The sequence below is a fragment of the Cannabis sativa genome, chromosome X (genome assembly GCF_029168945.1).
Source record: "Cannabis sativa cultivar Pink pepper isolate KNU-18-1 chromosome X, ASM2916894v1, whole genome shotgun sequence".
Lineage (NCBI taxonomy): Eukaryota > Viridiplantae > Streptophyta > Magnoliopsida > Rosales > Cannabaceae > Cannabis > Cannabis sativa.
The window spans coordinates 12,144,282-12,212,166 of record NC_083610.1 but is presented as its reverse complement, the minus strand read 5'-3'; the positions used below and the strand labels follow the sequence as shown (position 1 = coordinate 12,212,166).

Sequence of the window (67,885 nt, the reverse complement as noted above, 5' to 3'; positions counted from 1 at the left end):
AGTGAGTTGAAAACAACTTGGCGGGATCTAAACATCTATTTCAGAGTTCTCGAAGTCAACCTAGTTGTATGGTTATGGACTCCTCCCAGGTCGACAGCTATGACTCAAGACTTCTTAACTCCGAGATATTTTCTTTCTTGCCACGTGTTAAACATTGATGTCTGCATCACCTGGGTAAATTTCGAAGTTAACCATTTTCATACTTTTTAGTGATAAAATTGTATTTTTGTAATTTTGGAACTTTAAAATTGTATTTTTGTAATTTTGGAACTTTAAAATTGTATTTTTGTAATAAAAACTTTAAGTTATAAAATTATAAATAAAATATAAAAAAAAAATTCAAATTATGAACTATTTATATTTTTTTATTTATTATTTTACTTAATAAAATTATTATTTTTTATATTCAATGAAAATATTAATTAAATATCAAATTTTGTATGGTGTTTTGCAAGCATGTGCTAAAAATTAATATAAATATATTACAAAATCATATCTAAATCTAGCACAACCACCTTTAAATTATGTTTGGTAGGAAGGTGAAATAGGTGAATGGAGAGGGATGGAGGGAGAGTGATGGAAGAAGAGACTAAATTACTTGTTTGGCAAGAAGGAGGGAGAGGAGAGATGGAGGGAGACATTCTCCCTTCAAACCTTCAAAATTTAATCCCTCTAAATTTGGAAGCATTGTAGAAAAATACAAAATACATTTTGCAAAATACAATAACTACCCTTAAAAAAATAATAAAATTTTATTTTTAAAAGAACAATTTTATAATTTTACTAATCAATTTTTTCTCCAACCTTCCCACCTCACACCTTATACCAAATAATACAAAGGAGATTAACAATCCTCTCTATCCTTCATACTCCCCATCCTCTCTAACTTCTCCATCCATCCTACTCTCCCTTCCTCCAACCAAACATAGCCTTAGGGAGATGGTTATGAACAAAATTGATTCTCCTCACTATTATTCACTATATTTATTCATTTTATAAAAATAAAAAGGAATAATATAAAATAATGGTAGAAAGAAAGTAAGAGTTAAAAAGCAATAATAGAATAGAAAAGAAGTAGATGAGAGAAGAAAGAGGAGAGATAATAGTGATCCAGAGTAAGATTCAACTCAGCGTTTATTTAGGCGTAACCATCACCATTCTCCTCCACACAAAAATGAAGAAAGAAAAACCAACACTACTTGGTTAGTAGTAGATCCGCGTTTGTAACACCACATAACATTTCTCTTGTCTTCACCTTTGACTCTCCAATCAACTTTATCCCTATCTCTCTCTCTCTCTCACACCACATAACTCATATTTTATATAACCTATATATATACTCGCACACACCCACACTAACACTACTACTATAACCCAACACAACACAACACATCTCAACTAAAATTTCTTCCTTCTATTCCATTACATCGATCTCTACCTAAGAGTCTATTAGTACTACCACTGATCAATTCAGAAAAGGAAAAAAGGGTCCAACACATGGGGAACCAATATTCGTTATCGTCTTGTGTTTTGGTAAATCCACAACTACCAACAGCCAATCTTTTCGACGCTAAAGGGAATTTTCTCCGCCCAGTCAAGCTTCCCCTGAAAGCAGCCGAGCTCATGCTCGAGGAGGAGCCCGGCCACGTCATTTCTCCGGCTGAAGATCTCCGAAGGACTGGTAGGTACTCGGCCATGAGAGCCGAGGATGATCTCGTTGCTAAAAAAGTGTACTTTCTTGTTCCTATGAGTAGGGTCAATCGTAAAATTTCTGACTCGGACATGGAGATTGTGAAGTCAGCTACTTTAAAGAAGAAAAAGAGTAAGAACAGCTCTAGGGTTTCGCCGGCTATGGTGGCGACTGCGGCGGCCGAGGAGGAATTGGAGGGTTCGGTAGTAGTGAGTAGTGTTTTCGAAGAGATTGGTAATGATATTGCTAGTGAAGGATTTAATCTGGGCCGTCCGATTGGGAATAACAGATTATGGAAACCTGTTTTAGAAACCATTAGTGAATGTTAACCAAAACTAGTCTTCCCACTTTTTTTTTATTGTTAGTGGGAATTAGTGGTGATTAATTTTGAGACCAAAAAAAGTAGTTAGTTTTTAACCAAAGAAATGTCTCAAAAGATGAGGGGGTTTTTTTTTTTTTTGGTTGAAAGATTTGTATTTCTTTTAGAATTATATTGATCATAATTGTTATATATAATCATTTTTGTACATAATTTCTGCTTTGATTTGGTTAAGATGCGTTTTCATAAGATTAATGTGTAAGAGTGGTTGGTTAGTGTGTGAAGTTGAAAGGAAGTAATCTTTAACTGAAAAACTTTTTAAATGAGTCAATGTGAAGCAACAAATTGAGTAATTTTACATGTAATGAAATATTGGTGATGATTACAGTTTTAATTGTGTGATTTTATATCCAAACATTCAATAATAAAGGACACAAAATTTGAAGTTAGTATCTTTTTAGTAAATATTATGTGTATTTCATTTAATAATAATTGGATGTACATGACATTATGCTCTTAAGAAATCTATGAAATGTTTTGTTACTGTTACATGTTGAGAAGGATGAATACCATGCTACAGAAGTAAGTGACCATTAATAAGTAAAACATCTCAGCTTTAAAAAAATAAAGGGAAACTTACAAAAATACTGGAATTTAGGTTAATTTTTACAAAAATACTATCACACGGAAATCTTTTTAAAAATACTGCGTTTTTATGAAACACCAGTAAAACACAAAGCAGAACAACTTAAAACAACAGTAGAACACTAGTAAAACACCAGTAGAACACCAGTGAAAACTTAACACAGTATACTGCAGTATGAAACTTATAAAAAAATACAGTAAAAAAGTAAAAAATACCGCTTGGCAGTATTTTTGTAAAAAAATGACAAAAGTTAGCATACCATATAAATTTTCCAAAATAAAAAAAGTAAATCATCTCAAAATAGCCATAATACATAATTGAGATACTTTTCTAATAAATATATATAATGTCGATATTTTATATATTATTATTGTAGATACTTGTATCATTTATAATAAATATATAAAAGGTAGAAATAATAGAATTGTTTTCTAGATTATAAAACACTAGCAAAATAAAATACATGTCTCATTCACTTATTTGAGTGTGTGCAAAAAATAAATAAGAGTATAATAACGAGTAAAATAATATTTTTGGGCAATTCCAATGGGCCTCTATAAATTTAAAAATAGTGAGATTTCAAAACTAAACTCTTCCAAACACAGGGTAAAAGTCATTCTATGGTTTATCTACTGTATAATTTTTGTTTTAATTTTTAATAATTAAATAATAATTTAATAATTTAATATTATATATTATTTATAATATATCTTCTTGGTGTAACACATGCTTTTATTATATTAATAAAATAATGAAGAATATATATTTTAGTGTTGTGATTGGAATTAAAAAAAAATTAATAATGAAATTATACTTTTTTTAGTGTTAGTTTAACACTATATTTAACTTTTATCTTTGGAGATGGCCTTAGTTAAAGACTTTGAAACCACTAATAATATAGTTTGTATATGAGTAGTGAGTGGACATGTACAAAGGCTTTTGCCTTTTAAAACTCACGTGTGGATGGTGGTGGCATATTTATTTAAATCGGATTAAAATAAAAATTGTAAATCTCGAAGTGGTTCAAAGAAATCAAATAAAAAAGAAGCATTGTCATAGGTACATGAATATTAGTTTCTTCCAATTTAAGAAAAATTATTGAGGATTTTGACTAAAAACTTTGTATCTAACATAATTTATTTGATTTAATCTTTTTTTTTTTTTAAAAAAAAAATTATTTGAGAAACTTCTATAATAATATTTTTTTAAGAGAGTTTTAAATTGAAATACAATCAGATCAAACCGTATAAATAAAACAATGCACGAGGACTACCTAATATATTTTTTAGTAATAATACATAGTACACTTCTTAATTGAGCATCTTAGTAATCAGTTACTTATTAATGGTCAAATAAGTTATTAATGGTAATCACTTATTAATGATAATTAGTTATTAATGGTAATCAGTTACTTATTAGGCAGGATGGTCCTTTATTTCTCTATATTTTTCTTCTTGTTAGGGTTAATGAGCTTGCTAATCAGTTTAAGGGTATTCTTATTTGTAGATCTGTCTGGTAATTACACATTTAATTTTTGCCCATGATAATATTTTGTTTACTACTGTTACTCCTCACTCTTGTATTGCTATTAAGGACATTCTTACTCTCTGTCAATAGTTTGGGTCTCGATAAAAAAAACCTTCTATATTAGTAAACTAGTAAATAAAGCCGCGCTTCGCGCGGTTTTAAAGCATAATTTAAATATATATATTTAATATCATATTTATTTAATTAATTATAATTTTTTAAAATATATATTTATATATACAAAAATATACAATGAAAGTGAGAAATTTATAAATTTTTTTAAAAATTTATATTTATAAAGTTATGTTTGTATAACTTGCTTTATATTTATGAAAAATTTTATTTTCACCGCACAAAATTACAAATGCACCCCAATATTAAAAAAAAATATAAACTAAAAATAGTTTTAGAAAATTAGTGTTAATATTTTTTTAGAATTTTCTTTTTTACATTATTTTGTGTTAATTTCTTTGTCTATTATACTCATATTATATCATATTTTTTTTTTCTAAATTATGCACATTTCTTTATTTATTTTTCATAATATTTAAAATATAATTTATTTTTATTTTCTTAGTATATTTTTTAAGAATATGAAAAATGAAGAATATTTTTTTTAAAAAATTTAGCATAAACTAAAAATATATATTTTATATAAAATAAAATATTTCTTATTTCTTTTTTTTCAAATTTTTATACATAAAAATGAAGAACTACGAATACAACAATTACTTAGATACTACACTTTAGAATTCAGATCAAGAATTATTTTATGTAACTCATTTCTGATACAAGTATTACATATGTAATTTACTATAAAAATGTACATTAAACTAAAAGTACAATAGTTATATTTCATAAATATAATAATTAATCGAATTTAACACTTTGAAATTCAACTTCAAAAATTTATTTTGTCTAACGCCTCTTTTATACAAATATATTTTTATGTAACAAATTATTTTGTAATACACTATATAAACAACTTAAATATTTTTTTTTATAATTAATGAAAAATCAAAAAATAATTAATTACACATACAATTGCTATTTATATAGATTTACTATTAACTAATAAATTCAAATTATTATTGATATACATATATCATGATACTAATTCTTAAGGTATCAAAAATTTATATATATATATGTGTACATTTTTGTAACTGTTCTAGTAAATAAATTTTTAACATTCTTTTTGTCAACAATTAAATAATTGATTAAAATTGCATCTTAATATATTTTTTCTTAATGATAATTGCTATTTAGTGAAATGGTATTAAGGCAAATAGTATTTACGCACATTATATATATTGTAGTACTTACATATATTAATTAAACAAATAAAATAGTAAAACGAAATTATAATATCAAATTAAGATAATTGTTATTAGTCACTAATATTTTTTTTTTCAAAAAATATATAGTTAAAAATAAATTTATGTTTCGGTCTCTAAAATACATTTTATTTAAATAATATTTTTTATAAAGTACTTTTCTTTTTACGAATGCACATATATTAATAATAAATTTCTATTATAATGAAATATGGCTCATTAATTTATGTTAATGATTGATATTCTTATATGTTACATATATATAAACTATAATTTTTTTTATTATAATATAGTTATTATGGTTGTAATTATATATATTTTTTTTCAAAGGATGAGCTATAAGTTTTAAAAAAAAAATTTTACCAATTTTTTTTTTATAGTTATCTATTTTTTTTTTCTATCTTAACATTAATTATTATGTTACTTTTATATTGTTTTTACCAAAATATTATTATTTATTATTGTTAGGATAGGATATAAATAAAAAATATAAATTACCAAAAAAATATATTTTAATATATATATTTATATATACCTCATCTCATTTTCTAAATGTTCTAAATATTTTTCTCCATGTCTCAAATCACACAATAATAAAGTATTTTTTATTATTAATAATTTCAAAATTATGATGAAAAATGTCATATATTGACCTAAGAAAATAAAAACAACAACAACAGTAACAAAATATCTACTTCAAGCGATTAAAAAAGTATACACACTTCATCATATAAAAACCAAATAAAATATTCTTACAAGATAAGAATATGGAAGAAACTAATTGAAGGTCATCAATAATAATAGAATATATACACATACACGTATAAATAGAGTTACGTACAAACAACAAAATAAACGAATGAAATATTAAAAATAACACCCATACATATTTAGGAGACATGGACAAAGAGAAAAGATTAATACAAAGAGAGACATATGATGAAAATAAAAAATCAAGAGAAGATATATGTATATATAAGAAGCATAATGAACTAAAACTGAATCTAAATACATATGCATGTAAAGATAGTTTTAGTGATAATCGTTCAAATCAAAATAAAAAAATTACCATATAGTTTTGTTGCAAAATATCCATTGGAGAAACTTGTCAATGAATAACTATTTCCAAATAATCTGAAAATAAAACATCAAGAATTAGGAATAACAATAAAAAAGAATAATCTTAAAATATGAATAGTCATTGTCATGTAATATGAACATAGAACATCAAAATTAGAAAGGAGAAAAAAAAACATAACCAAAACTTTAAAATTATGAGTGGATACAAAACTTCAACTTGAGTATAGGACATTATATATAAACATAAACCAATAAGAACAATGCAAAGAAAACAAATAGTTTTTTTTTTATTATTTAATGTAAGAATATGAATAGTATTAATAATTAAATGTATAATAAATACAAATAATATTTTTTAATGAAGGAATACAAAAATTTTTAATATTTAATGGTGAAATCTTAATATAAACATAAATGAAAAGAATTAAACAAAGAATATAAATAGTTTTTTTTTTTTTACAAACTTTTATTTTTATGTAATAATAAAAACTCTAAATAATAAGAAAAATGAAGATATTAAAAATATATATATATAATAAAAAAAGTATGCAGTACCACATCATGCCTTCCTATATCATTCTCCTTTATTATTATTATTATTATTATTATTATTATTATTATTATTATTATTATTGATAGAAAGAGTAAAAGATGATGATAATTACAATTTATAATTGTATATATTATTATTATTATTATTATTATTATTATTATTATTATTAATTGATAGAAAAATAATTTATTCCTAAAAGATTGTTCATATTCATAATAATTGTTATTAAATTATTAGGTAACTTATTATGTGTTGTAACTTACTTATTAAAAGCTATTATTAATTAGTTGTTATCATCTTTTATATTTTAATAGAGAAAATAGAATATCAAAAGAAGATGATACCATTTTTTTAAAAAATAGTTAAATAGCTATAAACTAATTTGAGAGCGCCACATCATCTTTTTGAAATTCTCTTTTATATAGATATATATAGATATTGATATTATATAAGTAATTAAGCAGAGTCGAATATAATAATAAAAAATCAGAAAAATTACAAAACAAAAAAAATATATACAATGTTGAAAAGATAGTAATTTGAAATTGTTAGAGTTGAGTTACATGATTTTTTTTTTAATTCTTTTTTTAATTATTATTTTTATTTTTTTTTGAAAATGAGAGTCAAATAGAATAAAAAAAAGTATAATACATTACCTAATCTTTTTTTTGCTTGTTCTTTTTTTTTTTTTTTCACTTTGCATATATAAGAGTACATTTTTTAGATTTAGTCAAAATATGATCAAAAAGTATTTAGTTTTAAAAATATAGTATACCACATGCCCAAAAAGTATTTTGTTTAATAGAGAGAAAATGTAAATAATGCTTTCCAATTTATAATAATTACTTTCCTATATATCATAAAGTAATAAATTATTTTTATATTAATATATCATACATTAGTAATTAAATGTAGTTATAAGCTACACTATTATTAATTAATAATAATAGATGTGAATGGGAGTTACTCTATTGATAATAATAATAGATATTTAGTTAAAATTATTATTGAAAAAATAAATAAATGATAAAAATTAAGAAAATAAAGAATAGGATAGAAAACACATATAGATTGCCACCTCAACTCTCTAATGTTTTCCTTTATATATATATATATATTGATTTTTAGATTTAGTCAAAATATGATCAAAAAGTATTTAGTTTTAAAAATATAGTATACCACATGTCCGAAAAATATTTTGTTTAATAGAGAGAAAATGTAAATAATGCTTTCCAATTTATAATAATTACTTTCCTATATATCATAAAGTAATAAATTATTTTTATATTAATATATCATACATTAGTAATTAAATGTAGTTATAAGCTACACTATTATTAATTAATAATAATAGATGTGAATATAAGTTACTCTATTGATAATAATAATAGATATTTAGTTAAAATTATTATTGAAAAAATAAATAAATGATAAAAATTAAGAAAATAAAGAATAGGATAGAAAACACATATAGATTGCCACCTCAACTCTCTAATGTTTTCCTTTATCTATATATATATATATATATTGATATTTGAGTGTTTCTCAATATTTTGGTAGTTTTAAGAAGTCTACTTTTAATTACTTAGTGCAAAATGTTAGTTATAAAACTAATCACTACAAAAAATAGATATTTTAGTGACAATTTTTTAGTTACAATATAATTTTTTTGTGAGTAAATGTGATTTTTAGTCATAAGAAAAGTTACTTGTGGCTAAAACATAACATTTAGATACAAGTTGTCACTATAATTTAGTTTTAGTCACAATAAGTATTGTGACTAAAAAGACCTTTAGTCACAATAAATTGTAATTTTTGTGACTAATACTTTTAGCCACGGACCTTTTAGTCACAATATAAGAAAAATATTTTATAATTAGTCACAATTTTTTTTACTTTTAGTCACAAATTTTGTTGTGATTAAAAGCAGGGCCGGCCCTGACTTTTAGTGGGCCATAGAAAAAAAATTTATTTTGGGCCCTTATTTAGAAAAAAATATAGTATTTTTCAAAATCAGTAAAAAAAATTGTATAATTTTAAAAGGGAAATATTTTTTTTTTGGCCACTGGGCTAGGTGGGCCCTAGGCACAGGCCTAGCCCGCCTATGCCCAGGGCCGGGCCTGATTAAAAGTAAGATTTTTTGTAGTGAATGTGTGGAATGATAAATTGTTTTCCAATGCTGGGAAAGAAGTCCTTCTTGAGGCTATTATCCAAACTATTCCTTCTATGTCTAAGCCTTCGTCTATTAATACTCATTGGTGGAAAACTGTTTGGAATCTTAAAATTCTTCCTAAAATTAAGCATTATATTTGGAAAGCTTTTAATCATATTCTTCCACCTGATTTGAATCTTTTTAAGAAAAATGTTATTCCTAGTCCCTTTTGTTCTTTGTGTTTTGGCAAAGTTAAATTGGTTACTCATGCTCCCCTAGAGTTTTCCAAAGCAAAATAAATTCAGAGGGATAATTTGTTTAAACAATTTTATAATAACAACAAAAATTGTGGTTTTAATGAGTTTTTATTAATAGGTTCTGATAATCTAAGGAAAGATGCATTTTTAGCCCCGAACAAGCATCCCAAAACGCATTATGCGGTAAGAAAGGTGATGCATAAATTAGGGTCGGGGGACAAAAATATCCATGTTTTTCAAATAATTACACATTATTTTGGAAAGAACATGCTAGAAAATCAAAATGGCCTATTTGTGAGGAGGATCGATGGGTGGACAACAACACCAAGGGCGAGAAAGTACCGAATAAAATGATGCATTATATTCCTTTAACCCCTCAGTTAATGCAAAAATATGCATCGAGGCATATTGCGCAACACATGAGATGGCATCATGAGGAACGTATCAAAGAAGAAGGTGTGTTGTCCCATCCTGCAGATGGGGAGGCTTGAAAAGATTTTGATCAAAATAATCTAACGTTTGCAATGGAACCAAGGAATGTGCATCTAGGTTCGACTGCTGATGGATTCTTTTCGTAACATGAGTCAATCTTACAGTTTATGGTCAATTATGTTGACGACGTATAATTTGCCACCGTGATTGTGTAGGAAAGAGACTAATTCATGTTGAGTCTATTGATTCGGGAGGCCTTGTTGGACTATAAACAATTATCCAGCAAGGAGTAGTCTTTCTAAATGGAGTGGTCAATGCTATTATGCTTGTCTTACATGTAATGTGGCAATGCCTTCTATTTGATTACATAAAAAGATTCCTTATTATGGCAGGAATTTTTTACCAATTAAATACTATTTTAGAAGAAACAAGAAAACATATGGCACTGTTGAAAAGAGACCACCCCCGGAGGAACTAAGTACGGAAGATATGCACACAAATGAGTTTTATACCAGAATCTCCTCCTAGTAAACATGAAAATTATGGTGGAAAAAAAAAGCGTACAGAAGAACAAGTTGGTTGGCAAAAAAGGAGTATATTCTTCGAGCTCCCGTATTGGGCCAACATGAACCTACGTCACAATCTAGATGTTATGCATGTTAAAATGTGATTGATAATGACAACAAGATCACTAGTTCAAAATCACATGATTGTCATATCATCATACAATGCCTTTTTCCAGTTGGTGTGAATGCATTTTTAGATAATTCGATCAGCACACTAATTATTAAGTTGTACACTTTCTTCAAACTTATATCTTCTAGAACTACTAGTCTCAAAGTTAGAAAAAGTAAGAATATCAATACTTGAGATCGTTTGGAAGCTAGAAAACATTTTCCCTCCGAATTTTTTTTTTTTTGATATTATGATTCATCTAGTCATACATTTACCACAAGAAACAATACTTGGAGGCCCGGTTCACTTAAGTTGGATGTATCCATTTGAGAGATACATGAAAAAGTTAAAGAATTATGTTCGTAATAAAGCATGCTTGGAAGGGTCAATAGTAGAAGGATATGTGATGGACGAGGCCTTAAAATTTTGTTCAATGTACTTGAAAACAGTGGAGTGTTAGGCTATTTTTAGCCTATGTTTTGGATCTAATTTATGTGCGTTTTTAGCTGTGTTGGGACGGAATTACGCTTGTTTTCTATGTTTTCAGGCTCTTTGGAATAAAAGAGGTCTCGGGTGCAGAAATTCGTTAAAAGACGTGCTGAGCCGAAGAAAACACAATTTCTGAGTAATTGTGCACATCTGGCCGCGGCTAAGCACAACCTGGCCGCGGCTAGATCTCGAAAATCTAGAAGGCTTCAGTCGCCGCGGCGATGAAGAGTCTCGCCGCGACCATTTAAGAGATACAGAGAGACCCCTTATTTTCAATTATCTCGCCGCGGCGAGAGGAAGCTTAGCCGCGGCGAGATCCCGTACGGACTAGGGGCATTTTCGTCCATCGAACCCTAAATTTCAGTTATAAATAGAAAACTGCGATTGGAAGTCTGGGAGAGCGATGAGAAACCCTAAAATACAGCTGAGAGCGGCAGGAAGAGCACAGAGATTGAAGTGAAGATCCAGAATTCATCCACCAACAGTTCTTTTCTTTATTCCTCTTTAATTTCTTTATGTTGAATATTGCTATAGGAATGGTTATGGATTTGTTTCTGAACTAAATTTCCCATTTAGGGAGGATGATGATTGTTGTTTAATGTTTTGCCTAGTTAATGTTTAATTACCATTCCTCAATTCTTGTGTGTGAAATTATCTTAATTTGTTCTTAATTTCATGTTTAAGATTGATCACCTTGTGCATGCTCTATGATCTCAATTCGAAATCTGAAAAGTGAGAATTGAGAATGCTAAAATTAAGATAATCGATGTTTTATGTGAAACGAAAGTATTTGCATGACTTATGTGACGAGTAGATTATTACTTAATGCTGATTTCATGTTAGTTTAATTAAGGAATTAATTAGATAACATGTGATTTAGAATCTAGAAGATCTGAAAGGAGCTAGGTTATTTCATAATCTGTCATTCACTCCAAGAATAGGATAGTAATTAATCATTAACGATTTGGGTAAACAACAACAGGATTCTCCTCCCTACTATCTCATCTTGCTCAACTTTCAATTGTGTTATTAAGTTTTCTGAATTTCTTTCATATTTTACTGTTTTTAAATCATAATTGCTTTTGATTTGCCGAATAGAATCATAAGTATAATTTAGTGGTATTTAATCCAATTCCCTGTGGGATCGACCTCACCTGTGTGAGATTATTACTTGATTGCGTATACTTGCGTAGCGTTTATAAAATACAGCAACAAGTTTTTGGCGCCGTTGCCGGGGAATTGTTAAAGATTAATATTACATAAAATTATACTAACTTCTACTTTGGTATATTTTCTCTTGCTGATTTTTCTAACCTTTTTCTTGCAATAATTTCTTGATCTATTTCAGGAATCCTAAGTGCATGCGCCGTCAAGGACAAACAGTCATATTACCAGTTGATCCTGAAATCGAGAAAACTTGCAGGAGGAATCGAAAGAACAAGAGGCAAGAAAGAGTTTCAGCAACTGCTGAAACATCAAAGATCATGGCTGCCAATGTGAACAATAATGCTGGAAACAATGGGGGTAATAACGGTAATAATGGAGGTGCCGTGGAAGATCAAGCTAATGGCCGAAGCTTGAGAGATTACATTCTCCCTACTCTGACGGGAGTACAGTCATGTATCAGGCCACCGGCAGTGGATGCAAACAATTTCGAGATTAAGCCTGCCATCCTTCAAATGGTGCGCCTTCGCCCGCCTTGGTGGCCTCCCTTCTGAAGATCCTAATCTGCATCTCTCTAACTTCATGGAACTTTGTGAAACTTTTAAGGTTAATGGAGTTAGCGATGATGCCATTCGACTGAGATTGTTTCCATTCTCGCTCAGAGAACGAGCCAAGAGTTGGTTGAATTCCTTGCCACCTAATTCTATTGCCACATGGAATGATCTGGCAACAAAATTCTTGTCAAAGTTCTTTCCTCCAGCCAAGTCTGTAAAGCTGAGAGGAGAAATCAATAATTTCTGCCAACAAGATAATGAATCTCTCCATGAGGCTTGGGAAAGGTTTAAAGATTTGATCAGGAGGTGTCCTCATCATGGTATAGAGAAGTGGATGCTGGTTCACAACTTCTACAACGGGCTGGTTGGCAATACTAGAACTCTAATAGATGCAGCAGCGGGCGGAGCTTTTATGAGAAAGAGTGCTAATGAGGCGTATGATCTATTGGAGGAGATGGCTCTAAACAATCAGCAGTGGCCAACTGAAAGGAGTCAATCTAAGAAGGTAGCTGGTGTGTTAGAAGTTGATGCCATCACAAAGTTAACAGCTCAGGTTGAGGCATTGACGAAAATAATTGCAGGGCAAGCTAAACAAGCCCAAATTGTTTGTGAGTTATGTGGAGGAAGTCATCACTTTTCGGAGTGTCAAGCAGATGTGGATGATTTGCCAATGGATGAAGCTAAAGCCATTGGGAATTTTTCACAGAACAACAACAACAACAATTATGGGTTCAACCAGGGTAACAACCGAAGAAATAGTGGGTTCTATCAGCAAAGAAATCAGAACCAACAGTTTAATCAAAAGAACAAGCCTCTGGTGGAAGTTCTAGTTTGCAGACAGATTTACAGCTCCAATTTATGACTGAAACTAGATCTTCAATTAAAGACCTGCAGACTCAGATGGGCCAGCTAGCAACTCAGGTAGCAACACGCCCTCAAGGAAATTTGCCTAGCACAACTGAAGTCAATCCCAAAGAAAACTGCAAGGCAATTACCCTGAGGAGCGGTAAGAAGTATGATGGGCCCGAGTTACCACAACCAGTTGAGGTAGACGAAGAAATAAATGCTCAACCAGTGCAAACACCAACACCAACAGCAGAGAAGGCTACTGACAGCCCAGCACCACCACCACAGTCTCCACCAATTAGTATTGATCATCATGTAAAAATACCCTATCCTCAGAGGCTCAGAAAGTCAAGCTTAGACAAGCAGTTCACCAAGTTTCTAGAAGTCTTCAAAAGACTTCACATTAACATTCCTTTTGCTGAAGCTCTAGAGCAGATGCCAAGTTATGTGAAGTTTATGAAGGAAATTTTGTCAAAGAAGAGGAAGATGGAAGATTATGAGACAGTGGCTCTAACTGAAGAGTGTAGCGCTATTCTACAGAAGAAACTCCCTCCAAAACTCAGAGATCCAGGGAGCTTTACTATTCCTTGTACTATTGGAAAAATTGAAGGAATAAATGCACTATGTGATTTGGGAGCCAGTATAAACTTAATGCCTTTGTCAGTGTTTAAAAGATTGCAGCTGGGTGAAGCAAAGCCAACTACTGTAACTCTTCAATTGGCAGATCGATCGCTAGCTCACCCTAGAGGAGTCATTGAGGATGTGTTAGTAAAAGTGGACAAGTTCATCTTTCCAGCTGACTTCATTGTTCTGGATATGGAAGAAGATAGTAATGTTCCTATCATCCTGGGGAGACCTTTCTTGGCAACAGGGAAAGCACTAATTGATGTTCAGAAAGGAGAGTTAAAGCTGAGGGTACAAGGAGATGAAGTTGTATTTAATGTGCTCAAAGCAATGACCTATCCTACGGCTAGTGACAACTGTTTTGCAATTGATGTGGTGGACCAGTTGGTGGAGACAAAGACGCATGCTGAAGACCCTCTTAATCTGACTTTGGTACAAGAAGAGGTGGTGGAACAAGACGGTAAGGAAGCTTATGAGTATGCTTTGTGGCTCGATTCTTATGGACCGCTGAATAGAAAATACTATGAAGAGTTAGGAGTCATACCAACAAAGCCTACCCCATCTACTGAAAAGCCTCCTCAACTAGAGTTAAAAGTCCTACCAGAGCATCTCAGGTATGAATATTTGGGGGAAAATAAGACACTTCTTGTTATTGTGGCATCTTCCCTATCTTCTGTAGAGACAGACAAGCTATTACGGGTTCTAAGGAAGCATACAAAAGCCATTGGATGGACTTTAGCAGATATTAAAGGGATCAGCCCTTCAACTGTAATGCATAGAATCTTAATGGAGGAAGGAGTGAAGCTAACCATTGATGCACAACGAAGATTAAATCCACCAATGAAGGAGGTTGTCAGAAAAGAAGTCTTAAAGTGGTTAGATGCAGGGGTAGCGTATCCTATTTCAGACAGTAAATGGGTGAGTCCAGTCCAAGTTGTTCCAAAGAAAGGAGGGATGACGGTGGTGAAGAATGAAAAGAATGAACTCATCCCAACCAGAACTGTCACGGGATGGAGAATTTGCATTGACTACCGAAAACTCAACAAGGCCACAAGAAAAGATCACTTTCCACTTCCATTCATTGATCAGATGCTAGACAAGTTGGCAGGACAAGAGTACTATTGTTTCCTTGATGGGTACTCAGGGTATCACCAAATAGCTATAGCACCGGAGGATAAAGAGAAAACAACATTCACATGTCCATATGGTACTTTTGCTTTTCGTCGAATGCCATTTGGGCTGTGTAATGCTCCAGCAACATTTCAGAGGTGTATGATGGCCATATTTTCTGATTTAATAGAAAAGTGCATCGAGGTGTTCATGGATGATTTTTCAGTGTTTGGCTCATCGTTTGACCAATGTTTGAGCAACTTGGAATTGGTTTTAACAAGATGTGAAGACTCTAATTTGGTGTTGAACTGGGAAAAGTGCCATTTCATGGTTACAGAAGGAATAGTGCTGGGACATAAAATCTCGAAAGAAGGTATTGAGGTTGACAGAGCCAAAGTATCTACAATTGAGAGCTTGCCTACTCCAGTTTCAGTTAAGGGAGTTCGAAGCTTCTTGGGTCATGTCGGGTTCTATAGAAGATTTATCAAAGACTTCTCCAAAGTTGCCAAACCGCTATCCAATCTTCTCGCTAGTGGAGTACCTTTTGAATTTGGGAAAGATTGTCTTGAAGCATTCCAGATTCTCAAGGATAAGCTAATCTCAGCACCGATCGTGACTACACCAAACTGGGAATTACCTTTTGAAATCATGTGCGATGCAAGTGATTATGCTATTGGAGCAGTTTTGGGACAACGGGTTGACAAGGTATTCAGAACCATTTACTATGCAAGCAAAACCTTGAATGATGCTCAACTGAACTACGCTACTACAGAAAAAGAGATGCTGGCTATAGTGTTTGCATGTGACGAATTTCGACCCTACTTGATTGGCAATAAAGTGATAGTGTTTACAGATCATTTAGCAATCAAATACTTGATGACTAAGAAGGATGCCAAACCACGACTGATTCGATGGGTTCTTCTCTTGCAAGAATTTGATCTAGACATAAAAGACAAGAAGGGTACTGAAAACTTGGTGGCAGATCACTTGTCAAGACTAGAGCTGGAAGAAAGTCAGAATACGAAAGAGGTACAAATAAATGAACAATTTCCCGATGAACAACTCTTTAGTGTGAGGGAAAGTCTTATGGTACCATGGTATGCTGATTATGTTAATTACTTAGCTGCCAATATCACTCCTCCTGAGCTATCTCGCCAACAACTAAAGAAATTCTTTTCTGAGGTAAAACATTACTACTGGGAAGAGCCAATCCTCTACAAGCACTGTGCAGATCAGATAATAAGAAGGTGTGTGCCTTAAGAGGAGATGTACTCTATTCTTAATCACTGTCATGCTCTACCATGTGGGGGACACTTCAGTGGAACTAGAACAGCTGCCAAGGTGTTGCAAAGCGGGTTCTTTTGGCCAACACTTTTCAAAGATGCTAGTACTTTTGTGAAGGCATTTGATCGTTGTCAGCGTACAGGAAACATCTCAAGGAGAAACGAAATGCCTTTGACAGGAATCTTGGAAGTAGAGTTGTTTGATGTATGGGGGATAGACTTTATGGGTCCTTTTCCTTCATCGTTTAACAATCTATACATTTTACTAGCTGTAGATTACGTATCAAAATGGGTAGAAGCTGCAGCAACACCAGCTAATGATGGAAAAACAGTTCTTCGGTTCCTTCAGAAGAATATATTCACACGGTTTGGTGCTCCCCGAGCGATCATAAGCGATGAAGGGAGTCATTTCTGCAACAAACAGTTCGAAGCACTTCTTTCAAAGTATGGTGTTCGTCATAGAACTGCCCTCCCCTATCATCCGCAAAGTAATGGCCAAGCCAAGATTTCTAACCGGGAAATAAAGATGATTCTGGAGAAAACGGTGCAGAGATCAAGGAAAGATTGGTCAAGAAAGTTGGATGACGCATTGTGGGCCTACAGAACAGCGTTCAAAACGCCAATCGGGATGTCACCATATCGGTTGGTGTTTGGAAAGGCGTGTCATTTACCGGTGGAGTTAGAACACAAAGCTTATTGGGCAATGAAAACTCTAAACATGGACTTAAAAGCTGCTGGGCAGAAAAGACTACTACAGTTGGATGAGTTAGAAGAATTTCAAAACGAAGCTTATAAGAACGCCAAGATTTACAAGGAAAGAACTAAGAGATGGCATGACCGAAATCTAGTCAGAAAGGAGTTTCAACCTGGTCAACAAGTTCTACTCTTCAACTCAAGACTAAAGTTGTTTCCTGGTAAATTAAAGTCAAGGTGGTCAGGGCCATTTACGGTGATCAAAGTATTTCCCTGTGGAGCAGTGGAGCTAAAAGGTGAAGGTCCTAATACTTTCAAAGTGAATGGGCAGCGATTAAAGCTATACTTGGGAGGTCAATTTGATCAAACCAAGTCCGCCATGATTCTGGCGCCACTGTGAAGATCTCGATCAACGTCTAGCTAAGCGACGATAAAGTTAGCGCTAATTGGGAGGCAACCCAAGTGTTCTTTTGATTTAGTTGAACTCTTTTTAAGTTTACTGTTATTTTTCTTGTTGTTCATTCTTTTTCGTTAGTGAAAAAAAAAAAAAATTTGTCAGTGGCCGCGGCGATGGAATGTATGGCCGCGGCCATTTAAGCCTTACAGAAAGGGGCTATTTTGAACGAATTCTGGCCGCGGCGAGGGGACATACCGCCGCGGCCAGATAAGCCTTACAGAGAGGGGGTTATTTTCACGGAATCTCGCCGCGGCGAGGATACATGTGGCCGCGGCGAGAATGGTCAGATTTGTTTAAAAACCCCAAATCCCTAACATTTCAAAAATCACACCCCATTCAAACCCTCTCTTCTCCACGCCGAAAACACCACTTTTCACCATTTGTTCTTCATCTAATCCCATTCAAAACTCCTTTTCACCAATTCTAACCATAAACTTTCATCAACAATCATCCTAAACCCTTATTTCTCTCATCAAACACTAATTCCCACTCAAAATCAACCCCAAATCCCTAAAACCTCACCCAAAATTTAAAAAACCCTTATTCATCCTTTTCTTTCTCAAAAGCTTCAAGATTTCAACAATGGAGGATGATTAAAGGAAGAATTGTCATTGAGGTATTGATTCTAAGACTTCCAATCCAATTTTTATTGAAGAATTTGTGAATTTGTTGGATAGTTTTGGATTATTTGTTTGATATTTGAGATTTTTGCTATATACATTGTTGAAATTGATTGTGTGAATAGAATTGGGTTAGATTGAAAGGGAATTAAGTCACGGGAAGTCGATTTTTAAGGGGAAGTGCTGTCGAAATTTTTAAAAATCTTGAGAGTTAGGAAAGAATTTTGGTGAGATGGGTCCAAAGAGGTCTAGAGTCAATGAGGAAGGGGGAGCTTCATCATCCAACCCACCTAGGGGACGCTCTAATCTTGATAGAGTTAGGTTTACCAACATGGATGCTCAAGAGCGGTTTTTGAAATTGAAAGATAGGGCATTCATTGAAGATAGAGGGATAGACATTGTGAACCTAAGCCAAACTGCCAACATTCCCCCTGCATTTGCGTCTATTAGGGATCAAATCCTACATAGGCAGTGGACTAAGTTCGTGGATGTCACTGAGCGTGGTAACCAAACTCTAGCTTTGGAATTTTTAGCCAACTGGCCTGAAAGAGAGGATGGCAAGGTAAGAGTTAGGGGGGTTAGAGTGCCTGCTACCACAGCCGATATTCATGCCCTTTATGACCTCCCAACTTTCACTGTGGAGCAACAACCCTTGAAACGGCAATTTCGAGAGAGAAGTTTGAATTATGTGGATATTGCTGAGACTCTAGGGTATCCTGGCCTTAGGTTCCATGAGCTTAATGGAGAACCATACCAATTGTACCGATGTGAACTTAACCCAGTGGCCAAGGCTTGGCTTTACTTTGTTAGTGCAAGGATGCTCCCCAACAAGCATTTTTCTGATGCTCAAATAGACAGAATTAAGTGGGTTTATGGCATTATGAAAGGGTATAATTTGAATGTGGGGGATATTATTCGAGTGACCTTTGACATAATGGTTGAGGGATCTTCCGGTGGAGGACTTGGGTTGGCTGGAATTATCACTGATCTGTGTGAGAAACATGGGGTACCGCAGTACTCATATGATACCAAGGCACCGCCACAGCGCCCTATTAACTTGGCCACTGTTCTTCGCTTCAAACCTCCTCATCCTCATGGTCAACCGCCAGTTGAAAGAGGTCCTCCGGTAAGAGAAGAAGAAGAACGTGAGGACATCGAACCACCACGTCTTGTTGGGCCTCTTGACCCCGCCATGCAGTACACTCACGATCAGCTGAATTATCTGATTCAGCAAAACATGCATATGCAAAATTACATGGCCCAGAGGAGTATCTTCGATGAGCAGCATGTGGCTCAATTGAATACACTTGTCACGAGGATGAATATCGGTGGGGACGAACCGAACTATTTTGCCATGCCACCCCGTTTCAACCCTTATGACCAGCCACCGCCGCCAAACCCCTTCTAAGGGGCTCAGGTAAGTTTCTCTCACCCTGGTTTATTTTCACACATTGGGGACAATGTGCATTTTTAGTTTGGGGAGGGAAACTTAAATTTTTTTCGCGTTTATTTGTTTTAGTTTATTTAGTTTTAGTTTTAGTAAATTGAAAGATTGATTGAATTGTTGTTATTCACTTGTGCAATGGATTAAAACATAACTGTGTGCTTGACTTGCAACTGTTTGAATTAAGATGGATGTGTGCTAGGAAGTGATTCATGTAGACGTAAAACATTTGTTATTCTCGCATATCACTTCTGTTCTATTTGGTTTGTGGAATGATTGATTGTACATGAAATAGAATTTGTTTGACATACTCTTTTGAAGCGAAACCCTTGATGATTTCTGTTTGGAAAGTGATTTAGGCAAGTTTTCTTTGGAACGATTGAGCCTTTCAAGCCTACCTAGAAATATTTACCATAGTATACCCAAAGTTGAGCCTTAGCCTGTTTTAAAAAATTTTCACCACTTAACTGAGCTGAATTTGTATCTTAAACTCTTTTCACCCTGAACATGCCTTATTATGCCATGAGCCTTGAAGCAAGTTTGGGGGGATAAGTGCTGTAAGTGGAAAAATAAAGTGTAGGAATGAGAGATTAAAAAAAAAAAAGAATAATATTGTGTGTTGTGCCTATGAAAAAGAAGAAATAAAAAAAAGAAAAATGTCTTCTTGAAGAAAAAAGTTAAGAAAATTATGAGGTACACACATAAGAAAAATTGCAATCTCTTATTTCTGTTTTTGGGATATATGGAAAGAAAGCAAAATAAATGTCTAGGCTTGCTTGGTTAATAGTGCTTATGGTATAGTATAGCCTAAATGACTTCTCACCTACCCATGTACCTAAGCCATGCTATGTTAACGGAAAAAGACCTATTGATTCCAAATAGAAATTTGTCAACATTAGTGGAGAGAGGTATGTCATTCAAACTTATTGATCATGTGTTAGTGGGATGTTGGAAAGTTTAGAACAGTTGTGATATTGATGGCAATTGCGATGTTTTATGTTCGTATGAATTACCTACTTGTAAATTGCACATTCAACTTAGTTCTTAGAGTTGGGAAGTTGAAATTCTGGTTATTGATTGATTGAAGTTGTGCAGGTGGTGGTAACAATTAAATTGTCAAAAAGTTCAGCTATCATTGTCAGTTTGTTTTTAGTTTAGTCTTAGTTTACTCGGGGACGAGTAAAGAGTCAGTTTGAGGGAGTTTGTTAGGCTATTTTTAGCCTATGTTTTGGATCTAATTTATGTGCGTTTTTAGCTGTGTTGGGACGGAATTACGCTTGTTTTCTATATTTTCAGGTTCTTTGGAATAAAAGAGGTCTCGGGTGCAAAAATTCGTTAAAAGACGTGCTGAGCCGAAGAAAACACAATTTCTGAGTAATTGTGCACATCTGGCCGCGGCTAAACACAACCTGGCCGCGGCTAGATCTCGAAAATCTAGAAGGCTTCAGTCGCCGCGGCGATGAAGAGTCTCGCCGCGGCCATTTAAGAGATACAGAGAGACCCCTTATTTTAAATTATCTCGTCGCGGCGAGAGGAAGCTTAGCCGCGGCGAGATCCCGTACGGACCAGGGGCATTTTCGTCCATCGAACCCTAAATTTCAGTTATAAATAGAAAACTGCGATTGGAAGTCTGGGAGAGCGATGAGAAACCCTAAAATACAGCTGAGAGCGGCAGGAAGAGCACAGAGATTGAAGTGAAGATCCAGAATTCATCCACCAACAGTTCTTTTCTTTATTCCTCTTTAATTTCTTTATGTTGAATATTGCTATAGGAATGGTTATGGATTTGTTTCTGAACTAAATTTCCCATTTAGGGAGGATGATGATTGTTGTTTAATGTTTTGCCTAGTTAATGTTTAATTACCATTCCTCAATTCTTGTGTGTGAAATTATCTTAATTTGTTCTTAATTTCATGTTTAAGATTGATCACCTTGTGCATGCTCTATGATCTCAATTCGAAATCTGAAAAGTGAGAATTGAGAATGCTAAAATTAAGATAATCGATGTTTTATGTGAAACGAAAGTATTTGCATGACTTATGTGACGAGTAGATTATTACTTAATGCTGATTTCATGTTAGTTTAATTAAGGAATTAATTAGATAACATGTGATTTAGAATCTAGAAGATCTGAAAGGAGCTAGGTTATTTCATAATCTGTCATTCACTCCAAGAATAGGATAGTAATTAATCATTAACGATTTGGGTAAACAACAACAGGATTCTCCTCCCTACTATCTCATCTTGCTCAACTTTCAATTGTGTTATTAAGTTTTCTGAATTTCTTTCATATTTTACTGTTTTTAAATCATAATTGCTTTTGATTTGCCGAATAGAATCATAAGTATAATTTAGTGGTATTTAATTCAATTCCCTGTGGGATCGACCTCACCTGTGTGAGATTACTACTTGATTGCGTATACTTGCGTAGCGTTTATAAAATACAGCAACATGGAGACACGATTTAATCGTCCAGATCGAAATGTAGATGTTGCTCCATCACTTTCAAAATTATCAGTTTTTAGTGTCAAGGTCGTCTAATCGGTAAGAAACAATTGGGATCCCATGGTGAAGAAGAGAAGAAAACAACTGAGTGGTATATTCTAAATAACTGCGCTGAGATCGCACCATATATTCAGTATGTATTTTAAATATTAATATCCAGTTTAATTCAAACCATTCAAATAGTTAATTTTTTTAAATAATTAATTACTTTATTATCCTTGATGTAGAGAACATATGAATATTCTTCTTTCTAGATGGCTTGAACACTTAGAACAAGTACAACAAAATGAATTTCTTTCTTGGTTTTATAATAAGCTTTGTGATATTTGAAGATTAGGATCTCTAGAGGCATAAAAAGAGTTATTCTCTTTAGCATCAGGGTCTTCCAATCTTGTTGTCTCGTACCCAGAGTCTGTTGTAAATGAAATTAAATTTTTTGTGTCTTAATAGGGATGAGAACAAGAAAGCTCAAAATAGTGGTGTTACAGTAATTGGAGTTTAAAATAAAACTTATTATGGACAATTGGAAGAAGTTGTTGTGATGTCATATTTTAGTGGATGTTATGTTGTATTATTTAAGTGTAAATGATTTGACACTAGTCGGCCCTCAAGGAGATTGAAGTTTGAACAAAATATCATTAGTATCAACGCAAGTTTTGAAGGGTTCAAAGATGATAAATTCATTTTGGCAAATCAGGCTAACCAAGTTTGCTACATTGATGATCTCAAAAATAAATCTAATTGGAAAGTCATCCAAGAAGTTCATCATCGATGTGGGATATTCTACAAATTGAAGAATATTTGGAGGATGTTGAAGTAGATATTACGCATGATACAAGTTCATCTAATTTCTAATTATTTGTTGATCTTGGTCCATTATCAAAAATCAACTTTCAACGTATAAAGGCTCTAATAGAGTTTGTGGATATAGATAATAGTCCACCCGATGAGGATGACACGGATGAAATGGAGGAGGAAGACATATAGGTGAAGTAGATGATGAAGAGATGGAAGAAGTAGTGGAGGAAGACAAAGAAGAAGCGGAGGAGGAAGATGAAGATGAGAATGAGAACAACGTTAAAATTGATAATTTAGAAGAAACTTATAATGATAATGATTATTATATTGATGAATAAGTGGTAAATTATTACATATATATATTGTTAATTGGTGTTTTATTACATTATGACATTAACATTATTATAATGTTTCTAATACTTATGTTTCTCAGATATGATGGATGTTGTTCGTTCTCACGGGGGTGATGGAGGAAGTGATCCTCCTCTTGGCGCGACAATTACTAGAGCTGACTGTGTGCGAGGTTATATAATTTAAAATATTTAACTTATGTTATTAATATTTATATAAATATACTAACTTATGAATATTTAAACATGACAACAGCTCATCTAAAGAAACGTGGACCCCATAAGGGATTAAGCACACGAGAAAAGCGAGAAAACCTCAAATGTCCACTGCCTATTAAGTGGGACATCAAAGGAAAAACATACAAGGAGGTAGGTCCGTACATTTTAGATTTTTCAAGGGAGTTAGGATTGCTCGTACGATAGCACATGGATTTAGACTACAAAAATTAGGCACAAGTACCTAACTCTGTGAAGAGAAGGATATTGTCTAGAGTAAAGGTGAATTATTTTTAGAGTTAAATTGCTTTTCATTAACTATATATAATATTAACTAATGAAGTTTATTTTATAGGACAATCTTTTCGATATCGGTCGAGAAAGATATGAAGGAGATCATCTCTTTGGTATCTTAACAAGCATTGATAAATTTTTGTGCCAAAAATATTACAAATTCAAACATGAACTCAAAGAACACTTAGAAAATAATGTTCCTGCAACTCCATATGTTGGATGCACTATAGACTAATTAATGAAAAAAAACCATCACATTTTTTGAACAAGGTGAAATGAAGGTATAATTAGTTTTATTCAACCCCAATTGAATTTTTACTAAACCATTTTAATTTCACATATCAATATCTTCATATTTATTTTTGATAGAAACGTTCAGAGATCAATGCATGAAATAGGAAAAAATTGAAGGAGTTGAGCCATGGAGGATTTCATTACCTGATTTGCATTATTAAAGAATGTGATTAATTTATAATATAATTATCATATTTATATTTTGTTTGTTATTACTTTGAATAATAATAAAAAAAATATCTATGTCACAACGTGATTCGAAGTCTGGGCGATTGGCATCGATCCCAGATGCTTGGCAGACCACTCACCATAAGCAGGGAAAATGATGGGTGACTGACACTGCTAGAAAGACATGAGTATGTTTTAAACAAATATCATCTTTATATTCTTTGTCTAAATAAATTTTATAATTAAGTTAGATATTATTGTGTAATAGGAGAAAATGATTGCCATATGTGAGACACAACAAACACAGTCCACGCAAAATATTGAAGAGCCAGGCAATGTCATCAATCAAGAAGACTAAGATCTATCATTTGTCCAAACTATTTTCGGGCACCAAAAAAATTATGGCCGTCTAATTAGTACAAGAGAGATGGAAGCACTACCTACGTTTACTCAAACTCCTCCACCTTAGCCTGGTGTATATGTTGTAGCTGATGTCATAGTTGATATGCAGGCCAGGAGCAGATTAAACAGTTGGAGGAACTGGTTAGGACAAATTATGTCACTCTGGGATCGTGGAATCAACCTCAACAATCTGTTCATCCCATGATGGAGGACTGAGTCAGTAGTTATGTTTATATGTAGCATCTATTTCTTTCGCGAATCCTTTATTAGTATGTTTAGTACTTAGGTAACTAAACTTATAACCTTGAAAATGTAAAAAAAAAAAAAAAAAAAAAGGTAAATTTATGATATTTTTATTAACGAATTTTATTTTTATCATTATTTGAGTAATATTAATGTGAAAATAAAAATGTATAATGATATATTTATTATGAAAATTAATATTGAATAAAAAAAGGTGTTGTTATTTAAAAGAAAGCTTCTGTTCTCAATAAAAAAATTATATCAAGAATAATGTTCTCAGTATAAATGAGTTAGTTTGGCCAAAATAAAAGGTAATTGCCGAGAACGTATCTCACTTTTACTAACAATTAATTGTTCTCGGTATAGTCATTAACGAGAACATTATCGCTATCCTCGACAAAAAGTTATTACTAATGACGAGTCTCTAACGAGGACGTTGTAACAAGGGAATGTCCTCGTTGTACTGTTTTGCCGAGGACATTTGCACTTGCACTTATTTTATTTTACTTGTCTTAATTTTTACCTTTATTTTCATATTTTTAAAATATACTTACTTTTATAGATGATGTTCTTATTATACTTCTTAGGTTAATATAAATTATATATTAGACTTAAGTAGAGAGTGATAGTATATTAGGTAAAAGTAGGTACAATTTAATAAAATATAACATAAAAATATTTGTGATTAATAAATATAAAAAAGAGATATTTGTCACCTTATCGCAGGAGTTATGCATCATTTTGTTTTTATTATTATTGACACTCTTTTTTTATTCTTTGAAGAAGTACATTTTCCACAATGTTTACATAAACACAACATGCTTATACTTTACACAATATCAAAATATATATTAACCATTACGTTACGTACTACTTACATATAGTTTAATATGTAAGTATTAAACTATGCAGTTAACTATTTGTAGTTGAACGGTTCTTGACCCTTTTATTAATTTCTTCTTCTTCTTCTCACAATTCGTAACCTAGAAACTTGGTTGAAGAATTAACAACCGCATGATCAAGTCCACTATATTATATATATTTATATTTACTCGTATAAGTACGTAGTACACAGTAGTAACTAATAAATTTATATTTATATAATAGTAGTATTGTTACTAAAGAGAGCTAGTCAAAACGGTGAGACCAAATCCACCTCCAAACTCAACGACCCCAAAACTAGAGATATTCAAATTAGTTAAAACTCACCAAAGATGGAACGGTTTAACAAATCCTACTTCTGTCTCTTTATTAGTCATATATTTCACCACTAACATATCTATCTATATATATGTCCTTAAAATTAATTAACATGGTGATATATTATATAGATTAAAAATTTGATGATGGGAAACTCAGTGGTCTCACAAAATAAGCCAACCTTTAATAATGGGAAAGTTATTCTATGGGATGGTTCAATTCAGGAATTGGAAAACCCCATCACCGCGGCGGAGCTCATGTTGGAACACCCTCAGCAAGCGGTGGTCGAGTTCCAATCCGCCGTTACGGGAAAACGACCGACGCCGTTGCCGGCAGACATGAAGCTGGAGACTAAGAAAATGTACATGATGGTTCCGATGAAGCGAGGGAGAATGGCAGCTCTTTCTTCTGAGGAAATCCACCGACTTCTTCTTGTGGCGAATTCGGTTCTGAGAAGTGATCGTTACTCATCGGTGAAGTTTTTGCCTCTGTTTGCCAGAATTTGCCCCGTGGATTATGGAGGATCACTTGGGGTTTTGGTGCCGAAGATCAAGGAAAAGAAGAAGATGATCGATGGTAGTACTGGTGATGATCAGGAGAATAATAAGACAAAGTATGTTCCTTTGGAAAGTTTGGAGGAGAGTACGCCGCCGGAGTATTTGACGAGGCAGTTCTCTGGCAGGGGTTGGAAACCTAGTTTGGACACTATTGAGGAGAAGGTAACGGTCGACAAGAAGATCACTCATTGGTTGTTTTAGATTCTCTCTCTCTATATACATATATTTATATCATGGATATAATAAGTTGAATTGGTAAGTATATGTAAGATACACATATATTAAAAAAAAATAGAGTAATGGGTTTGAATTAGAGTTTTTGTTTTCGTGATAATATTTTGCAAAGCAAAGTAAATTAAGGTACCCACACTATTAGAGTGGACGTCTTTTATCCGGATTTTTAAGTTTTTTTTTTACGTAATTTCACACTTAAATGGAACTGTGTTGGAAGGTTTTTTTTTTTTTTTTTTTTTTTTTTTTTGAAAGAGTGTTGGAAGGTTTTTATATGGAAGTTGTGTAAAGTTTTTTTTTTTTTTCTTCTATAACTGGATAAAAACGCAAAATATACAGAAAGTTATCCAATTAAATTACAGCTGATCCAATCTCAATCGATCCAATATTAGAATTGAATATCCAATTATAATTAAATTGGATCGGAGGTAAATTTTGAAAATTCAATCGGATCGGATCGGTTGGGACATCCAATCCAATACATAATTAAGCGACTAAACTGATCCAATGATCATCTAATTATATTTATATATATTTTTAAAATACATTTATAATTTTATATATTCAATATATTTTATTTAAAAATATATATTATAATTAATTTAATATACATTTAACATACGAGATTAATGAAAAAAAAATAGATATAAAATGTTAATTCTCATCTTCCTAAACATTAATAAAATTGTCAATGCTTATTGAATAAATTTTATTTTTTAGCGGTTTTATTATGAGATCATGAGAATTAAGTTGGACTAAACTAATGTTTATTATGTATGTTGGATTATATAGTTTTAAATTATGTTTTGTTTATATATATTTTTCTTTTTAATGAAATTATCTTAAATGGTAGTTAAAATAAATTGGATGGATCCAATTTAATCTAATAAAAAACGAGTCGATGCATCCAATGGTTGGAACCGATCCAATCCAATACATCTATTGAATTGGATCGGATCGGATGACTTAATTCAATTAGATTGGATTGGATAACAAAATTCAATATTTAATAAATAATTGGATTGGATCGGTTGAGTCAAAATCTAATGAATGTGATCTAATGAATACGCATTGTGGATGGGTTTCCTGTATTTTTTTGTTTTTTAAAAGTATGTTTTGTATATATTTGTAATATTATAGTTTTTATTTGTATTGCAAATTTAATTATACTTTTTTTTACCATTAACAAATAAATATTTAAATAATTTAAATAACATAAATTTGTAATTAATTTACATAAATAATGTATAAATCAAATTTACATGATAGTTTTTCACTTTTACTATGATATTTAACTATTACATAATAAGTTTCGATTTTAGTGAAATAGCAAGGAATTAACATAGCTTTAAATTTTATCGTTCCCATAGATGGCGCCAAACTGTTGACAGCTAGAACTCGTCAATGATCTTAGTAGCCAGAACCTCTAAGTAATTATGTCAGAAAATAAGAAAGTAGATGAGATTGAAATGGAACTTAGGAAAATTTGCAAAATAGCAATGGTCAAAAAAGATAAGCTCTTTTGTATCACTTCAAAGGTATTTATTATAAAGAATTTACAACCCACTTTTCAAATAAAAAAAATGGGATATTTATAGGCTCCAATATTTTGAAATACACTAGCGGTCCCCTGGGGACAAGCATGACGTCCTAACGTTATAGGTTGCAGCTGCAGGAGGTAGTCTTGCGCCTTTATACAATTATCTAGTATCAGGTGGTCTCAAGATATAGGAGTGGTTCCTGCAATGTACCCTTGGTCCGGATGTCAAGATGTGGAGGCAAGGTCACCCATCCTCTCTGTTGCAATCAGGCCTTACAAGTGGCGTGGTTGTACCTTGATATGTACTCATCTGCGTGCTTACCATGTTCTTTTGATTCTTCTTCCAACAACTTTTTCTGTAACATTTGGGAAGATTAGCTATGTGTTGGCTGCTACAACATGCATGTCGAGTCGCTTGATGGAGTGCACGCCGAGTGGTTGCTGAGGCATGCTTGCAGAGTGGGTGCATGATGAGTGTATGTCGAGTGGCTACTTGTACATGCTTGCATAGTAGGTGCATGATGAGTGTATGTCAAGTCGCTGATTGTGCATGCACGTCGAGTGATTACTTGAACATGCATGTCGAGTGGTTGCTTGAGCATGCATGCCGAGTAACTGTCTAGGCATGCATGTCGAGTAGCTACTTGAGTATGCATGTCAAGTAGCTACATGAGTATACATGCCAAGTGGATTGATGGTGTGCATGTCGTGGGTCACTCGTGACTACCGATGGAAGCTAGTCCCACTAATCTCTTAAATCATGAGTGTTCACTAAAATTGAAGGTTAGTTTTGTTAATTTTTAGGGTTAACAATGAAAAAAATATAATTTGCTCTTTTTTTTTTGTAATGATAATATTTATAATTGTAATATTATTATAATGGAAAATGTATAGTTGAGGTGGACAAATCAACTAGCAAATTTCATATTCCACACATTGATCAGCTATAATATTATTATCGTGTCAGATGATGGTTGTCAAATTAATGTATCAACCTTACATAATGGTCATAAAATTATAGAGCTACACAGAGAAAAGCTGTAAAAAAGAAAAAAAAGGCTATTTGTAGCTTGATCCTCTAAATAAATAAACGATTTATATATAGTCAAAGTATAATAGTATAACCTTTCAAAAAAAGAATATAATACTATAAAATAAATTATTTTTAATTAATTTCAAAAAAAATATATTTTTTAATTAATGGAGAATCATTAATGCGATTTGATTATACGCAAAATTTGCGTATTCAATATTATCCCATTAGTATTTTAAAATATAATACATCTAATTTAATTAATTTCAGTCATCTAATAATTATTGGATGTTGGATTGGTTCAATTTTTCTAATAGATGTAGTATTTTATATATATTTATTAGTTTGTTTTGGGTTTATTCAATATTGGATCGGATCAGATCTATCCAATATTTTAAGTCCAGTATATATTAGATTTGACTGGATCCATCCAATCTAAGAAAAAAAAAGAGTAAAATTTTAATGATTTTTATATATACATATAAATTTTACGTATAACAGTATAAAATCTAATTACTCATCCAAACTAAATGAAAATACTAATTAGATCATTTGGATGTTAGATGTATTATATTTTTAATTGAATATTTAAAAATAACATTTAATCTGATCCGGTCATAATTAAATATTCAATGTTTGATAATGGATTATAATTAGATCAGTTAATTCTTATTAAATTGAATTAATTTATGCACATATATGTTGTCCCATAAGAAAAGGTTAAGAACCAAAGATCTTATCATAATTAACTTGATATTATTAAGCCAAAGGGCATTTCATTATTGTTTTTGCTGTCCTTCCTTTTTTATTTACACCCTTATATTGTAATAAGTCGATATATAGCAAACTATTTACCAAATTGATAGCCACAATTAATTGTTACCACTGTATATTAGTGTCTCTATCTGTCTATCAATTAACCTCATATTGTTTTTTATTTTGACACAAGGGAGGGCCCCTTTTACATGGAGAATTATTAATATTAGGTGTAGTTTCCAATCCAAATCCGGTTAGTTATTAAAATTAGTAATCATGATATTAATCTTTTGTATTGGTCATCATTAATCTCATGTTACATTATTCCCCAAATAATTACTCTCTCTCTCTCTACAAAAAGTCAGTGCAACTTATTACAATAATTAATTTCAAATTTATAATATTTCTCTATAAGTTTTCATCATTTTAAATGACCTAAATAAACTTACATAATTTTTATATGCGATTTATAAGGTGCGTAATAAGAGTGTTTGCAGTATAGGTGGTGCGGGTTGTAGTCTTTTTTTAAATCAAACCGCATATACAGTTTTTATAATTTTTCAAACCGCAAAAATCACACTACGAAAATGCGGTATAGTGTTGTGCGGTTTACACTATCATCATTATCAAATATTATTATAAAAATTTAAAAATCAAACTAATATTGCTTTAACAATACCAAACAAAAAAACCTTATTAAAATTTTACCATCATAACATGTATAATAATCATCAAATTATTTTATTGAATTTTCTTTAAAAAAATAAAATAATATACACATATATTATATATTTATTTTATGAAAAAAAAAACATAAAATTCATATTGTAAAGATTGGTAACTTTATAATATAGCGGTACGATTTGAACTGCAAACCGTACTGCACCGCATGATTTGGCAAAATTACAAACCGCAACGGCACCGTAAAAGATTTTAAATCATATTTTTTTATGTGGTGTGGTGCGATGCGAATGATTTATACAGTGTGAGTATATTGATTAACACCCTTAGTACGTAATCATGTAATTTAAGCATCAACCCAAAAATAATTTCTTCAAGAGCAATTACAATGGAGATACTTATATGTAGTATATTTGAATCTACAATATTAAATTATCAAACGAGGCCATATATTTATAAATAGAGATGAAATTTTAATGGTTACATTAAATATGTAATCACGATAGTTATATTTATTTTTAATCTTTATTAGATCATAGTTAAACGATTATAATTAATTTAAAAATTAAATAAAAATAATTAATAAATTATCTGTAACATAATACAAATTTGACTTCATTTATTTTCTTATAAATATTAATTAATTATAAAGAAGGTCTTATAAAATATTTTAATTAAAAATTAATTTATTTTATATAGTTGATAAAAATTAATTTAAGTATAAAAACAAAATTTTTAGTTTGATATAACAGGCCGGTTATATAAAAATGTAACCTCAATTACATTTTTAATGTAATGATTGAATATTCGTTTATTTATATGGTACATATGATTTATAATTAGACTAATTATGCTACGAAAGTCATTAATTATAGTAATAATTGTTTGTTTGTGTGTTTCTTTAATTAGAAGAAGATTAACTATACCATGCACCAACCAAAACACAATTTTTGATTACTTTGTTGTAGTAACAAACAATTGTATATATATATATATATGTGATGATATATGGTGTATGGGGGTTACAATTAAATATATATCTGAATAAAAATCAAACAATAATATGGGATAAAGGTAGGGCAATTTATTATTATAGTACCAAAAGGCTTTGGCAAGTTGTTAAAACTAAAGTGAAGGTGTGATGTAAGTAGTAAGATATCATTTTGGACCAAACATGTGTGGTCTCAACATTCATATGAAACCTCTATATCCTAAATAGAGCTATACCTCTATAAAGTTAAAAGAAAGATAACATTTATATATTTATATTATAGTATATGGCCATATGCACGCCACTTCCATTCCATGCCATTATTTATTTATTCCCTTTAACTAATGGAAGACAAAACAGAACTCTTGAGCCTACTCAAAATGCTAAAGAAAAGAGCATTAAAATTGTCAAGTGAGATTGTCAATTTAGTGTAATTAAGTATATCAATCTATGTCTTTAGTATACATATAGAGTGAATCTCCTTCACCCATAAATTATCTTTTTTTGTTGCAATATCCTATAGATATATCTTCCAACAGATATAGATTAACTATGCCAAAGAAGAGGTATTAGCATTTGATGCTGTGTATTTCAAGTTTACCAAGAAAAAATAAAATATTTTAATTTAATAATTAGTATATAAATAATTACTAATAATTTACAAAACGCTAGCTACCTATGATGACCTTACAATACTCATAGTCATCACTTAATGGTCTTTCTTAATTTCCAAATCATATTGTTTATAATGATATCTTTTATATAAGTATATATATTGTATATGAAAACAGTGCAATTCAGAGTTAGAATTTAAAAAAGAAAAAAGTGTGAAAAGTAATAAAAAGAGCAATTGAATAATGACAAATTTCTGCTCCACATTGAGAACCTTCCCAAGATGTCACAGCATAGGGAAAGCTTTTTATATTCAATGATTTGAAGGAAAAAAAAACCTCAAGTGGCTGAGTTTTCTTTATTTATAATTTCTTTTCCATTTATGTTCCTAGTTTTTCACATCAAATTTAAAAATAAACTAGAGACCTATAATTTGCAATTGTTATCTCGAAATTAAAACAATAAAATTGGAACGAATTACCGAAAAAAGATTCTAATTGAATCGCGGATAATGTTACTGTCTTTACGTTTTGCGGCTGTGTCCGAAATATACATGACAGTCTAGCAACCACGGCATCCCTAGAATAAAACAGCCTTTGTATATATGATATGTACTGCACCGAATGATATCGTTCAATTACACCCTAAATTATTGCTCTGAGAAAAATCATAAGGAAAAAGAGAATTTTTTTGTTGAAAAGATATATCCTTTCGTTATTCTAATACGACTTATATAGAGAAGTCGATCCAAGATTAAACGGTAAGAAAACGGTAATATAATCGTGGAGGAGTTGGATCATGACAGAAAAAAGCGGATCATTAACTGACCGCTTTTTACTACTTCATTTAACGTTAAAAGATAATTAATTAATAAATAAATATTTATTAAATAATTAAGTGACACCTCACTTGCCCAGCTCAACTCAGTCGGACGGACGACACTGCGCGGGTGTGTGGTGGTCTAGTGTGTGAGTCCTCACCCATGCGCACAAAACTGGGTACCCCTTGGACCCCGAACCCAAATCTCAAACTTGCACATTATATACACTTCTAATGAAGTGTTTCTATCCCATGTGGGACTCCATTCACTCACACACTTCACTTTTTATTTTTTATTTTTATAAAATTTCACAAAGTTCTAACAATTCTTCACTTGAAATTTTTAAAAATTTTCTCGAGCAATATCAGACAACTATAAGACAGTGCTTAAACAAGGATATCTTTTGATTTGAATCTTGCGTAGTGAATAAAATTTAAATTTTACTAGAGCGACTCGAAATCTTGAACTCTATCTCTAACATCGTAACACACAAATATCTTTCAAGGATCTATTCAAACAAGCCCGTGTGTTAATGACCATGCACATCTATTTCAATATAGTGAACACTCTAGAAATTTTGTTCTAAATTCCACAGGAAGTGGCCCCACTTCCACATTCACATAAGTTAGTCTATCAAGAGTACTCATGTAGCTCGGTACTCCAATCCACATAGAGTACATATCTCATTAAGAGTTTCTACTAACTCACCCTCTTATCACTTTAGGACTTCATACTTCTCATACAACAACAACATAATCAACACATATCTCATCATAACTTGTTATTACCTGTTGAACCTAATTCTTGGGATCTCCAGTCATTAGGTTGGGTTACCATTAAGACTCACTCATCTTTCTAAGGGTAATAGTCCCATTCCTTTCGAAGTTTTATGGACTTTCTCTCTAGCTAGTCCTTTCGTCAAAGGATCTGCTAAGTTGTCATTAGTGCGTACATGATCCACTCTAACTGTAAAGACCGCTTAATTTAAATATGATAAATTAGCATATAATTAGGGCTTAATTATGAAAATTAGATTTCTAAATATGATTTATGAATTTATGAAAATTTATTTAAATTTTAGGTGTATAATTTATGCTACGTATGAAATTTTATATTTTTATATTTTATGCCCGACAATATTGGAACACGATGTTTGGCCAATAGAACCACATTTTCTTATGATTTAGTATTTTAGTAATAGCGGGGCAATCTAGATAGACGTTGGGAACGTCAGGAATATTTGGAGTTTTAGAAATGACCAAACTACCCCTAGGTGGCAAGTATGCTTTTTGGATTAAGCAAGGGTAAAATGGTCTTGTTACCATTTGGTATATTTATCATTTAGTGATTTTATTTAAGTTATTTGATCTGAGTGTAAGTTACTATTTACTAGAGAATTATTAGGTTTCATATTCTTTTATTAGTTAGAAATTAGAATAAGAAGGCACTTTTTCTCCTCTCTCTCTCTCTCTCTCTCTCTCTCTCTCTCTCTCTCTCTCTCTCTCTCTCTCTCTAGAATCCAACAACCATTCAAGGGTTTCTTCAGCCTAATTCAGAGTGTTAGTAGGATCTTGTTGGTTTCAATCTAAGGTACTTTTCCCTAGCTCATATCTTTTTGTTTTTCTTAAATTCATGTTAGCTTTCCTTGCATGATTTTAGGTATAGGGTTTTATGATGTTGAAGGGTGTTTGAATTTGTATTCTGTAGTTGAGTTAGTGTTATTTGAGTTGATTTGGAGTTGTTTGGTGGCTTGGAATTGTGTTTGGACAAGGTTTGAGCTTTAGAGCTCAAACTTTGGTCTTTAATGGTGATTTATGTTTCTGTGGTTGATTCTTGATTTTATTGCATGAATTCTATTTATTGTGATGTAATTAGGAGGTCTAGAAGGTTTTAGATCATTTGGGGTCGAATTGGCTTGTTTGTGATGTTTTTTGTGTTTCCCGCATTGAACCGGACGACCGGTTCAGTGGGACCTGTAGGAACCAGAATTCCGATTGGTCCCCAGGAAACCCACTGGATTAGACTTCCGGTTGGGGTAGTTAAGGAAACCCTAGTTTTTCTCGTTTTTGCGATATTTAGCATATTGCCATGTTATCCATCGATAGAAAAACTTTTAGTTTCAATTTTAAGTCCCGAAGAAGTGATTTAGCGTGTCACTCATCAGCTTTACGAATAACGTTATTTAGGGGCCTATAAATTGTCGAGCAACAGTTCCACTCAGGTTGACCGGTACACCTAAATTCAGAAACAAGGTAAGAATTGTATAATGATATGCATATGTGTTTACATGTTTAGCGTGCATGTTTATGGAGCCTGCTACATTACATTGATAGTGGTATCAGTATACGTAAAGTTGTGCTAGATACTAATAAATGTATGTTTGGCTCAAGTACAAGATCGACGCTATCACATTGGTACGACTAGACAATGCCTAGAGTACCGAGTATAGGTTGATATTATGGTCAATAGTATTGTCGCATGAATGTTTTGGACTCTATACCGTGTTGGACACATGGATAGAGTTATAGTTGGGTGTATAGGTGCCTAATTATAATCTGGATTATATTTATGTTCATGATTATATTTTTCTTACTGGGGCAGTCGACTTATTATTTGCATGTGTAGGTATGGGCAAGGCTAAGGTTGAGCAACCGTGAGAGCGAGCGAATGAAGATTGTACATGTCAGAGCAATTAGGTCTGGAGCGTACGATCTTTGGGACATCTGGTTATATTTTGTATAGTCGCTAGGCGACAACTTTTGTATTACGCACTTTGTAATAGTTGTAAAAATTTTATACTCGGGATCCCAATTGTATATATGTTATTTATTTTGGCATTTATAAGTATTTTAATAAAGTTTTAATTAATCACGATTTTTAATTGTGGGTTTGGGAGGTGCTTGTTCGATGTCGTTTTGGGACTTTCCCGGACCTTTTGCTGGTGTTGTTTGACGAGCTACCGAAGACCTCATTCGAGAGGGTGGCTATGGTGTGTTGGTGGGTGTGGTTTGATCGTAACTCGGTTTTGTTTGGGAAGAAGGTCTCTCGGTTGGATGTTGTGGTTGACCTTGCTTTGGCTACCTAAGAGGAGTTTCAGGGTGTGCGAGCCTTTGAGGCAACCCCCGTGGCGTGTGGTCAGCGGGGTGTTTGCTGTCTTTGGAGGCCGCATGGGATGGGAAGCTTCTCCCTCTGTATGGATGCAGTTGTTACTGCTGGGCGTGGGTTTGCTGGGTATGGTGGTGTGGTAAGGGATGGGGAAGGGGTTGTGTGGGCAACTTGGGCGTCGGGTGGCAAGGGTGAGTGCGTGGTGGAGGTGGCGGAGTTGTTGGCTTGCAGTGGGCGGTTAATCTTGGTTTTAGTTTGTAAGGTGGAAGTAGATTCGAGTATTGTGTGTAATTGGGTTAATAATTTGCTTTGTAATATTCTCTATAGACCCCGTATTGATGATGTTATCTCATTGTTAGCTGCTGTCAATGGTGTGGTACGTGTTACACTATTTTGCGTGATGCGAATGGGGTAGCCCATTCATTAGCAAAATCTGTTACTAGTTCTGTTGGAGTTAGTGTTTGGACAGATACTTGTCTTAAATTTTTGAGTACTCTTGTAACAGCTAATTTGGTTAATTTATAAAACTCATTCTATCTAAACAAAAAAATAGTGCACACAGATTTGACCATTTGGATAATGTACGTTATTTGCATATATTTTCAAAATTGCTAATTATATTTATTATAAATGAATAAATAGTCCATAATTATAAGTTAAGAAACACGAGTACTTGAAGTAAGTTTCAAGACTTTCCTCAAAATTTTAATTTTCGTTATTTTATTAGATTGTCTGATGAGATTACCAAGATCAAGATCTAGAGAGCTAGAGAGGGAGAAATTGATCAAGAGATTCCCATGTTTATTTATGGACCCAAAAATAGGTAAATCTTGTTGTTATTGTACTTGTTTCTTGAATCTATGGCATTTTTATCTTTAATTTTTTCTAAGCAATGGTAGCTTTATTATTATTATTATTATTTAATGTGTTATTGGTTTGCTGATAAAAGTTTAAAGTAACTCAATCATTTATTCTCCCATTTCACCGTCCACCAATAGATCGATAGTGTAAGAAGCTTGTTCCCCTGAATGATAACCTCCCTTCTAAGCCAAGCCAAACATAACACAAGCATTCCCATATCAAATTTACTCTGAATTTTGTGTCTTATATTATATTAATTTAATTCTAAATTTATATTTTATATGTAGATTTATATACTGGGACAGTGTCACAGTGTTGCAAAGTAAGATTAACAGATAAGAATGAAAGAAATATAATTAGCAGGTTATTAATATTATCCAGATGAGAGGTATAATCTTCTCATTCTCATAATATCTCTCTTAAACTCAGTGAGACAAATAGCATATATATATATATAATCCTTTGATTAGATTTAGAAGTGAAATATATAAATTCTTTTAGTGTTACATACTTCTCAATTATTTTATTGTTGATGCTAAATATTTGTTAATTAGATAATTCAACACAGAAAATAAAAACATATTTTAGCCTAAGACTAACAGATATACTCCTTTTTCCTTTTTAACTGCAATTATACAGATATACTTCACTCAGAATATTTTACATTTCATATTATTGACAGCTAAATAATCGATCGCTTGAATAAATGTTTTTTAACCATAATAAATATTTATACATAAACTATTAAAAATTTAAAATGAAGGTGTAATATTTGCCCATGTGCTGATGCAAATACTTATACAAATCGTATTAATGATATGCATATGCATAATGTTTATGATAAAAAAAAATAAAAATTTTTAATACATAATGTTTTTACAGATCAAATATTATAATTTTTTTTTTTAAAAAAGAGTATCTTATAATTTTAAATTACAGTAATAACACATAATCATTTTTCTTCAAAAAAAAAAAATAAATAACATAATCATTTGGGATTTTGAAGGGTTGATGATTTGATTTCTCAAGTGACTCATTTGCAAGTTGTACTGATTTGATTTGATTTCAAGACCATAAATCTCAATAGCTGACAGCCCAAATATGAAGTGTTCGTATAAATATACAAAAATACCACAATACTTACAGGTAACCGTAAGTAACCCAATTTGTAGAATTTTGCATCAGAGACTCCTTTAACAGATTAATGAAACCAGCAGTCCCCACCAACCCTTTCCTCAACCAATTAATAACTTCCACGTGTCATCCTTATTGACTTTTACAGTTTCCTCCTTGTAATTAAATGGCTGGTAAATTCAATAATGAAAATTTGTTAACACTAACCACCGAGTTAGTGCCGAGTGGTATATCACCCCACCAAACCACTCTCACACACTTTTTTCTCCCTGTTTTTTTCCCCTTTTTCACGTATATTTAATTTTTTTTCTTTATTTATTTTTATTTTTGGAAAAGCATCGTAGATATCCAATCATCAAAATGGTTATCAAATATTACATCATGACATCACGAGCTCTATAGTACCTATATATATAATATCACACTCTCTCAAGTTCTCAACCCAACACAGCACAACACAATAGAAATTAAGCCATGGCTTCATATTCTCAAGCTACAATTATTTCTATTTCAGTTATTCTTATTATGGGTATTTGGAGTAGTAGTAGTAGTGCAGCTGGGCGTGAGCCATTCGCTTGTGACCCAAAAGATAAAACGACAGCAAACTTTGCGTTTTGCAAAGTGTCGTTGCCAACAAAAGAGAGAGTGAAGGACCTGATCGGACGGCTGACATTGCAAGAGAAGGTTAGGCTGCTGGTGAACAATGCAGCGGCAGTGCCTCGTTTAGGTATAAAAGGGTACGAGTGGTGGTCGGAGGCTCTTCACGGCGTCTCCAATGTGGGACCCGGTACTAAGTTCGGTGGGCCCTTTCCTGGCGCCACTAGCTTCCCTCAAGTCATCACCACCGCTGCTTCTTTCAATTCTTCTCTATGGGAAGCCATCGGACGGGTCAGATTTTTTTCTCTCTCATTTTTTTTTTCTTTTTATTTAAAAATAGAAAAACAAATTATATATACTTAAAAAGTTAAAAAGCTATTTTAATAGAGTTTGGAGACTGAACTAGTTTAGCTCATATAAGCGGAAACACCATTTTTCTCCCTTCAAAATAACATACTTTTTTTTTCTTAATTTTGACTAATAACATCTCAAATTTCATATATTTTTTTAGTTGTATTCATTATTATTTATTTAAGATGGAAACTTTCTAAATTTTCTTATTTTAGCATGTAGCTAGTTTATCTAAGTTATCCTAGCTATTGTTTGGTATAGTAATATCAGTAATTTTATATATGATTAATTTTTTTATATATATTAAAAAAAAGTGTCATGGGAGAATATGGGGATGGGGTGCGTGCGTCAGTTTAAATTGTTGTGATGTGGTTTGGTTAAGGCTATAATAAATAAATAATTATTCTTGGTCGAACCAATAAACACACCCACTCACACACGTTCTGTGTTTTAACGTAACAATAATTTATGAAGATAAAAAAGATTGATAATAATAATCCTCTTTTAGAAAAGATTCTTTGATCAATATACATATACTATGGTAACATCATATCGTTTACGCATGAAAGGTACATTACAGTAACATCATATCTTTGTAATTTCTTATGGTAAAATTGTAATAAAGCAATGATAAGCATAATAAGATAAGATCATAAGAAGAAAGCTAGTAACTTTAATACGGTCTATCTATATAGACTATAGAAGAGTAAGTAATAATAAATCTAAAGCGCGAAACTAGGTGATTGGCTGAAATTCAGAACAAGTTGGGTTAAAAAGGAAGGCAAGTTGTGCATGTTAGTGGGACCAAGGTTGGAATACTAAAGTACACTGAGTGTGTTGTGGGCGCAGGTTGTGTCAGATGAGGCCAGGGCCATGTATAATGGGGGTGTAGCTGGGCTCACCTACTGGAGCCCAAATGTAAATATACTGAGGGACCCAAGGTGGGGCCGTGGACAGGAGACTCCCGGTGAAGATCCGGTTGTCGTTGGAAAATACGCTGCCAGTTATGTTAAGGGATTACAGGGAAACGACGGTGACCGGTTAAAGGTTGCAGCTTGTTGCAAGCATTTCACAGCTTATGACCTTGATAATTGGAATGGGGTCGATAGATTTCACTTCAACGCTAAGGTAAAATAGAATTTATATCATTTTGTTTACTGTGAAATTACGAATTTGATCATTAAAATGACATTACTTGTTTTTTTTTTTTTTTGAACAACAAGATGGCAATAATTACTTGTTGTGTACATGTTCATTACTATTAATGACCTAACCAAACCGTAATTGAAAAACTTATTATAGAATAGTGTCTTCTACTTCGAAGAAATAATCATATATTGGGTAAGTTTTTAATCCAATGATTATCGTAATTTATAAATAATTTATAGCCATATAGTTTCTTGCTACAATTGAGTTCCTTAATATTAAAGCATATTATGTCATATTCTAGGACACTAGAAAATATTAACTAATTACAAGAATACTTTTCTTTCTAAAAAGTGATAGAAAAGAAGCAGAATTTATAGGAATAGGTACTTAGACAAATAAAATTAGCTATTATATATCTTTAATCATAATTTTTTTATTGATATTGTTAGAATTATAAAAATAATTGAGGAAGTAGGATAGAGTTAGGTGTGTGATAAAAATGTATAAATTTCAAAAGAGAAATGCTAAAAGGGACTAATGTTAGCACCTATGTATTAATATCGTTAATCCAATTAAGTATCAGATTTCTTAATGTAATAATTTTTAAAAAATATTGTTAATAGCCAATTACGACATATCTAAAAAAATACTAGGCATTGAGTGAAGTAGATTGATGATGGTTATATTTTCTCAGCTCATTAATTACAATAGCTCTTTTTTGGCTCATTATTCTAAGTTGGCTAATTAGTAATTGTTTTCCCTAAATTTTGACATGTATTAAATCGTGCCCTCTGAACTTTTTTTTGCCGTTAAAAATTGAGATTGTTAAATTTAAGGACTTTTGTCTAATTTTAGTAAAAAATTCAGACATAGATGAAAGTTTAAGGGGTATGATTTAGTACATATCAAAGTTTGAGGGGCATGATTTTGTAGATATCAAAGTCTGGAGAGCAAGTTTTAGTACATAAACAATCACTTAAATAGTAAAATTGAATGAAATTAGACTAATGTCCTTAAATTTAACAATCTCAATAGTTCGGGAGAATTTTTAACGGCCAAAAAAGTTCAAGGGCACGATTTACTACATGTCAAAGTTCAGAGGAAAAAATTACTAATTAGCCTTCTAAATTTTATTAGACAATGATATTAAGATTAAGAGATATATACTAATTTCACCAATATAACCAATAATAATGTTAATTGTTTTGAAAGTTACGAAGTCGATCGATTGTTTAAAATAACTTTTCTTATCCCATTTGAAAAATCATCATTGTAATAGCTCGTATAGAGATTATTATAGCTAATTAGATTTTTATTTTTATTTTTAGATTCTACTGCTTAAAGCTAATTTAGATTCCACCACTTACATTAGGTATATATATGGTTTGAACATGTTTTATATTTGTATGTGAAGTTTGTTAAAGATTGTGGTTATACTAATTATGATAATCTCAAGGAAGTGGAAGAAAGAAAATATTAAAACTAGACGTATGTGCCGGACCGGATATACATACATAATATAATTGAAGGTGTAAAAGTCATAATAGCATTATCTCCCCACTTTGTGTGGGACATTAAATAAAGTAATAGATTTTGTGATATATATTTATATCTTATCCAAACAATAGAAGGCAAAAGAGCAGCATTGGGGAATATTAGCATTAGCAATGCCCATATATCACCATTAATTCAATTCATCGTGACTAGTGATGGTTGCTTTTAAAGTTAGAATAAAACCTACATCATAATAATAATAATAATAATAATAATAATAATAATAATAATAGGATCATTGTCATTGGGTAAGAATATTTCATAAAATTTATTATATTAAATTTTATTAGATTTAATATTTAGTTGTACCAATAGCGATATGACACTGTATTAGTAGGTACTACTTGTTTTTTTTTTTTTGATTTAAGCGTTTACATATTACAATCTTACATAACTTGGGACTCGAACCCAGGACCTCCAACACACACCCTCCTAGGTACCACTTGTTTCTTTTAGCATTTTTCCAATATTATTATTCGACTCTTGTGGTATCGTGACTCTTCCTACAATTAGTTAGTAATATTCTTAAAATTATTGTCGTATTAAATTATATAAGACTCAATATTTAATTGTACTGTAATATGATACTAGATGTTATATGGACTACCGGTACCTTTTAGTATTTTCAATAATAATGCATACATGTGTGACTGTCACGTGACACCTAATGGCACATACATGCGCAGGTTAGCAAACAAGACATAGTGGACACATTTGACGTGCCGTTTAGAATGTGTGTGAAGGAAGGTAGAGTGGCAAGTGTCATGTGCTCCTACAATCAGGTCAATGGTGTCCCTACCTGCGCCGACCCTAATCTTCTTAAGAACACTGTCCGTGCCCAATGGGGTCTTGATGGGTAAACTCATCATCAACCCTTTCTCTTTCGTTCTCTTAATTTCTCTATCTACCAACCTATATATCAACCACGTTCATATATTTATATTCTTTCTAATAATATAAAATATATAGGTATATTGTCTCCGATTGTGACTCTGTTGGAGTTTTCTATGATACTCAACATTACACCTCCACACCCGAAGAAGCGGCTGCTGATGCTATTAAAGCAGGTGATTATCACAAAGCCATTATGCATAATAAATTATTAAAAGACAAATTGGAATGACCTCACCTAATAATCATAAGAGAGACTAGAAAAGAAAAAACCTCACTAATTGTATGGTGTAGTAACAATGGTAATGATGCCATTTTCTAATTTGTTGAGGAAGGACTTGGGATATCACCAATTCCGTACCTGTTGTTGTGGCCTGGTGGTGGGATGGAACGCTGACTCTTAATTTGAATTGATTGGATTCTTTTACTTGGGAAAAAGAAAATGACAAGGTTAATTAGAATCTATTGAAAATGTCAAGTATTGTACTTTTATGAGAAAAAGACTATGTGCTAGTACGACAAATAATGTAACGTATATCTATGCATATCCAAAGCATGACAATAATTGGGGTGATTTTGTTTTCTGATAAATAAATGTGGGTGATTTTGTATTGGTGGCTTAGGTTTGGATTTGGATTGTGGACCTTTTCTGGCTGTTCACTCAGAAAATGCAGTTAAGAAAGGGCTTTTGAGCGAAGCTGATGTGAGTAATGCATTGACTAATACACTCAATGTCCAAATGAGACTGGGTATGTTTGATGGAGAACCTTCTGCCCACCCGTATGGGAAATTGGGCCCAAACAATGTATGTACTCCGGCCCATCAAGAGCTAGCCCATGAAGCAGCCATTCAAGGAATTGTACTTCTCAAGAACCAAGGCCCTTCACTACCTTTGTCTACCCGCCGCCACCACTCCGTTGCCGTCATTGGGCCTAATTCCGATGTAAACGTCACCATGATAGGCAACTATGCTGGTACGATTTGTAAAATATCATATTCTTTTTTTTTTAAAAAAAAAAGGTTATTTTATTATAAATTTTTAAATATTAAGCATAAAAAATCATCAAATTTGTAATTTCTTCTCTCTTTTATAGGCCAGCTTGTTTATTCAAATGGGCCTCTCTCCTAAAAAAAACCTATTTTTTACATTTTTTGGGGCCTTTATAGGTGTGGCATGTGGATACACAACTCCACTCGAAGGAATAGAAAAATACACAAAAGCAATACACCAGCAGGGTTGTTCAGACGTGGCTTGCACTGGAGACAAGTCATTCAATGCAGCCATCGACGCAGCCCGTCAGGCCGATGCAACTGTTTTGATAATGGGCCTTGACCAGTCCATCGAAGCTGAGTTCAAAGACCGGGCCGGCCTACTTCTACCTGGGCTCCAACAAGAGCTAGTAACAAAAGTTGCAGCTGCTTCCAAAGGCCCAATTATATTGGTTATCATGTCTGGAGGCCCAATTGATGTGTCGTTCGCCAAAAACGACCGTCGGATCGGTGCCATTTTATGGGTCGGTTATCCAGGTCAAGCAGGTGGAGCAGCCATTGCTGATATCTTGTTTGGAAAGAGCAACCCAGGTTAGCTTACTTCTCTATTCAATTTCTTATTGTTGACATGTCTCTATAGAAATATAATTGAAATGTGGCTCTCCATGCGTAAATTCAGTGTGGCTTGAACAATTGTTAAAATCATTAATCGACCATATTTTAAAATGATGTTAATATATTTATTTATATATAGGTGGAAAGCTTCCAATGACATGGTATCCAGAAGAATACTTAGCAAACTTGCCAATGACGACAATGGACATGAGATCGACCCCATCAAAGAACTACCCAGGAAGAACATACCGATTCTACAACGGTCCAGTCGTATACCCATTTGGCTACGGCCTCAGCTATACCAAATTCCAACACACCATAGCCAGTGCACCGGCTGTCTTCTCAGTCCCAGTCCACGGCCACCGCAAAGCCCAAAACGTCACCGTTTTTGACAAGGCCATTCGGGTCACCCACACTCGATGCAACAAGCTCTCTCTGAGAGTTCATGTCGATGTTAAGAACGTTGGCTCCAGAGATGGCTCCCACACACTCTTGGTCTTCTCCTCCCCACCCGGTGGGCGTGGCAACTGGGCTCCACACAAACAGTTGGTCGCCTTTCAGAAGGTTCGGGTCGTAACCGGGTCGACTCAACGGGTGCGGTTCAATATCCATGTTTGTAAGTACTTGAGTGTGGTCGATAGGTCTGGGATTCGAAGAATCCCAATGGGAGAGCATAGTCTCCATATTGGTAATCTTAGACACTCTTTTTCATTGCAAGCAGCTACGTTGGGAGTGATTAAGTCTTAATTCATTTTTATTTTTTTGGATAAAATTATGGATAGTAGAAATTAAGCAAATAAAAATTTAGATGGCATAAAAAGTTAGGTTCCGTATTTCAAGTGGTACTGATTGAATGATTAAACGAAGTTCATCATCAAGATGAAACTGCAACCAAGATTATTGGAGGAGGCTTTTGATTTGATTCAATGAAGAGATGGAGGAATGAAGATTATGATCAATATGCTAAATCTTAAGTTCCTCTTCTTTTTTGTAATTCTAATTCTTTTATTCTTAATTTGTTGGCGAATTGCAATTATTATATACAGTATAATTTTGTAAGCTTGTGTTCCAAAGGAGCTAGCTTTGGATTTCTTATATGGATGAAAAGTGTATGGACATGTATTAAATAATTCATTTGATTTGACTTTCTGAAATAGAATTTATTTTATATTAAAGTCAAAGCGTGATGAGTAACACTAAATTTTTCTTTTTTCAAAAGATAGTCCAACTAATATTATACCACTCTTCAAAGATGGTCCATGTAAAATCAAAAATAATAATAATGAAAAATAGTGGAAAAGATGGCCAACTCTTACTTGATCTTGATGATAATAATAATAATACATATATTCCATTTTTGAAATGCCTTTTTTTTTTTTTTTTTTTTTGAAACAGCATTTTGAAGTGGCTTGCATTATAATAATAATCAAGTTCTCCAATAGGTTCATCAAATGCTCCCATGCTGAGTGGTTATAAATTTAGACAATTACGGGTTTTATATAGGAGCACTATAATGCAGTGTTATTTTTTTTTATGCTGAATTCTGATACGGTGTTGTCATATATATATTCCAATCAATACATATGGAATATTTGGGGTTTTAATACTTGCAATTATTACATATATAAACCTCATAAAAAATTGTGGCCGCAAAAGTATTTTATTTTATAATATTGTAGTTGCACTTTTTTTTAGTTGTTAAATGTTAATTAGGAGTGAGCATATCGGTCGGTTTGGTTGGTTTTTTTCTATATAAAAATCCAAAATTCGGTTCTCGGTTTGGATTGGTGCAATTCGAAAACCGACCGACCAATTCAAAACCTATATTAAAACCGACCGTTTTGAACCTTGGGTTGGTCGGTTTAAACTGCCCAAACCGAATTTTTTAAAAAAAAAAAAATAATCCAATTTATTATATAAATATATTATTCTACATTTTACAACTATAAACATACAAATTAATTGTTCAAAAACTAATTATTTTATTCTTTTAATTTTAATATTAATAAAAAAATAATATAATATTTTTTTATATTATTAGTAACTATAATACATGAAAAAAAAAACTTAATAAATTAATATATATATATGTATGTATAACGGTCAGTTTCGGTTTTTTCGGTTGGTTTATTACCAAAAAAAAATGATCGTTTAATGGCGGTTTTAACCGTTAGCGGTTTTTTCAGTTTTCGGTTTCGTTGGTTTTGATTCTAACGGTGTTCGGTAGGTCGGTTTGAACGGTTTTTTCGGTTTTCTGGATTTTATGCTCGCCCCTATTGTTAATTAAGCACGTTAAGTATCAGTTCAAAAATACATGGTGACATATTTTTTTTTGTTTATTTAATACGTGGACCAATAATATATCGTAATGTATTTCTATGAGTTGACACTTAATGACCAAGGGGACTATTAAGGGTATTCGATTGAGTAGAAGTGGACCGGTTTTATCCCATGTTTTCTTTGCGGATGACCTTATCCTGGTGGGTAGAGCCAATCTGAATGAGGCAAAAGGTCTATGGGATTGTCTCAAAAAATTCTGCTCTTGGTCTGGACAACAAGTGAATAAGCTTAAAACGTTAATCTTTTTCAGTAAGAATACTCCCAATGGTGTAAGAAGAGGTATTAAGGAGGCCCTGGGGGTTAATTCTCCGGAGGGTGTCATCAAATACTTGGGACTTCCTCTGTTCAGATCAAGACAGAAGGATGCTGACTTCAACTTTATACTGGATAATCTCACTTCTAAATTGCAGGGATGGAAGGCAAAGACGTTATCCAAGGCGGGTCGTGCTACACTCATAAAATTTGTGGGTTTGTCTTTGCCCACCTATACTATGCAAACTACCAAACTCTCTAATCGTCTTGTCAACAGAATAGATGGTTTGGTGAGGGACTTTTGATGGGGTTTTGAGAAAGGTAATCGTGGTCTTCATCTCAGAGCGTGGGACAAACTTTGCCTTCCTAAATCTCGGGGTGGCTTGGGGTTTCGGAAATCTAAAGAAATGAATCAGGCTTTCCTGGCAAAATGGGGGTGGAAACTCTTAAATGGATGTCAATCTCTTTGTTGTAAGATCTTGGAGGCCAAGTATCTTAAAGGAAAGGATTTTCTCAGCTGTAATTATAAGGATTCTGATTCCTGGTTTTGGAAGAACATTGTGAAAGCCAATGCAACCTTACGGAAAGGAGTTTGCAAGAAGATTGCCAATGGGAGGGATACAAGCATTTGGAGGGATCCTTGGATTCCTCATTTAAAAGGTTTCATTCCGAAACCGATTGGTAATGGCACTCAGGGTCACATCTATGTGGCCGATCTCTTATTAACATGTGGCAGATGGGATGTTAACAAATTAAGAAGCCTTTTTGATCATGATACTGTCTCTGCTATCTTAAAAGGTGGCAATCCTTCTGGGCAAGGTGAGGACAGATGGATTTGGACATTAGAGAGTAATGGGCGATTCTCTTGCAAATCGGCCTATTTAACTCAAGCTTTGGAAAGAGCGCCTCATTGTGAGGTGGCTCCATCTTTGTGGAATAAACTATGGAACAGCAAAATTTTGGAGCGACATAAGATTCTGTGGTGGTGCATCCTGTCCAACGCACTCCCTGTTAGATCTTTAATCGGAAGCAGGTTTCAGGTTAAGACTATGACTTGCCCGCTATGTGGATTAAGGGAGGAATCTATCGAACACTTGTTTCTTACTTGTGATTTGGCGTCACATGTTTGGAGATCCTCGCCTTGGGGTATCTACCCGGTGTGTGATAACGGAATTCGCATGTGGGACTGGGTTAAGTTTATTTGGAGTCTCAAGGACGGGGGTATACGAGCTGAAGATGTCTTTCTTTATGCTTCAATTGTAGTCGACACCATCTGGAGGACAAGAAACGAGGTGGTTCACAATGACTGTCTGCCTGATGTGAAAAGATGCATTGACTCTGTTTGTTACTCATTTGCAGATATTCATCCTACTATCTTGCCTGATCATGATCAGATTCGGCAAGAGTTTTGGGCTCCTCCGCCTCAGGACTGGATTAAACTTAATTGTGATGTTAGAGTGGGCCTGGAGAGTATGTGTATCGCAGTTGTCGCAAGGAATCACCTGAGTGAGGTGATCCGGGTTCACTCGACTCAGTTAGACTTCTCGGATGCGCTGTGTGGAGAGGCTGCGGCCTGTTGTTTAGCCGTCTCGGTAGCTTTAGAAATGGGATCCAAAATTGTAATAGTGGAGAGTGACTCGAGACTAGTCATTAATGCGCTCAATGGGAAGGAGTCACATTGGGCTCTTGAGAACTATGTCTCCTTTTGCTCTAAGTCTTCTCCCTCGTTTATTAGTTGTAATTTTATTAATGTTAGTAGATCCTGTAATTTTGTTGCCCACAATGTCGCTAAGTGGGCTTTTACCCACCATTTGAACGGCACTATTTCGGTTTCCTCCTTACCGGAGAACTTATTTTGTAATGACCATGAGGTCTAACTATTTCGTTTTATGATAATACGCTTATTATTAAAGACACTTAATGACCAAGAAAAGATACTTTTGTTGGATTAAAAATATTATTATGGATACATATGTATAATATATATGCTATTATAAAGTATGATACAAGTGACTAATTATGATACGAGTATCAAAAGAGTATTAAATTATCATGGAAGTAATGTGTAGATGCTATAAGATAATTTATATATTTTTTTTTTTTGAATGGAAATGGATCAATTTATTAAAAAGATGAATCGTTCTTAACAATCTCTACAAGCTCGGGAGGGGAGTTGTAGTCAAAATAAACACTAACTGACGAAAAACAAGAGCTCCTCGCAAGGTAATAAGCAGTCTTGTTAGCAAAACGTTTGACAAAATAAAACTTAACATTATATAAATCAGCCAGAAGTTGTTGACATTCAAAAACCAGCAATCCAAAAGCTGAAGGAAGGGAAGCCGAGCTATGTATAGCTTGAACAGTTACCAAACAATCGGATTCAAGTGTGACATTTCGCCAACCTTTGCTTTTTATCCAGCTGAGGGCCTCCTTAATGCCTGCAGCTTTGGCAATTTCAGGAGCTACACTGCCTGACTTACCAGCCGAGACTGCTTCAACCAGAGAACCATCATTCCTTCTCGCAATGAAGCCAAACCCAAAGGAATTTGTAGCTTCAAAAGTTGCTCCGTCCACGTATACCTTAATCGTATCATTTGCAGGTGAAACCCAATGCTCAACCTCGGCTCCATGTTCATTGAACAGCAGCAGAGGCTCCATTCGTCTTTGATGACCAAAACTCCATTGATTAAGGGTAGATCTTGCGAACAAAACCACTTCAGCAGCTAGCATAATTTTTTTATCCCATATGAGCTTATTTCTTGTGTTCCATATAGCCCAAGCAATCATCAATATCTCCTTCCATAGGCCTTCACTTTTTCCTGTAGTTTCTGCTTCAAACCAGGTGCTAAAAGTGTCATGTGTACTGACAGAAAAACTAAGGCTTGATCTGTTCCAGCAAGAGATTGCAAAGGGGCAGCTGACAAGCACATGAATGATAGACTCAGCAGCATTATTGCAGAAAGGGTAGAGATTGTCAATGGGAACATGCTTGGATTGGAGTTGGACTTTTGTTGGGAGGCAGCCCGTGATAGCCTTCCATCCGAAATGAAGAACTTTAGGGGGAACCTCAAGTTTCCAAAACACTTTCCAAACATCAGAGCAATGCTGGCCATTAGTCTTAGATTGTTGTAGAAATCTGTATGCACTTTTAACTGAGTAAATGCCTGAGTTTTCAAACAACCAACTCCAACAATCTTCACTCCTAGCAGTACTAAGAGGGATGCCCAAAATCAAAACTTTATCCCTGTCATCAAACATGTCCTCAATGATTTCAGTATCCCACTTAAGTTCATCAATACACATCAGAATTGCGACTTTCTGGCCAACTAAAGCAGGATGTGTTGAGAGAACCTTCAGATTGTTTAAGTCATGCAGCCACGGATCTTCAATGATGCTTGTGTTTAACCCATTTCCTATGTGAATGACCGCTCCAGCTTTAATCAATGATTTTGTTTCAAAATGACTTTTCCAAATAAAGCTTGGATTACATCCAAGAGAGGTAGAGAAGAAAGATTCATGGGGATAATATCTTGCTTTGTACACCCTTGAGACTATTGAGTCATTATTAGTTATCAATCTCCATGCTTGTTTGCCAAGCATTGCTAAGTTATAATCTCTTAAGTCTCTAAAACCCAACCCTCCTTCATTCTTGTGTTTGCTAAGCTTAGTCCAACTTGCCCAACTCACTCCTTGGCTCTGATTTGAAGATTTCCACCAGAATTTTCTCATAATACTCTCCATAGATTTGCAAGTCTCCACGGGTAACAAGAAAACCGACATAGCAAAGCTTGGAAGGGCTTGTGCAACTGTCTTTAGGAGGATTTATTTTCCAGCTTTTGAAAGAAATCGGCCTTCCCATTGCTGAACACACTTTTGCATCTTGTCCTTCAAAAAACCCGAAATGGCCTTTTTATTTCGGCTAACCAAGCAAGGAAGCCCCAAATAGAAACTATTAGCATCAGCTTCGTTGATATGCAATTGTTGGCAAACTCTATCTCTAATGGTTCTAGTTGTGTTAGAACTTAAAAAGACAGAGGATTTTGTGAAATTAACCATTTGGCCCGAGGCAAGTTGAAAGGTATGTAGCATGTTAAGGACATTAGAAGCTTCTCTATCGTTGGCTCTACAATAGACGTAGCTATCATCTGCAAAAAAGCATGTGGGAAATAGTGGGAGCTCCATTAGCCACTCTACAGCCTCTTAGAAGTTTAGATGACTCGAACCTTCTGGTAATGGAAGAAAAACCCTCTGCACATATCAAGAATAAATAAGAGGACAACGGATCGCCTTGACGGATGCCTCTATGAGGAATGAGAGAATTAATTTCTTTACCACTGCTTTGGATGGTGTATTGCACGGTAGATACACACTGTAACACTAACTGCACAAAGTATTCATGAAAGACCATCTTCTTCATCATAGCTTCAATAAAAGGCCACTCAACACGATCGTAGGCTTTGCTGAAATCAAGCTTTAATGCCAAATAACCTTCCTTGCCATGTCTTTTCCTCTTTAAGTAATGCATAACCTCGTACGATATCATGATATTGTCTGAAATTAATCGACCCGGTATAAAGGCACTTTGGTACTCAGAAATAATCTGTGGTAAGACCTCTTTGAGACGGTTAGCCATCACTTTGGAAATTATTTTATATAGAACATTGCATAAAGAAATTGGTCTAAGATCACCCATAGTCATAGCATTCTTTTTCTTAGGAATTAAGACCATGTTAGTGTGATTTAAACCTGAAGGCAGCAACCCAGTACAGAAGAAATTTCTCACCAGCTTTATCACGTCCGTCACAACAATGTTCCAATTACGCTGGTAAAAACTAGGTGTCATTCCGTAAAGGCCAGGGGACTTGTCAAGATGCATCTATTTTACGGCTTTACTAACTTCTTCTTCAGTGATTGGTGCGGTTAGGAGCGGGTTTTGGTCACCATAATTGTTGTAGGAATGTTACTTGTTATTGTTTCAGCTGTATGAGGAAAGGAAGTGAATAACTCAGTAAAATAATCTTTGATAACATCATCTAGTCCACTTTGCCAATCCACCCAATAACCGTCTTGATTTTGGAGCTTTGGAAGAGAATTGGTTCGTCTACGAGTGGAAGCGTAAGCATGAAAGAACTTGCTATTTTGATTGCCTTCTCTCAACCAAAGTTGTTTTGATCTTTGCCTCCAAAAAATCTCCCTTTGAGTGTAAATCACCCGAATAACTCTCTCCCCAAGCTAGTAAGATGTTGCCACAATATGCTATTTTATCAGTAATAGCATTCGAAGGACAGCTAGCCCAACTCTCTTGTATAACTTGTGCACACATTGGTTCACGGAGCCAACAGTTTTCAAAACGGAATCTTCTTTTTGGAGCAGTTGCATCAAACAAAGATGGGACAAGAAGAATGGGAGTATGATCTGAACTTGAAACTTCAATATTGATTAGTTTTGCTGAATTGAAATGATCCAACCAATCTTGAGTAACTAAAGCTTTATCTAATTGAAGTTCAATCCAACTAGTCGTACCTCTACCCTTTTCCCAAGTGAAGGGATAGCCAATAAGCTCCATATCCCTCAGCTTACAGTCCGTTAGAGCTTGGTTAAAGCCGTTAATTAACGCACTATGGTAAGCATTGCCACCTATCTTATCCTCATTGCAACAAACATTGTTCAAATCGCCTATAATGCACCAAGGCAAAGTGTGCCTAGACGATAAATACCTCAATAAATCCCATGTTCTTGAACGAAAATTTCTATTTGGCTCTCCATAACACCTTGTTAATCTCCATACCATATTATCATTGGTATGAACACTAACATCAATGTAAGAATTAGAATACCCAAGTACCCGAACCTCTCCTTCAACTTTCCAAAGAAAAGCAATCCCCCCGCTCCTACCAACAGCATCAACAGCCATAAGACCATCAAACCCAAGGCTAACCCGAAGCCTTTCAAGAACATCTTTTTTACTTAATGTTTCACAAAGAAAAACGAATTTGGGCCTCTTCTGGATCACAATATCCTTTAGGAATAGTAAAGCCCGTGGGTTCCCAAGCCCACGGTAATTCCAACTAAGAATACTCATGATCCTAGGTGGGCCTGGAACCCAGGACCCACCTTTTGCCCATTTTTTGACAGCCCACCAGTGACATCAACATTCATATCTGCCTCATCCTCACTTAAATTTTCTATGCCATCAGCATTGGTTCTTCTTCTTTTGGAATCTGAGACAATCAATGTACGATCGCCTATGTGTCCTTCAGTACCATTTAATGGTATATTACCATCACTGATCACACCCAAATTGTCCACCCTGGTAGTCATCATTGCTTGCTAATTTACTCCTTGATTTCCTTGATTTCCTCTGCTTTCCACAATTCTTGCATTGTCAACTCTAGCATTGACGGTATTGATACGCTGATCATGAGAATTAACTGCATTAAATGTCTCCATATTCACACCTTGATCGGTTGTCTCATCGGAAAACTGAGCATCAACATCCGTTCCAGTGCGCAACCACCTTGAACCAGCTTGGTTGTGTCTTCTTCTTGGTTCCGCTTTCATCCAAATTCCATAGGGTTTTTCTAATTCTTCCAATGGTTTATCAAATAAACGAGGACAGAACCTTTCAGAATGTCCTATTAGACCACATATGAAACAAAAGGTAGGAATAAATTCATACTTGAAGTTACACCATATCCATTCCCCATTTGTCTTCTTCAGCTTCACCCTCCTCTTTAGCGGCTTCTCGATATTAATAGTGACTCTAACACGTAGGTAGTCACGCCAGATTCCATAATTTTGTGTAATATTAATCTTTAAACAATTCCCCAGCAACGGCGCCAAAAACTTGTTACGAAAATTATGTTTACACGCAAGTGTACGCAATCAAGTAGTATCTCACGCAAGTGAGGTCGAACCACAGGGAATTGGATTAAGTACTACTAAACTATACTTATGATTCTATTCGGTAAAATAATAAGATTTCAATTTAAAAGTAAATAACTCAGAAATTAAAGAAAAAATAAACGAAGATTGATGAAGATGAGAGATTAGGGAGGTGAATCCTGTTGATAAGCTACCTATGTTAATACCTAATTGCTATCCTTGTCTCAATGTGAATGACAGATTATAAATTAACCTAACTCTTTTCAGATCTTTTAGGTTCTAAATAATATGTTCTCTAATTAACTTCTTAATTAAATCAACACAAAATCAGCATTAAGCAATAATCTTTTAGTCACTGAGGCTATGTAAATACTTTCGTTTTACATCAGAACCTAGACTATCCAAATTTTAGCATTCTCAATTCTCACTTTTCAGATTTCGAATTGAGATCATTAAACATGTAAAAGGTGATCAAGCTTGCACATGGAATTAAACACAAATAAAGATAGTATTCACACATAAGATGAAGGAATGGCAATTATTTATTAACTAGACATAAACTTAAACAACAATCATCATCCTCCCTTATTGGGAAATTTAGTTCATAATAACTCTAAAAACATCCATGATTAATTCAGAAATAAAAACAAACATAAAGAAGAATTAAAAGGGTAAAAGAAAGAAACTAGAAGGTGGTATCGCTCCGGGTCTTCAAGATAGCTTCCTCTCCACTTGCCTCCACTATTAGGTCTGTTTTTGCTTGCCTCTGACCTTCAATGTCGTATTCCTTATATAGGGATGAGTGGTGTGCCTCCAATTGAGAGAAAAAATCAAAATTAGGTCAAATTTGCGATTTCCGTACCTAGTCGCGACTAGCATTTAAGCTGGTCGCAACTACAGGCAAAACTCGAAAAACCGAGTTTCTGCCAATTCTCGAAGTCGCGACCAGGAAAAAGGGTCGCGACCTGGCTCTCTGGAGGTCGCGACTACTGATGCGTCTGGAGCCGAATTTTCCAATTTTTTCCAAGTTTGTCCCAGTTTTTCGCCGTTTGACTGAATTCGAACTTTAACACCCCGGGAACCTGAAATAATGAAAATCAAGCGTAAAACTGCTCCATAAGACACCAATAGACGAGATAATGCTAACTTTAAAGACCCGAAACATAGGCTAATTATAACCTAACAAAATCCCCCAAACTAGATTCTTACTCGCCCCCGAGTAAGATAAAAAAAAACTAACTACGCTATCAGATAATTACTACGCTGCTGACTCATTCTCTGTTTTCTTCCTTGCATAAACTAGAATTTTGATCCTACTAACTCTAACAATTAACTCAGATGCTCAATTAATAACACTATGTACAACTGCAACAATCTACTCAAATGTGAAACATTGTTATAAAAGTTTTACTCTTTCCATTAATTCCACAATCCGATAACTCATAAGCTTGCATGCTTACCTTTTTCCACTAATGTTAACAGTGTTCTTCGGAATCATTAGGTCTTTTCAAGGCTTAGGTAGTATGGCTCAGATATTCAGGGATAGGCAAAAGACAATCTGGCTCAAGATATCATAAGCACACAAACAGAACCCACAAGCTTCTTACTTTTCTTTTTCAATACCCCATAGTGTTCCCACATTTACCAAGATATACTTCACTTTTTTTTTTTTTTTGAACACATATTTTTACTTTTTCATTGTTTTTTTTTTTCTCAGTGACATTGAATTACACAAATTTTTTTCTTCTCAATCTTGCAAATTTTTCTCCCTCTCACTATTTTCTCACACTAAATGTTTTTCCTCCCCCAAACTAATCATGTAGCTTATGATATCATGGATAATCATGGTGAAAACAAAAATTAATAGTGTGGTTGCAAAATTTCAAATCAGTGGGTGAAACACAACAGGTTAAGGCTCAAAAGGGTAACTAGGGATACACATTATTACGGTAGGCTTGAAAGGCTCAAACTATCCAACAAATGCCTAAGTCATATTCCGATTGAACACTATCAAGGATTTCGCCTCAAAAGAATAAACACACAAGTTCTAAGCTATCCTGTTAATCTTACCACAAACCATAGTAAAACAGTTATAACAATTTTCGCAGATTGAGTAAGTACAATTAAACACAGGTTTCTAAGCATCCAAACTAATCCAAAGAGTTAGCAGACTCAAGCACACAGTTATTTTGCAATTTCAGATCACATCACACTAATCAGCAGTATACAACTATCATCAAGCTTATTGTCATTCCTTAACTAAAGCAAAAAAAACTAAAAACAGAAAATTAAAATGCAGAAATTATAGTGCAGAATTTAAATTTTTTTTTTCTTAAGTCTCTCCCCCCAAACTAAATATTACATTGTCCCCAATGTATACAGTAATATGCAGAGAGAAGAAACTTACCTGAGACCCTTTCAGAAAGGGTTGGGTGGTGGCGGCTGGTCATAGGGATAGAACCGAGGAGGTTGTGCTAAATAGTTCGGGTCATCAATCCCAATATTCATTCTGTTGATAAGAGAGTTGAGTTGCTGAACTTGTCCCTCATCATAAATACTCCTTTGCACCATGTATTGTTGCATGTGGTTGTTCTGCTGAATTATATAACTCAGCTGTGCATGAGTGTATTGTGTTGTAGGATCGATGGGCCCAGGCAATTGTAGGGGTTGCTCCTCTTCTTCTTCAACACTAGGCTTACGTTGCCGCCTACGCCCTTGCGGTGCATCAGGTGGTGGCTGGCCATAGGGGTGTGGCTCTTTCAGCCTGTTGACAAAGGCGATACCCATCTTGCGAAGTGACAACACCGTGTTGTCATACTCTAACTGGGGAACTTCATATGCCCCGCAGAGTTCTGTGATAACTCCTGCCAAACCAAAACCACCTCTCGTGGCTCCTTGCACGATCTGCTCAATGCTTTGCCTTATGACTTGTCCAATGTTAATGTTGTACCCCTTCATTATGGCATACACATATTTCAGGCGATCCATTTGGACATCAGAAAAATGCTTGTTGGGCACTAACCGAGCACTCACAAAGTACAACCATATTTTTGCCACCGGGTTCAGCTCACACCGGTATAGAATATTTGGCGACCCCTCGGTGCCATCATTGTCATGGAACCTCAACCCAGGAAATCCCACTGTTTCTGCCACATCCACCATATCAAACTGCTCTTCCTCCTCAATAATTCGGAGGCGTTGTTCCTCCCTAGTGTAATCTGGGACAGAGAACATCACATTGAATGCATCAGCAGTGGCGGGAACTTTCTTTCCACGCACCTTGACTTCCCCATTCCGGCGGTCGGGCCAATTCGCAAGGAACTCACAAGCCATAGTAACATTAGCCCGACCCCGAGTATCTACAAAGCTTCCCCACTTCATTCTTTCTATTTGAGCTCTGATTGTTTCAAACCGAGGTTGGCGCCTTAAGGGATTTTCTGGGAATTCAATACCCCGATCTTCAATATAAGCCCTATTCGTTAACCGCACGAAGCGATTGTGGGCCTCGATATTTCCAAAGCGGGTTCTATCAAAACCCGTTGGTGGTGGGTTTGAAGACGAACCCTCCTCTACATTCCTAGTCCTCTTTGGTGCCATGTTCTCTTTTTTTTTCGAATTTTTTTTTTCTTTTTTTCGAAATTTTTATTTTTATTTTATTTTATTTTTTTTTTGAAACTTTTTTTTTTCAAAAAAAAAATTGGGCAGCACTTTCCCTTAAATTTTCTTTATCCCGAAAATAAAAATTCACTCAAACAATATTCCCAAACACTCAATACCACAATACAATAATGACAAACCCAATATCAACAATATTTTTGCACAACACACATTTATATCACTCAAAATCTAAAAAAAATTAATCAAATTCTTTAAAGAATGAAGAAAATGATACTTACAAACCCGAAAAAGCTTTACTCCACCTCCATTGTTGAATATTCTTGAAAGCTTGAGGTTGAAGTTGAAGACAATGGTGATTTTTGGATTTGGGCTATTATGGGTTATTTTTGGTGTGGGTTTTGATGATATGTGTAGATTGTTGAGTGAAATTGGGTTTTTGAATAGATTGGGTTTAAGAAATTTGAGAAAAGATGAAAAGATTGAAGATTGGAGATGAAAAATTGAATTTTTGAGATGGAAAGAGGGTAGGGTCGGCTGAGAGGATTTGAAATTTGAAATTAGTTGGTGTAGGGTTGAATGAGGGGGAAAGTTTGAATTTATAGAAATTTTCGTGAGCAAGTCGCGACTTGGCCTAAGGCTAGTCGCGACTAGCTTACGAGCAAATTTCATACCTCTCTGGAAAATCAGGAAGTCGCGACTGGGGTCGCGACCTGGAAAATAGGCCGTGACTTGGCCAAAGGCTAGTCGCGACTACTGGGCTCCAGGTCGAAAAAAATATTTTTTTTTTCACGCTTTTCATGATTCAATTAAAAAGAAATAATGTCTGGTATTTAAAAATTGCAAATACTAACAATACTAAAGCATACTAAAACATAATCAAAAGTCTAACGAAAAATACTTGGGTTGCCTCCCAGAAGCGCTGTCTTTATCGTCATACAGCTGGACGCTGAGCCTTGTACTTCAAAGTGGCGCCAGGATCATGGCGGACTTGGCTTGGTCAAATTGACCTCCCAAGTTGATAATTTCAGAGTTTTGCACCAGAATAAGTTCATTTTCAGAATTCCCACACACCAATCTTTTCCAACGTCGTCGAATCGTTCGAAGTCGCTCTTTAGGCTTTGTTTTCTTCTTATCAGCTTTTGCAGAAGAACTCTTCACTATCTCAATCTTACAACAGGTAGGAATGTCGGTTGGGGCAAAAACATTAAAAATGACCTCTTCATCTTGCACTCGCAACTTTAACTCCCCCTTTTGAACATCTATTAATGCTCGGCCCGTGGCTAAGAATGGTCTTCCCAAAATAATGGGAATAGTTGAATCTTCTTCTATATCAAGAATTAGGAAATCAGCAGGGAAGATAAACTTACCAACCTTCACCAGTACATCTTCAATTATCCCACGAGGATGAGTCAAAGAACGATCTGCCAGTTGTAAAGTCACTGTTGTAGGCTTTGCGTTTCCCAATCCTAGCCTTTTGAAGACAGACAATGGCATTAGATTAATGCTTGCTCCCAAATCACACAGAGCTTGGGTTTCCACCGAACCCCCTATAGAGCATGGAATATTGAAACTACCCGGATCTTTAAGCTTGGGCGGTAGTTTCTTTTGCAAAATGGCGCTACACTCCTCAGTTAATGCCACTGTTTCATAGTCCTCCAATTTTCTCTTCTTAGACAATATCTCCTTCATGAACTTCACATAACGGGGCATTTGTTCCAAGGCTTCAGCAAAAGGAATGTTGATGTGTAGTCTTTTGAAGACCTCTAGAAATTTTGTGAACTGCTTGTCTAGATTGGTCTTACGGAGTCTTTGAGGATAAGGTATCTTTTCATGATGATCAATACTGATTGGTGGGGACTGTTGTGGTTGTGTTGAGCTATCAGTAGCCTTCTCTACTGTTGGTATTGGGGTTGGCACTGGTTGAACTTTAATCTCCTTATTTACATCAATTGGTTGTGTCAATTCTGGCCCATCATACTTCTTACCGCTCCTCAGGGTAATTGAATTGCAGTTTTCCTTAGGATTAATTTCAGTTGTACTAGGCAAATTTCCTTGAGGACGGGTTGCTACCTGAGTTGCTAGTTGGCCCATCTGAGTATGCAGGTCTTTAATGGAAGATCTAGTTTCAGTCATGAATTGTAGCAATAAATCTGTCTGCAAACCAGAATTTCCACCAGAGGTTTGTTGCTGATTAAACTGTTGGTTCTGATTCTGGTTCTGATTTCGTTGCTGATAGAACCCACTGTTTCTTCGGTAATTCCCTGGTTGAACCCATAATTGTTGTTATTATTCTGTGAAAAATTTCCAATGGCTTTAGCTTCATCCATTGACAAATCATCCACATCTGCTTGACACTCTGAAAAGTGGTGACTTCCTCCACATAACTCACAAACAACTTGGGCTTGTTTAGCTTGCCCTGCAATCAGCTTTGTCAATGCCTCAACCTGAGCTGTCAACTTTGTGATGGCATCCACCTCTAACACACCAGCTACCCTCTTTGATTGGCTTCTTTCAGTTGGCCACTGCTGATTATTTAGAGCCATCTCCTCCAATAGATCATACGCCTCATTAGCACTTTTTCTCATAAAGGCTCCACCAGCTGCTGCATCTATTAGAGTTCTAGTGTTTCCTACCAACCCATTGTAGAAATTGTAGACCAGCATCCACTTCTCTATACCATGATGAGGGCACTTTCTGATTAGATCTTTAAACCTCTCCCAAGCCTCATGGAGAGATTCATTGTCTTGTTGACAAAAGTTATTGATTTCTCCTCTCAGCTTTGCAGACTTGGCTGGAGCAAAAAACTTTGACAAGAATTTCGTTGCCAGATCATTCCAGGTGGCGATAGAGTTGGGTGGCAAGGAGTTTAGCCAACTCTTGGCTCGTTCTCTAAGAGAGAATGGGAACAGTCTCAGTCGAATAGCATCATCACTAACTCCATTAACTTTAAAAGTTTCACAAAGTTCCATGAAGTTAGAGAGATGCAGGTTAGGATCTTCAGAAGGGAGGCCACCAAACTGAACTGAAGACTGCACCATTTGAAGTATGGCATGTTTGATCTCAAAGTTATTTGCATCCACTGCCGGTGGCCTGATACACGACTGCACTCCCATCAGAGTAGGGAGAATGTAATCTCTCAAGCTGCGGCCATTAGCTTGATCTTCTACTGCGCCACCATTATTACCGTTATTGCCTCCATTGTTTGCAGCATTAGCAGCCATGATTTCTGAAGTTTCAGCAGTTGCTGAAACTCCCTCTTGCCTCTTGTTCTTTCGGTTTCTCCTACAAGTTTTCTCGATTTCGGGATCAACTGGTAATATCACAGCTTGTCCTTGACGGCTCATACACTTATGATTCCTGAAATAGATCACGAAAATATTGCAAGAAAAAGGTTAGAAAAAATCAGCAAGAGAAAATATACCAAAGTAGAAGTTAGTATAATTTTGTGTAATATTAATCTGTAAACAATTCCCCGGCAACGGCGCCAAAAACTTGTTACGAAAATTATGTTTATACGCAAGTGTACGCAATCAAGTAGTATCTCACGCAAGTGAGGTCGAACCACGGGGAATTGGATTAAGTACTACTAAACTATACTTATGATTCTATTCGGTAAAATAATAAGATTGCAATTTAAAAGTAAATAACTCAGAAATTAAAGAAAAAATAAACGAAGATTAATGAAGATGAGAGATTAGGGAGGTGAATCCTGTTGATAAGCTACCTATGTTAATACCTAATTGCTATCCTTGTCTCAATGTGAATGACAGATTATAAATTAACCTAACTCTTTTCAGATCTTTTAGGTTCTAAATAATATGTTCTCTAATTAACTTCTTAATTAAATCAACACAAAATCAGCATTAAGCAATAATCTTTTAGTCACTGAGGCTATGTAAATACTTTCGTTTTACATCAGAACCTAGACTATCCAAATTTTAGCATTCTCAATTCTCACTTTTCAGATTTCGAATTGAGATCATTAAACATGTAAAAGGTGATCAAACTTGCACATGGAATTAAACACAAATAAAGATAGTATTCACACATACGATGAAGGAATGGCAATTATTTATTAACTAGACATAAACTTAAACAACAATCATCATCCTCCCTTATTGGGACATTTAGTTCATAATAACTCTAAAAACATCCATGATTAATTCAGAAATAAAAACAAACATAAAGAAGAATTAAAAGGGTAAAAGAAAGAAACTAGAAGGTGGTATCGCTCCGGGTCTTCAAGATAGCTTCCTCTCCACTTGCCTCCACTATTAGGTCTGTTTTTGCTTGCCTCTGACCTTCAATGTCGTATTCCTTATATAGGGATGAGTGGTGTGCCTCCAATTGAGAGAAAAAATCAAAATTACGTCAAATTTGCGATTTCCGTACCTAGTCGCGACTAGCATTTAAGCTGGTCGCGACTACAGGCAAAACTCGAAAAACCGAGTTTCTGCCAATTCTCGAAGTCGCGACCAGGGTCGCGACCAGGAAAAAGGGTCGCGACCTGGCTCTCTGGAGGTCGCGACTACTTATGCGTCTGGAGCCGAATTTTCCAATTTTTTCCAAGTTTGTCCCAGTTTTTCGCCGTTTGACTGAATTCGAACTTTAACACCCCGGGAACCTGAAATAATGAAAATCAAGCGTAAAACTGCTCCAAAAGACACCAATAGACGAGATAATGCTAACTTTAAAGACCCGAAACATAGGCTAATTATAACCTAACAGTTTCCGCATAGTTTCATTGTAGTTGCACTAATATTTTACTAACGCTCTTAAACTAGAGATATCAATGATTACAAATTGATAACAATACAATGGTTTTTATGATATTTGCAGGTGTTTTATATTGACAGTCCAACACAAAACTCTTTAAAAAAATTATAACATGGTTAGTTTTATTAATATATTCATTTGGTTGTTACAAAGTTAGTTTACAGAATTCTAACTGTTGTTTCTCCACATAATATTTTTAAAGTACAATAGATTGTTGTGACAAAAAAAATACGTACAAATCTTTTCATGACGATGCACATTCAAATATTCTATTTCTAGTTGCATTTAAGTTGTATATTAGTTAAATAATTGTTGTGCTACTACCATATTATTATTTTTTTAAAAAAAAAAACAGGGCTCAGAATTAACAATACACGACTCGTGCAGAGAAAACTCAATTATGGTAAGTTTTATTTGTATTACATAGGAGTATTATTAATTGTTTTAAGGTTTAATATTAGTTACATTACAGTTTCATAACAGTTATCCCATAGTTGACATACAATGCTTAAATTTTTAAACTGTCAGAAAAAAGAAATTTCGTTTCTCATATTTTGCAATGGACAGTTTGATCAAGGAACAAATTATGTAAATTATGAAGCTACTGGCCAATACATTTTAATAGATTACAAATATGAAGAACTATTACACAAGCTAAAAAAGGTGATGGAATGCTACTATGAAAATACTCAACTATAACTGAAATACCATGTGAAAGAAGGATACAAACTATTGAGGATAATTGACAATCCAAGCCTATTCTTCTACATATAACTAAAATTGAAAGAACCTTACCTCACAAGGTATCCATTGTGTGTGAACATGGTCAGCAACATAACAACAATCAACAACACCTCATTCTTTGCAATGAGCAACTCATTAGTTGCACAATAGTTGTTTTAATGTTGTATGCCCTATCCAAAATATTAACAGAAACATAATGTATTATCAACATCATATTTGACATATTAATGTAAAGTTTTAAAACATTTCTTATTACATTGACTATTTTGCTGAATCTTCAAAAAAAATTTATTACTAAAATAACCTAATTTTTAAGGCCCAAGATAAGTGTTACCATGGAGACTCAAACTCTAAGAACAAACAAATAAGAAACCTCATGCAAACTATTCCAACCAACTACACCACACACTCGGTGGTACAATTAATCAGTCATTTAAAAAATAAAAAATAATCAGTACTTTTGTATTAAAAAACAAAGAAAAACTTATAATCCTTAGAAATATTTAAAAATAGAATAAATATGATTTTTGTCTCCTAAAGAAACTAGTAATAAGAAAAGTTGTGGCAAAATGATAAAGAAACTAGAAATAAGACACCTTCAGATTCTCATCAGCTTGGTTCTTCCCTTTCTAAACTTCAGAAAAGAAAATGTTTTCAGCAACATTAACCTTCGATTTCTTCTTAACAGGGTGACGATCAATTTTTTTGGTAGGCAAAGCAAAGTTTAAATCATCATCTTCAAACAATAGGCTATTTGCCTTTAGATTTGTTGACAAGAGATTTAACACCTATTTTTAAAGGTTTTTTTTCAGCAATGGTGATGACTGATGAGAAAAATGAAGACCAAGTAATAGCCATTTATAGAACAAAAAAAATGCAAAAGAACTTGGTCAATTATGAAGGAAGGAAGTTGAGGAAGATGGACGAAATCTTTTTTTTTTTTTTTGGATCAAGAAGTTTTGAAACAGAAAACTACAATTAAAAATGAAATGAAACGGAAAATAATACTACTAATAATAAAAAAAAATATAGAAAAGGAGTGAAAATAGATAATATGTGAATATGGTATAATGACATCATTCATGTCTAAGATGTATTAGTATAAATAAAATAATAATTTTTTGGTAAAAATATAAGAGGGTATGTGAATATGGATAATATTTTTAAATTTTTGTATTTTTTTATATAAATTTTCCATTATATAATTTGTATGCTGAAAAAAAATAGATTATATATCTGAAAAAATATAAAATTAAACATTTGAAAAAATATAATAAAAAAATCATAATAATTGAAAAATTCAGTTGCAAATGTCGATCTCTTATCCCTGACCTATTGCCCATGGCATGCGTCACTTTGGACTGGGCTGCCTAACCAAGGCATTTTTCTTTTTGTGGCTACAATTTCTTTTGTCAGTTTTATTTTCATTTTTAACATATTAGAATCTTCTAAGGATGACAAATCATAAATGTATAATACGTACAGATAAAGCATATATATATATATATATATATACACTGCATTCGTAGCACCACACTTAATTTATTCCCATTGCAATATTTTGCATTAAGACCCATTGTATATATAATTTCTAAAGTTGAATATGTTAGACTTTTATTTGGGCTTACATTATATTTTTTTGGTTTTATTAAAACTTGGGTTGATTGGATAGTTCTTTGCTGTGTTAGCCCATGTTGTTGGTGATCAATTGTTAATGGGCTTAGCATCTGTGAGTAAAGTCTAGGTGAAGCAGAAGTGTGGGCTTTTCTAGTTGACTGAAGCCTTTGATGAGCAGGCCCAGCCCAACTAGGGTTTTGTAGCTAAGTCCCCTCCCTAACTCTATAAATACATATTGTCTCATCACAATTGTATACCTTTTGATAATCAGAGAAAATAAACTGCTTCTGATTTAGAGATCTAGGGAGGAAGACTTAGTTGATAGTATTGCACTATCGAATTGGAGTAATCTTGTGGATCAATCAGAGATAATTGCTATGGATCAATCAGGTACACATACCTAATTATTATATCTTATTATTGTGTTCTATGTTATATACAAATAGATCTTGGGTTAATTGTTAATTTATATAACATGTGGTATCAGATTGCCTATTGTATATGATTTAGAACCTATAATTAGTATAATTAATTTGCATATGTTAATTATCCATAATTACATATGAATTTCGTTATTATTTTATGTGCAATTTTTTGTTTATTAATCTTAAAACTTTAGGGGTTTTGTTTATCATTAAATTCTCGTTCTATTGATATATTATATGCATGAAATCATTGTGTATATTAAGAGAATTTTAATTTTAAAGTTTTAGGGTTTATATGATTATAATGTGAAATTATAATTGTGTATTTTGATTTTATTGTTTTTAATCTAAAATAGATTATAGATATCTCATTATTAATTGTTTATGAATGTTTTTAAATGATTAATTTTGTATTTTGATTAAGATTTATATTCCAAATTTTTTTTTTTCATGTTCTTTATTTTTGGATAGCTTTTCCTTAGATTTATAGTTTTTTAGCAATTAATACTACGAATTAGTAGTGTAAATGAATTAGAAATTCCCATCCGATCGAAACCCATTGATTTCCCGGTGTTTTCGTCGATTATTTGGCCGGAATACGCTTGCAGACCCGACTGGGCCAATCCGGGTCGCGTGACCCGCCTCCAACCCGGCTGGAGGAAGAAGATGGAGGCCTGACAGCAACGCCCACTCGCGGCAAGTGGCGCGTGGGGCGCGTGGGACCCCCTCGGAGGTCGTTTTTCGACGATTTTTTTTCCAGCGTGCTTAGAATTAAATTTCTGATTTTTCTATGATTTTTAATTAATTTTTTGACTCCGTTTAATAATTATTATTATTTTAATGATAATTATGCAGTTAAAAAATTATTAAAAATAATTTTTGATGATTTTTCGAAATTTGTCAATCATAGAAAATTTTTTGAGTTTCTTCTCGTTCCATAAGACATAGTCACTCTCTTGTTTAATTTATCTTAACTATGTAATCTCCACCAATATTCTTTATTTTACATTTTTCCATTAATTGTTGTTCTAAAGTTATAAAACTTGATTATTTGATATAAAAATAATGTGTTATGGTGGACACTTTATTTTTTTTTATTATCAATATAATAAAAGCAATTATATATCTCTTTTGGAAATTTGGTTGAAAATTATTAATTTTCAATGATTGTTTTATCACCAAATTTCACATGTTGAAGAAAATATTATATTTTTGGTTGACTATATGTGTAATTACTTGCCCAAAGGTAGTATTTACATATATTAGTTCACATTCCATGAAGTGAGTTAATATTAAATGTATATATTTTAATTATTTGCCCAAAGGTAATAATTTAAATATATAAATTTATTATTATTTTTTGCTTGAATTAATACATATTTTTAAGAAATTTATTTGCCCAAAGGTAATAAAATTCTTAAAGGATATGTATTTTTTCTTTGTTGTTAACTTCATGAAGGTAAATCATGTGTGTGTTATATTCTCACCCCAAAGGGGAGTTTATAATGACCAGTTGATTCTACAATATTTTCTAATACATTGCTCATATTGCTTATTCAAGTTTTAATTTTTGAATTTTTCAGTCTCCTTTTCTGTGAACAACAATAATGCTTCCATCCATATTTTGAATGCTTCCAACTACAAGACATGGAAACGAGATGTGGAATTTACTTTAGGCATAATGGATATGGACTTGTGCCTACGAGAAGAAAAACCTGGTGATCTTACAGACTCCAGTACAGCTGCCGAGAGAACTCATCATGCACAATGGGAAAAGTCAAGTCGACTTAGTCTTCTTACTATGAAAAGATCCATTCCTGAACATCTATTGAGTGGTTTGCCAGACACTTCAAATGCCAAAGAGTTTTTCAATGCTGTAGAAAAATTATACGACACTGGTGAAAACGCTGAAGCTGGACATCTTATGGATGAAATGACAACCATTAAGTATGATGAAATAAAAGGAGTGCGAGATTTTATTCTGAAATTGGTGAATGTTCAGTCCAAGTTGAAAGATCATAATATTCCTCTTCCTGACTCTTTCATTATTCATCGAGCTCTTCATGCTCTTCCTGCCTCTTTCAGCCTCATCAAGACAGCCTACAACACTTACAATCAAACATGGACTATCAGCGACCTAATTTCTCAGTGTGTAGTCAAGAAAGCAAGCTTAAAAGGGAGAAGAATGAATCGCTAACTATGTTTCTCACCTCAAGCCCAACAAAGGAAAAGGAAAATTCAAGAATAAAAATGATGGTGCTACAAAACAGAATGGTAATGGTAAGGAGCATAAGAATAAACAGAAGAATAACAATGGAAAGTCCAAATACTCTAATGT

The 67,885-nt window shown here is 33.7% G+C and overlaps 2 protein-coding genes and 2 non-coding genes across 4 annotated transcripts; 3 read left to right on the top strand and 1 right to left on the bottom strand.

Annotated features, from left to right (window-relative positions):
• Positions 1-13,092: 13,092 nt before the first annotated feature.
• On the bottom strand, positions 13,093-13,199 carry LOC133032823 (small nucleolar RNA R71). The gene has a single exon (XR_009685410.1). It is a non-coding gene; the product is annotated as a small nucleolar RNA R71 (small nucleolar RNA).
• Positions 13,200-26,568: 13,369 nt separating this feature from the next.
• Positions 26,569-27,421, top strand: LOC115702397 (uncharacterized). The gene has a single exon (XM_030629866.2). The coding sequence runs from the start codon at positions 26,569-26,571 to the stop codon at positions 27,178-27,180; it is 612 nt and encodes a 203-aa protein (XP_030485726.2). The 3' UTR covers positions 27,181-27,421.
• Positions 27,422-39,187: 11,766 nt separating this feature from the next.
• On the top strand, positions 39,188-46,065 carry LOC115704764 (probable beta-D-xylosidase 2). The gene is made up of 7 exons (XM_030632005.2): positions 39,188-39,631; positions 40,541-40,819; positions 43,081-43,250; positions 43,364-43,461; positions 43,909-44,259; positions 44,453-44,866; positions 45,030-46,065. Exons 1-7 carry the CDS (start codon positions 39,218-39,220, stop codon positions 45,635-45,637), a joined length of 2,334 nt encoding a protein of 777 aa, XP_030487865.2. The 5' UTR covers positions 39,188-39,217; the 3' UTR covers positions 45,638-46,065.
• Positions 46,066-60,658: 14,593 nt separating this feature from the next.
• On the top strand, positions 60,659-60,765 carry LOC115718312 (small nucleolar RNA R71). The gene has a single exon (XR_004011891.2). It is a non-coding gene; the product is annotated as a small nucleolar RNA R71 (small nucleolar RNA).
• Positions 60,766-67,885: the final 7,120 nt, after the last annotated feature.

Bases quoted from the DNA above. Each gene is read 5' to 3' on its own strand.
- LOC115702397 (XM_030629866.2), top strand. From the start codon at position 26,569: ATGGGAAACTCAGTGGTCTCACAAAATAAGCCAACCTTTAATAATGGG.
- LOC115704764 (XM_030632005.2), top strand. From the start codon at position 39,218: ATGGCTTCATATTCTCAAGCTACAATTATTTCTATTTCAGTTATTCTT. The intron at 44,260-44,452 runs GTACGATTTGTA...GGGCCTTTATAG, and splicing joins CATGATAGGCAACTATGCTG to GTGTGGCATGTGGATACACA. The intron at 44,867-45,029 runs GTTAGCTTACTT...ATTTATATATAG, and splicing joins GTTTGGAAAGAGCAACCCAG to GTGGAAAGCTTCCAATGACA.